The 69,363-nt window shown below is 57.3% G+C and overlaps 2 protein-coding genes across 6 annotated transcripts; both read right to left on the bottom strand.

Annotated features, from left to right (window-relative positions):
* Nucleotides 1–11,333: 11,333 nt before the first annotated feature.
* On the bottom strand, nucleotides 11,334–52,726 carry STARD8 (StAR related lipid transfer domain containing 8). 5 transcript variants are annotated; one of them, XM_038164846.1, is made up of 15 exons: nucleotides 52,541–52,726; nucleotides 50,289–50,322; nucleotides 20,974–21,045; nucleotides 19,596–19,677; nucleotides 18,514–18,577; nucleotides 16,875–18,232; nucleotides 16,004–16,177; nucleotides 15,377–15,536; nucleotides 14,932–15,130; nucleotides 14,603–14,813; nucleotides 14,332–14,446; nucleotides 13,820–14,035; nucleotides 13,390–13,607; nucleotides 13,052–13,228; nucleotides 11,334–12,943 (listed from the first exon to the last, which is right to left on the bottom strand). In XM_038164846.1, the coding sequence occupies exons 1-15, from the start codon at nucleotides 52,583–52,585 to the stop codon at nucleotides 12,826–12,828; spliced, it is 3,243 nt and encodes a 1,080-aa protein (XP_038020774.1). In that variant the 5' UTR covers nucleotides 52,586–52,726; the 3' UTR covers nucleotides 11,334–12,825. The 5 variants fall into 5 exon arrangements, with proteins under 5 accessions (XP_038020774.1, XP_038020772.1, XP_038020777.1 ...); XM_038164844.1 differs by lacking the exons at nucleotides 50,289–50,322; nucleotides 52,541–52,726 and adding an exon at nucleotides 45,788–46,291; XM_038164849.1 differs by lacking the exons at nucleotides 50,289–50,322; nucleotides 52,541–52,726 and adding an exon at nucleotides 40,908–41,081.
* A 10,871-nt stretch (nucleotides 52,727–63,597) lies between these two features.
* On the bottom strand, nucleotides 63,598–69,184 carry YIPF6 (Yip1 domain family member 6). Its single transcript, XM_038123099.1, has 7 exons — nucleotides 69,050–69,184; nucleotides 68,183–68,311; nucleotides 67,564–67,642; nucleotides 67,229–67,271; nucleotides 66,382–66,507; nucleotides 66,130–66,287; nucleotides 63,598–65,388 (listed from the first exon to the last, which is right to left on the bottom strand). The coding sequence occupies exons 1-7, from the start codon at nucleotides 69,086–69,088 to the stop codon at nucleotides 65,270–65,272; spliced, it is 693 nt and encodes a 230-aa protein (XP_037979027.1). The 5' UTR covers nucleotides 69,089–69,184; the 3' UTR covers nucleotides 63,598–65,269.
* Nucleotides 69,185–69,363: the final 179 nt, after the last annotated feature.

Here is a 69,363-nt window from a genome sequence, read left to right as displayed (position 1 = left end):
CTGCTCCGGCCAGGAGCCATCTGTGTGCTGGGGGCTGTGCTGGGGACACACACGGATGCACAGAGAGCACCAGCCCAAGGGGGTACTGTTACCTACAGATGGAAATTCATCTCCAAGGCACTCGATCTCCCCTAAACTCCTTTGCTGTAACTCTTCCAGAGGACATCTGTTAAATCCCTCCAGGGATGGAGACTCCGCCACTGCCCTGGGGAGCCTCTCTCAGTGCCTCACCAACTTTCTGGGGAAGAAATTACCCCTAATATCCAACTGAACCTCCCCTGGCACTGCTTGAGGCCGTGTCCTCTCATCCTGTCCCTGTTCCCTGGGAGCAGAGCCCGATCCTGACCTGGCTGCACCCTTGTGTCAGGGAGTTGTGCAGAGCAAGAAGGTTCCCCCTGAGCCTCCTTTTCTCTGAACCCCTCCCGGCTCCCTCAGCCACTCCTGGTGCTCCCAACCCTTCCCCAGCTTTGTTCCCTTCCCTGGACACGTTCCAGCCCCTCAGAGCCTTCCTTGTCTCTCCAATCTACATCTTGCAGCCCAGGAAGGTGGGAGAAAGAGATGGAAATACATCAATCATCAGAGCTTGCACAGATGTAGATGCAAAATCTGGGATTTTTTTATTCCTTATCTGCTGTTAGACCAGTCATAACCTCTGCTGGAGCCACCTCCCAGCATGGTCAGAGGCAGCAGACACCTCCTGTGCCCTCGGGGTCACCATCTCCATCCCCATGCTGCTCCCGTGGTGCATCCTGCAGAAGGGAGCAGCTCCCTGCAGAGCCCCCTGCTGTGGCCATCCCAGCCTCACGATTGCAGCAGATCCTTCCCAAACACTCTGAGATCCAAATGGAAAAGGGCAATTCCATGGAAAACCCACAGCTCAGCTCAAGCAGCTGGCCAGGGATGTTGGCTGAAAGGCTGTTTCAGAGCCCAGAGCGAGACCATGCAGCCCAGAGGGTCTCAGCTTCCCTTGTTCGCTCCCGAGGAAGTTGGTTCTTATGGCAATTTGTGCTTCAAATAAACGTGAAATAAAATCCATTCTGCCCTTTCCCTGCTGGCGTCATCCCCATTTCCCTCTGTTTATCACATCACATCCATTGCCCCGGCAACCACGGCAGCCCAGGCAGGGATGGTGGTGGCAGCTGGGGCCCGTGCCAGCCCCACACCCCGGCACGAGGATCCCGCTGTCACACAGGTGTCTCCAGTGGGACACACCACTGGGAGGGAGGGGGGCTGGCAACAAACCCAAGATGGGAGGAAACAGCCCCAGAAGAGGATGCTCTTGGCAGGAGCAGGTGCTGGCCCCAGGCAGCAGCCACAGAGTGACTCTGGAAGTGTTTGCCCGTGGGATCTGCAGGTGTGGACATCCACCCTCACAGCCTGGCTCCAGCTCCAGGATGGACACAAACAGGACCCCCAGCTCAGACAGAGAGTCCGGGAGCAGTCTGGGGTCTTGTTCCCAGTGCAGGTCCCTCTCTGCACTCACTCGTGCCCTCACACCTCGCGGGGCCATCCTCTGCCTGTGCCTCCCCTGCCCTGTCACCCTGCCGGTTCACCCCTGCGCCCCTGCGGTCGGGAGCCCATTCCCGGTGGACTCGTTCCCTTTAGCCCTGTATCGGTTCGGATTCACAGCTCCCTGTCCCACCGCTCCCAGAGCTTGCGGACCCCACTGAGGACAGCGCAGCCCGCGGGGTTCTCCCTGCTCCAGGCTTCGCCTCCATCCCGGAGATGTTCCCACAGCAGCGACAGCCCGGTCCCACGCTCCTCCCGCGGTCTCCGCCTGCCCCCGCGCGGCGGCTCCGGGCACGGAACCGCACCCACGGACAGAGCCACGGACAGACCGAGGGACAGACCCCCACCCACGGACAGAGCCACGGACAGAGCCACGGACAGACCGAGGGACGGACCCCCACCCACGGACAGAGCCACGGACAGAGCCACGGACAGACCGAGGGACGGACCCCCACCCACGGACAGAGCCACGGACACACCCACGGATAGACCCGCATCCAGGGACCGACCCACACCCATGGACAGAGCCACGGACAGACCGAGGGACTGACCCACACCCACACTGACAGAGGGACACGCACCCACCAGGGAACTGTGCCCAGACACACGGACAGACCCACAGCAGCTTGAGACAGGCGAGGGTCACTGGAAGGATGGGAAGGATTGGAGGGAAATGCTCAAACACTAGGGGAGATTTACGTGAGAGGGAAGACAGAGACTATTCAGAGGGTGGAGAGGCCCCAGCATGGGCAGACAGAGAAGCTGAGGCTGCCCCATCCCTGGAAGTGTCCAAGGCCAGGCTGCACAGGGCTTGGAGAAACCTGGGATAGTGGAAGGCGGCCCTTAAGCTTCTCGTGCCAGTGGGGATGGGATGGGATGGGGCCAGTCTTTGCTGGAAATGGAACCTTCTGGAGTCTCCAGAGGCAGCCCCGTCTGGACTGACCCTACAGGCTGCTCTCATGTCTCCCTGCCCCACACTCTCTGTGGGCACCAGAGCCTCACTGCCACGTGCCCAGGAGGGACACAAGGACTGTCCGGCAGCCAGGGGATGGGGTTGAATGCTGGGGTCACCAAGCCTTGTGCAAGGCTCCACTGACAGAGTCAGTGAAAGAAGATTAACCAGCCACAGGGAGTTGCTTCACCTCTTATCAGAGAGCTTCCCTTCCCCCCCTTGCAGTGACTCATGCTCTGCTGAGCCCTTCCCACCTCATCTGGGACATGTTACAGCCCTGGACCATACTCCCTTTCCATACAGATGGAGATTGTTATGGAATGTCTGCCTCTTCCTCCTCCTCCTCCTCCGCCTCCTCTTCTCCAGTGCTTCTCAGGTGTCCCCTGCCCAGGTAACACAGCCTGTCCCCTACGCAGGGCTCCCTTTGGCTTGTCCCCACTCTGGAGCCAGCCCGGGAAATGGGATGCTCCCCAAAGGCTCCCCCTTTCCAGAAGCTGTTCGTGCCCATTTCTGCCTGCTTGGTTGGCTGCCAATCCTCCCCCAGGCCTGTGTGACTCTGCCCTGCAGGGGGAAAGAGGCAGACACCCAGATTCCAGGGAGTGAACCCAGATCCGTTGGCTCCTGTTGACGAGCTGCCAGCTGACATTTCTGAGGAGCTGAGCACGTGCCCCTCGGTTGGGTGAGGTTTAATTGAACCGTCTCAGAAGCACACACGTCTTTCAGAGCCGGGGACGGTGGTGACTTGAGGAAGGAGCTAAATCAGATGTCAAACACTGATTCCTCCACACATCTCCAGGGACTGACAGCTGGAGTCACTCTCACCATCTGTGTTCCTGCTGCAGCCCCCAGAGAAGACACACTCTGTTAGCTGTTCCTCCAGCTAACAATGGAGACAGCGAGAGAACAAATGCTCTCATTTCCAGGCCTATGGATTTTCCATTCAGGGATTTCAGGAACATGCTGCGTTGGGGAATGTGCTCCCTTCATCCCAGTAGCAGGACACAGCTCCTGTGCTGTCACAGGGACATCAATGAACTGTCTCCTCCCCATCCCCTGCCCAGGGCACCCTCTGGGCAGGAGTGTCTGGGCTTCCTGATCCGCGGAGGAAAAACTGCCTGAAAGTTTGTATTTATTGTTCCTCGTGCTCTCGTCCTCACCCCAGGCAAGCTTGGAGACCAAAGGGGTTGGCCAGAATCTTGGGACACATGATAAAAGCATTTTGTCTCCAGACAGGACACATCTTCTCGGGAACAAATCCAGAATTAATAAATCATCTTCCAGCAGCCAAGTGCATTGTATTAACTCAGAAGTAATGAGGTCGTGGGGAATCACCAGGAGGCTGGGACACAGGGGGAGAAACCAGCTCGGAATAACACTGGATTAGACCAAAACTGGATGCAAACCTCGCTTCTTTCTTCATGACTGAAACCACTTAACAGTTTGCATTCCTGTCATTGCAAGTTCCCAGGAAAGCAGAAGGGGAAAGCCGCAAGTACCACAGGAACCAAGCCAGTCCAAGGGGATGAAAGACCTGGCGCAGGGGTGGGGGGCTCAGGAAGGCCTGGCCTCTGTCCCCACAGCAAAAGCCCCCTCGGGGACCCCACAGCTCTGCCCTGGCCCTGCAGGGACCTGTCCCCACCCTGCCCACAGCTGTGGTGCTGCTGTGCCGTGTGAACCGGGAGGGAGGGAGGGCGGCAGGCTCTGCCAGCCCAATGCATCCCAGGGAGGAGGAGGAGGAGGCTGAGGGCACCCTCCTGCTCTCTCGAGCTGTCCCCCGTCCACAACAGCTGTTCCCAAAGGGTTCTTGCTCCTCAGTGCCAGTGCACTCACCAATGTGAGCAGAGCATCCCTTTGCACAAGTTTTCCAGGTTACAGGTGTCTGGGGCTTTGGGGAAATGACTCCGTGGTGGGGAGACATCCAAGAGTTCTCACATTGAAAGGGAGCTGCAGTGGGACAAACCCTTCTTCCCCCTTTGCATATTCACTAATTATGATTTACAGGCTAATCCTGAGCCCCTCCTTGTGCCGTGAGAGCCTCAGCACCCACCCATACTTAAATCACCTTTTTCCCCTGCAGACTCTGGCTTAGACCACCCACGGGACTGCCAAGGCCTCCTTCTACCTCTGCCCTCAGTGTCTCAGGGGAGCCACCTCCCTCCGAGAGTCACCCAAGGGTGTGGAAAGCAGCTGGGAGTAAACCCCAGCTCTGAACATTCCTGTGCACGGGACGCTCAACCTCAAACCCCAGCCATGGTCCGGCCAGAGCTGGTCTCTGCTCTGCAGTGTCTCTGCCACACTCTTCCCCCCTCCTTCTTCCCATGTTTGTGTTCTGGCAGGTTTTCTTCATCTTCCCCATCCAGCCACTCCAGATGTCTCTTCCTCAGCCCCTGCAGAGGTGCAAGAAGGTCTCTTTGCCCAGGCATGGTGGTGCCTCATCTTCCTCCTGTCCTCCTTGTGGGTCCCTGACCCACATTCCCACTCTCACCCCCAGTATTTAGCTGTGCCATCCATCCATTAATCCCTCAGGTACTGCCTGCAGCAGGAGCATCCTTCCAGGCCTGGTGAAAACTGATGGACAGAGGGTTCCTGCCCTGACTCCTCAGGAACCCTCTGCCTTTGCTCTGGAAATGCTCTTGGGCAATCCCAACACCATGGAGGTTAATCCAGGTTCTCGTGAATGAAAACCAAACCAGAAGAAGGGATATTTCAGCTCTTCAAGCTGTAAGAGACAGCAAACCCAATGGACCGAGGGTTCAGCCATGCCCCCCTCAGAGCAATGATATTTTATTCAGCACTGATTTGCAGGTCTTTGCATTCACAGCAATGTTGAAACAACTCTGGTTTCCTACAATGGCAAAACCAGGCTCGGGTGGGACAGGAGGGAGCTCGTCCTCTCTGGCAGCTCGGCTCCCTCAGCATTTCACACTAGAGCAGGGAACAATTCTGCAAACCATGAGCTGAAAATTGACATATCGCCTTCCTTTCCTTTCTCATCCATCAGCTCAAATTTTCCTCTTCCCCAGTTCCTGGAAGGCTCTCTCTGTAATTCCAGGAACACATGAGCCCCACCGTGCTGAGTTCCTCGGCAGCAGAGGCACGAGCAGGACAATCCATGGGAAGCTGCTGAGCCTGGTGCTGCCCTCGGCCAGAGATGTCCCTGCCGTGGGGACACGTCCCTGGATGGGCTCTCCAGGGAGGGCAGGGCCTGAGCACACCCTGACCCCCGGGGCCTCCTCCCACGTCAGCCCTGGCGGCTCCCCGATCCCAGGGATTTTGTTCAATCCAGGTGCACTTTTTATTGGATTTTGTTAAATTAAACATGTGATCCCATTTTATCTGACCCAGCTCTGAAGTCTCCCAGGCTCAGGCAAACTCTGCTGCCTCAGCTTTTCATTTCCATGTTTATTTACTGCCTTTCAGATCGCCTGGGCTGCACGGTGCAGCCTCTGATGAATAAATAACCGGTGCCCTTCCAGGCCAGATTGATTAGATGGATTTAATTAACGAGCCCAGCTCCCCTTGAGGACTATCCCAACTAAAATACTGGAACCAGCCAGTGTGTTCCAGCGCCAGGACCTATTGATTTACGGGAATATGAACAAGGGATCACTTAGTGACTTCATCGATGCCATAACAAGAGGCTGCGAGGGGTTGGGTCACAGCTGGTTCATCACAGGGAGATTGTTCCCTCCCACTGCTCGGCCAAGCAGTGCCTGCAACATCCATCCATCCTCCCCAGCCTGGCTGGACCTGTGTGGCCAAGGGAACAGGGAACTGGAGCAGCCAACTCAGTCTCAGTGGGATTGAGAGCACACGGGCGCTGGAAACCGCAGGGGAAAAAGCCAAAATCCTCAGGAGAGCACAACGAGGGTTTCTCCACACCAAGGTGAAACCTGGAGCTTTGCCAGGAAGGGGGAGCAGGGCAGGAACACAGAACCCACGCTGGGCTGGGGTGGAGGGGGCTGTGCTGGGCTGGGGAGAGCTGCCAGCACCAGCCTGAGCTCCCGTGTGACCAGGACCATCCCTCTAAAGGGGACAGCCGTGCGACAGGGCTGAGCCCAGCTGTCCCCTCCGCAGCTCCATGGCAGACGGCAGCTCCCGCACAGAGCTCACCCCGCCCGCCCCCGAGAAGGTGCCGCATGGGTTTTATTAATTAGTCCATTAAATTATCGCAGAAGTAATTGAGACCCCGTGCTCCTCCTGCGGGTCCCTCGCTGCCAGCCGTGGCACGGGCAGGAGCCGTGACACGGGACCGGATAATGAGCTGCCGTGGGGAGCATCCAGTGCCACCTGCCCTGTCCCTGTCCCCGTGCCGCCTGCCACGGGCGGCTGCCAGGCTCGTCGCGGTGACAATCGGCAGGTTTTAATTAGTCTCCAACACGACTCCTGTCACAAACACTCTGCTGGGGGTTGTTTGTTTTAATTTGATCGGGGACAGGCACAGAGAGGGGGGGAAGAAGGAAGGTAATTAAATTTGACTAAAAATCTTGGAATGCCATTAGAGCGGATGTCCTCATTTGCATAATCCGCTCCCACGGAGCCCTGAAGTGCCACCGGTTTGTTGTGACTCCCCCGAGGTGTTCCACAGCAGCCGGGTGTGGATGACCGAGTTCCAGCCAAGGGACAGGGGAGCACCGGGGTGCCGTGTCCTGCTGGGGGCACGACAAGGCAAATACAGCCAGCTGTGCCTGCAGATCCCAGCCTCGGGAATGCTCCTGGAGCTGTGGGTTCAGGCCCCTGCACAAGGCCAGCCAAACAGGAGGTGGTGTATGATCAGAGCAGGTGTCTCTCCTCATTTTGTGGCCTTAAACAACAACTTTTGCCCTTTGGTGCTTCTCTTTCCCTCTTTGTGTTTCCCTGTTTAACATGGAGAAAATGGTGCTCCCCACTTGGCTGTCCATAGAGCAATTACCTGCAATTATTTCTGCTCATTGGCAAGCTGTTACTAATGATGTTTGCTAAAGGTTTGATTATTATTGCAAACGCTGCTTCTGCATCTGGAGTTGGGGCTGGGATGCTGGGGAAGTTTCTGGGAAAAGCAGGTTTTCCAGGGAGGGGCTGTGCTTTATGGAGATATCTCAGTTGGAATTAGAGATTGTGACGCTGTTGGGGTGGGGTTTGTTTGGTTGGGGAGGTTTTTGTTATCTTGATAAAATAACAAATGTGATAAACTCACACCAGGTGACAGACAGGAGTTTGATGAGAGACAGTAAAAATCCCTGATAGTTTGGGAAGAAACATGAAATGCCACCAGCTCCTGGCAGGGCTGCAGGGGCAGCAGCACCTTTGGGGGAACACCCACGGTGGAACTGCCTTTTCTAGAGGCACTGGGGGAACAGTGAGAGCAGGGCAGGGCAGCAGGAGCCACTCGCCTGCCAGCTGTCCCACAGCACACAACTTCAGCAGGTGATGTGAGTGTTCCTGCCCTAGAAAGCTTCTCATAGCCCCCAGCAGAAACAGGATGTCATGAGAATGATCAGCACCTGGGAGCAGGATCACGTCTGTCGTTACCATGGACGTGCCCTGGGAGTGCCTCGATGCTGCCCCAGGAGCAGCGCTGAGGATGGACCAGCTGGGGGAGGATGGGATCCCCTCCTCTCCCGACCTCTGCAACCACAGAGAGGGATCTGCAGGGTGTCATCATTCCAGTTAAAAACCATGGGGTTTGTGACTGTCACTAAAAGGAGTGCTGGAGCATCCTCTGAGCACCTTGCCCAAATATCCTTCCATCCTGTTTTATAGCTGTGCCACTAAACCATCCCTGCTTCTAAGAAAGACTTGGTCTCCTGCTTCCTTCAGCACCTGGGTCTTCTCCTTGCCACGAGGACTGTCTGACTTCACTTACCTACAGGATCTGGTCAGATTTGTGCCATCTGTTTCCAGCATGACTCTGCCTGTGTTCCTTTTTTAACTTTCAATGTTCCTTTTTAACTTTCAAAGTTCCTTTTTTAACTTTCAAGTTTCAAAGTTAAAGCCATGTTGTCTCCCATTTGCCCACTTCCATCTCTTTTGTGCCTGAAGGATCTTCTCCTGCACCTGAGGACAGAAAAGGGATGCAGAGCCCAGTGAGGTGCCTCGGGCTGGGAGCTGCAGAAGGATAATCTGCGTTCTGAAGTGGGCTGATCCCTCAGGATTCCTGCTGGGGCCACTCACCATCCCACAGGACACAGGGCAGGCCCTTCCCCAAGCTGGGTGTGTGATCCCAACAGGAGCTGTGTCTGTCAGGGTGCCAATGCAGTGCTGGCAGGGCCAGGAGCACTGCACGGGTTCACAGCCCTTTCTTTTATGTGAAAATGAATGGTTTTGTCCCAAATCTCTGTCAGTGGAGTCAGGCAGGGAGGATGCCTGAATTCCCATCGTGTCCATGACCAGCCAATGTCCGTTCTGCAGGAACGCTGGAATCAGAGCGCCTGTTTGTGTGACTGCCAGGCCAGGCAGGTGGTGTGGTCTTCATCCAGAAATGGGGAAAAAGCTCCAGGGAAGCCAGGCCTGAGTGAGAACGGAGGGCTCATCCCAGTGGCAAACAAAGCAAAAGGAAAAGCTGGCTTGGTTTGCTCAAACACAAAGTTATCCCGGTGGGAAGGGGCCTGCACTGCTGTGCTGGCAGGGGCTGCCTGGGACACGAGTGCAGAGCTCTGCCATGGAGGTCACACCTTTGAAATCCTGGGATATAAATCTATGCCATGAGCTTGCACAAGCCTTCCCCGAGCCCCTCCGGGTCTGTATTGTAACACTTGCTGGGCTGCACAACCCAGAGGCTGAGCCCTTGTGGGGAGGTGTCCAACAGCCCTACATCATCCCAGGCTTGGGAGGAGATGCAGTCCCAGGAGCTGGACCAGGGCTGCTGCCAAAGGGTGGGAAATTCTTGGACCCCTAACAAAGCTCATGTTGAGAAATACAACCAGAGTGTAAAGATGCTGTGACAGCAGGGGGTGGGAGATTGGACTGGGCATCACTTGTTTCTCCTGGTTTATTTCCCTCTCTTCATAAGCATTATAATTTTTTGTATTAATTGCTAAGCTGTTCTTCTCTCAACCCACAAAGTTTCCCTTTTCTTTCCCATTCTCATCCCCACACGGGGGGTGGTGGGAGTGAGTGCCTGTGGTGCTGAGCTACTGCCTGGGGTTAAAAAGCTCCACCTGAGTGCAGGAAGAGAAACCAATTCGCTCCTATCCCCTCAGAAAGTTACTCCAGCCCACTGGAAGCCCCCCCAGCATGAAGATACTGCTTAAATCCCCTGGGACAAGAGGGTGTCTCCTGGCTGGGGATGATTTGGGCAAGGGGAACATTCTGCCCATGAAGACAGAAGTTGCAGAGCCACAGGGGCCCTGTCCTGGCACAGGTGTGGTACAGAGTGAGGTGAATTTGAGAAGGAAAGGTGGTGGGGCAGGTAGGCTCCACCACCAGGTGCTACCTGTGCACTGAGAGCTGTGGTTGAGCAATGCCTTTAAAGATCCTCCTGCCAGGGCTGAGGTAACAGCCCAAGGATGCCAGGGATGGGCAAATGGTCAGGCTGGACCAGCATCACTCCTGTGCTGGGGATGGCCACACAGCCAGCTGGGATGGCTGCAGCTTCTCTTTGGAAGGAGAGAATCATTATTAATTTTCCCCAGATGCACATTTTCAAGTACCTGTAATGAAAGACAACTGTGCATGTTCCTCCCTGTAATTGGGCTGTTTGCACTCTAAATACAGTACAGCTTCTACCTGACTGGCTAATAAGGAATGATTTCCTCTCCTTTTATCTCTAATTAAGCCAAACTGAGCCTGGCATTGCTGCTCTGCAATCATTTCCCAATGCAGGGGTTTGTTACATTGTAGGGATTGGCTTTTATAAGCTCTGAAAAGATTAAATTGTAGTAATGTTGAGGGAGAAAACATAAATCTCTGTTAATGAAACTTGGAGGATTTCAGTAAGAAATTGATTTTACATGTTAGTGTCTGCAAAGCAGGGGTTGGAGGAAAACAGTTTTGGACTGATCAGCTGATAGTGGTGAGGGGAGGCAGATTTGGGAACATGGCTGGGGTGAGCCCAAAAGCCCTGGGATGGCTCCAGCCAGCTTTGCAGAGGCTTTGGGGCGTTATTTAGTGTTTACACCCAGCACAGCATCGTGCAGGGGGTGGGGAACCTCTTCATTCAATGTGCTGGGGACTTGGGACCCAGGGATAGGGACAATGTGAGGCAGGACAGGGGTCCCTGTAGGAGTGGGAGGCTCTCAGGGGTCCCTGAGAGCTCACAGCCCTCCAGCAGTGGATGCCTGGGTGGGTCTGTGGAGTGGTGCCATCCTGCTGGGGCCCTGGAAGAAGAGATGCCAGCTTGGGCTCCACCCCAGGCTGGGGAGGGTACCCTCCCCACCCCAGTGCTGCAGCCTTGGCCATGGGTGGATTTGGGATGAGCCAGGGCTGCCCCAATATCTCTGCCCATTAGTGCTAAAAGCCAGAGCAGTCCTGCTGCTGCCGATCCCAAGCTCAGAGAGGGATTTCTTCCTCTCCAGGCTTTAATCTTGCAGCCTTCATCACCATCATCTTCATCCACTCCAGCATGTTCCACCCCGTTCCCATCACTGCTCCCAAAGCAGAGGCCAGAGGTGTCTGCTCCAGGGAATTCAACAGCACAATGTGGTTCTTCATCAGCATCACTGGTGCTGGATGCTCATCTTCCTCCTCGAGGTGCTCTCCCTGCTGCAGGCGGCAATGCCAGGAGAGCCCCAAACCCTGGCAAGGCCCTGGAGCACAGCTGGATGTGGAAAATCCTGGGTTTGAGTCTCTCCACCCACGCAGGGGCTGCCCCAAGGCCGCACATTGCTGAGCACTGGGCTGCTGCAGTGCTGGAGAAGCCCTTGACATGGAGGTTTCCTCATCAGCCAGCAGATCTTGTTAGTACTTTATTAATTGCACGGATGGGAAGAGCAGCCCCAATCCAAGTCAAACAACTGCTGCACTTTCATATGATACAAAACAAAAGTCCCTTAAATACAAAATACCCAGCTCTAAGCGAGCTTCACCTGGTGCTGAGCTCTGCCACCAGAGTTATATATTAATATTCCACCTGTACAAGTATTTATAGATAGAAAAAAAAAGAAACACTTTAAAAAAATATCAGGAGAAAATTCACTCCCCCACATGTTAGTTATATTTATATATATATATAAAATACATATATATATAAACACAGACTAGAGGCTGACTTGTGCTTTTCTTTTTACCAAAAGACAGACAGTTATGGCCAAACTGACACTGGGGGTCCCCAGCTCATGGGTCGTGTTGCCTTCCAGTTGGAACGACGTCTGGGAATTTGGGTCCCTGCCTGAATGGAGAAACCAGGTCATCTCCTGGGTGCTGACAGCTCCAGTGAACAGCTCCTTCATGAAGGGAAGGAAGGGGTGGAAAGGGAAACGGATGTCTCTGCAGGGAGTAGGTGGCCATGGGTCATCTGTACCTGCCCAAAGAGGGGTGAATCCCAAACAACTGCTCCTCCTGCCATCCCTCCTCTCTCTCGGGGTACAGCCCTCAACACTGAGGGCAGCACAAAGCGGGGGCTGGTCTGGGGAGTCTCTCCCCACCTCGATGCCTCTTTCCAGGCATTGCCCCTTCCCACCCAGGCACAGCTGCCCCAGGGCTCCAGCAGCGTCCTGCCCCATGCAAATAACAGGTCAGCTGGTTGAAGAGGGTCTTGGCTTGGAACATGGTCCAACCACCCTTCCTCCAAGTGACACCCAGTGCAGAGAGAGGGCTTTTAGCCAAGGAAGAGCAAGGCACGGGAATACAGACTGCTTCTTCCATAAATTCAGCACCAATGCTGCAACAGGTTCCATCTGCCCCTCGACAGGGGCTGGCACCTATCTATCTAAATATAGGCAGCCCCCTCCTTCCAGAACAGCAGCCTCTTCCACTACCACACAGTGACTCCCTGGCTGTCCCCACGGGTGACACCACACACACAATCCCCCCCTCGCTGCCCACCCTCCACTTCCCGACCCCGCACTGCGACCTGCAGACACGGCCCCATTTTCCCTGCTCGCTCCTCCTGCCTCACTCCACGCTCCTTCACCCCTGCTGTTGCTCCTGGCTTCTGTGGGGGCTCCAGCTCCTGCCACAGGCTGCATCCAGGGGTGACCCCATGGCCACTCTTTCCCTCTGCTCCACTTCTCCTGTGGGACACCACACCTCTGTGGCCACCCTGCCCTGCGGCACCCGGGCCATGGCACGGGACTGCCCAGCCCAGGGTGAAAGGACGTTTACAAATATGTGCCTCTGTCTCCACCTCCACAGGCACTGCACCACGCCGTGCTTCCTGCCGAGAGCCCCAGTCCGGATCCAATGGCGAGTCCACATCTGAAAGGACAGAGCATCTTCCTGGTGCCTCAAATCTTTGTCTCGGGGCCGACGGGACTCAGGGCTGGGAAAGAGTCTCGGATCCTCGCCAGCTCCATGGCACAGAGGTGGCCAAAGACCCTGTTATACCACTCAGGAGACCGACCCCTGGAGACGAGAAGAGGCAGGAGGGGGTGAGTGGGTAGGAGAGACCCTGGCAGTATCACGGAGCAGCACATCCTGCTGCTCCAAGCCCTCCCCGGAGGGTCCCGTTACCTGAGGTCAGCCCTGCAGATGTGGGTCACCCGGGAGCGGCCCATGGCGCTGGGCTCGATGAGGTACTGGGACGTCAGCACGATGGCCTTGACACCTCCCTCCACTGGCACCTTGTCGTGCTCCACCGAGAGCGAGCTGAGCAGGCAGGCTCCCCGCGGCAGGTCCGTGCGCCAGCGCCTGCGACAGAGCAGCGGTCACTGCGTGCCCACCGCGGGGCCACTGCGGGATGGCACAGTGAGGGCCCCACACAGCCCAGGAAAGGAGGAGGAGATGGGGCTGGAGCAGAGGAGATGTGCCCAGCCGAGCCCAAACCCACCGCGGGTCCCAGCCGCCCTCACCGGAGCACCATGCAGTCCCTGCGCGGGTGCGGGGCCATGCTGTCTGTCACGTAGTGGTACACCTCCATGTCCTTGTCCAGCGCCTCCACCACCCTGCTCTGCAGCAGGTCCTCGTCCCACAGGTGACGCTCCCGCAGCACCCGGTGCAGCACCGTGGCAGGAGGGGCCTCGACATCCGTGGAGACCTTCCACAGGCGCAGAGGGTGCCCGTCCCCAACCTGAGGGGACGAGGTGAGAGTCACACAGACTGTCCCACAGGACCCCCAGTGCTAACCCCTGAGCAGCTTCACTGATGGCTCCCACTGCCATAAAGCAGCACAGTCCCATCTGCTGGCTAGTGAGGGATGGGGTGGGACCTGCTCTGGCTGCTGGAGAGGTCACCCCATGCACGTTTCCCTGCATGTTCCCAAGCTCCTCCACACAAGTTTACCTTTTTGCAGGAGAGCTCCGTGTTCAGGGGCCCTGGTGTGCTCAGCCATCCCTTGAATTTCTCTGACGACTCTTTGAGCAGGTTCTGGACACTCTGCTCAAAGTAGGAGTGTAAATCCTTGCTCTCCCCCTGGCACACCAAGTCAGCCAGGGGGTGGGGATAAGCGTCTGCAGCCATATAGGAGCTGCTCAGCTGCAGCAAGATGTCATGGGAGACCTGCAAGCCAAAAGCACACGGATGTTCAGTGAGGCAGAGAGATCCTGTGGGGACTTTGTGAGTGGTCCTAGACACACAGAGAACTGTAACTCATTCCCCAGGGAGTGGGGAGGATGGACATACAGCCTGCACCATCTCCTGCCCCAGGACGTAGCTGGGCTTGGCTCCAGGGTGAATGGCTGGTGGCTGCTGTACCACTGAGGGAAGGATGCCCTCAGCTCGGCCCAGGACCAGCACCTCCAGCAAGGTCACACCTCCCACGGGTAGCACTGGGCTGGGACACCATTGCCACCCACCTGGAAGAGCTTCTTGCAGTCGCTGATCATGTGGGAGAGCCCCTGCGTGGCAGCCATGTTCTCATTGAGGTCCTTCTGGTCTGGCTTCCCCATGGTGCCCCTCTTGTGTATGGCCCTGTGGGGGATCAGGTAGTGCTGGCACCAGTGGGCACCTCCAGACCCCTCATTTGTGTCACAGAGCAGAGCCAACATCCCCCCCATTCCCTGCTGGCCCCCTCCCACAGCAGGCAGGGAAGGAGCCCTGGGGAGCTGGGGCTCAGCCAGCCCTTACCTGGGCGATGTGCTTTCCTTCTTGGACACGTTGAGGTGGAAGATGGAGGGCGCCAGGCACACAGCCAGGTTCCCAGCTGTCATCTGATTCTCCTCAGCCGAGGCGATGTCGCTCAGGAAGTAGAGCAGGGTCTGCAGCACCTCCCGGTTCTCGTCCGGCATGAGGATGATGGCGGCCTGCACCGCCTGCAGCCGCTGCTCCTTGGACACGACTGCGGGCACGGGGCAGCGTCAGCGGGGCGTCCCCACGGCCACCACCCATCCCCTCCATCCAAACAGAGGGACCCCTCCTTCCCGGAGCCCCCGAGCAGCCCCCAGCCCGGCCCTTACACTGGTAGATCTGCAGGAAGGTGTCGGTCAGCTTGCTGGTGAAGATGGGCTCGGGCAGGTCGCGGAAGTATTGCTTCAGCAGGTCGGCCACGTCGTACGCCGACTGCCCCGAGTAGTCGACGTGGTCGGGGCTGGTCTCGTTCATGTGCCGGAGCGCCTGGATCCGGGACTTCACCCCGGACTTGCGGAAAATGCCAACCTGCCGGAGCAGAGCGGGATGAGCGGGCACGGCCTGGGTGGGCACTGTGGGACAGGCAAGGACTCCCTCCCCAAAGGGATCATCCCTGAACCCAGAGGAGACACTGAGGGAGGGATGCTGCTGCGCTCCCCTGGACAATCCCACCCTCCCGCTTCAGCACACACCACGAGAGGTGAACAAAGGACCCCTAAAGCTTTTTTTTTCCCCCCAAATCCCGGTGCTGTTGCCCAGCAGCTGCAGCCTCACCTGGTCCAGGCACTGGCTGCGCAAGTAGCGCATGGCCTGCTGGATGCTCTGGGGCAGGGGCTGCCCTGTCCGCTGCACGTTGACGATGGGTGGCACCCCAAAAACCATCTTGTCCCTGTAGTCAGGGACTTTGCTCCGCTTCATAAATTTGGGGACAGTCCTGCGGAGTGGGACAGAGAGACATCAGTGCAATGATGGGTGCTCTCAGCACCTCCCCTCACAGAGAGAGCAGGACCCTGGGAACACACACACACACACATTTCTGCAGTGTTTGGAATACAAGCAAGGCAGCTTCCCAGCAGGAATGGCAGCACCTTTTATTAAGCTAAAATAATTTTGATACTTGGCTATGAAAAGAAACCACTGTCCCACTCTCTTATGTTGCTGCAGCACTTTTAACATCCCATGAACACCTGCAGCCCCCACAGTGGCAGATGATGCCAGGAGGCCCCCTGGAAGCCAGGATGATGCCAGGAGCCTGGGGCTTAGCTCTGGCTCACACTTGCCAGAGCAGACAGCCCTTGGTTTAGCTTTTCCCCCTCCACACCCTGAAGCTGCCCCAAGCTGGGGACACAGCACGAGCTGCAGCCCGTGGGCCTCATCCTTGTCCCCCTTGTCGCAGCTCACCACGTCCAGGCCTGCTTGTGGGGCACAGAGTACTTCTCCATGATGGCCGTGAGCCGGAGCAGGGAGCACTTCTGCAGCAGGTTGAGCTGGGCTGATGACTGGCGGTTGATCTCCAGCGAGGCCGAGTTCAGGCTGGGCCGGTGTGAGTTCTGGAAGCTGTGCCAACGCAGCTTTCTGGGGACACACGGGACATTCCCAGCTGAGGAAACCCGCACTGCTCTCCACTCCTTCACAGTTACTGCCACATCACCCTCCAGCACAGCCAAACTGGGTGAGGAAAGCCAGAGAACTCTGCACCAGCCATAGCTCTGCTGGGGAGAACCCCAGGGAATACTGGCACAGGGGAGGCACGTACCCGCTGCGTGCGGGTTAACTAATTATTTATTAGCAATTATATTAACTAATAACTAATTAACTATTATATTAACTAATAACTCGTTATTAGTTAATGAAAAACCTTTTAATCGCGGGTCTGTGCAGGCAGACAGGGCCGGCAGCGGTGGCAGTGCTGAAGTGCTGGCAGCGGTGTCCTGCGGCCACCAGAGCGCACCAGCGCCCCGCGCTGCGCTCCCCGCCCGCACCGTGCGGCTCCGGCAGCACTGCCCTCCCTCCGCCCGCTTCTGCCTTCCGGGAAGAGGCGATCATCCATCCAGCCCCCGAGGACGGGATCGGGCGCTGCTCCCCAGACCCACGGGCTGTGCACCCCTCCCTGCTGCGGCAGCCCCGTCCTTGGGAGCGTTCCTGGCCAGGCTGGATGGGGTTTGGAGCAATACGGTCTAGTGGGAAGTGTCCCTGCCCATAGCGGAGGGGGTGGAACGAGATGGTTTCTACGGTCCCTTCCCACCCAAACCACCTCGGGATTCTGTGATACCTGCAGGGTCTTGTGAGGGATGCTCCTACTCCCGAATCCCGGCGCTCCCGTGTCTCGATTTCTTCAGCCTCGTTGAGGGAGTTCCCAGTGCTATCAAAGTCACTGGCAGAGGTGCCAACATCCGACATGGACTGTTCTTCGAAATGCAGATTGGAGGGCTCCCCTCCCGAGTCCGACTCCTCCTCGTCCTCCTCGTCGTCGCCTCCTTCCTCTCCATCCAGGCCAGGGGAGACGGCTTTACACCAGAGCTCCACCTTCTGCTGCAGCAAGCCCATCTGCTTCAGGATGTCGTCGAGGTTCTGGAAGGTGACCTCCCCGTCCTTGCCGAAATCCTCGCTGCTGCCGAAGTCCGGCACGTTGTCGTAGACGCTGACGCGGCTGCCCAGGGAGCTGCAGGAGCCCCGGCGCCGGCGGGCGAAGCCCCTCGGGGAGGACGAGCCCTCCACGCTGCTGCCGCTGCCGCGCCCCGCGGCCGCGCTCCCCGCGTTCCAGTGGGTCAGGGAGCTGCCGGCCAGGGGACACAAGCTCTCGATGGACAGGGATTTGGGGAAGGTGCCGGGTTTGTGGTCACAGGGGATATAGACCAGGCAATCGCCATGGCGAGCCCGGCGCTGGCACTCGGCAGCAGCCCAGGCACCGCCGGCGGCGGTGGCCGTGTCTGTGTCGTAATCCTCCAGGTAAACTCCACCGCGTTTGGGGTCGGAGCTGCCCTTGGTGCCCCCGGGGCCGAGCAAGCGGTTAGTCCTGTACGACACCGAGAAGAAGTGTTTTTTGCTGTGGAAAGGGGCAGGTGTCCCTCTTTTAGAGGAGTTGGTCCTGGTGGCCGCAAGGTCCCCATCACTCTTCAGAGAGCCCCATCCTGGCGGGAGAGTGGCGCTGCTGTGCGGAGCCACCGTCCTGTCTGGGCTGGGTTTCTCCTTGTCCTTCCTCCGCAGGGACTCGATCCGCTTCAGGAAGCTTCGAGACCGTCGCTTCTTCAGCTTCTCCTTAGAGGCCTCTCCCTGGCCCGAGGGCTGCTCCGGCGCAGAACCCTCGCTCTGGCTGCAGCTGTAGGCGGTGGCAGCGGCACGGAGCGGGGACGGGGGCTCGGATGGCACGGCCGCGGTGCCCAGCATGCCGCCCGTGCCACCCACGCTGCCCACACTGCCCGTGCTGTGCAGGGACGTGGCCTCGGGGTTGGTGCTGAGGTCCGTGAGGACGCTCTCACGGCTGGACACCGGGCGCACGGTGCAGCTCAGGGCCTCCGAGCCCTGGGACAGGACATCGGCGGACCCCACCCGTGACCACCTTTTGCTGTCCCTCTGGTAGGTCCACCGGGTGCTGATGGCACACTGCTCTTCCTCCTCAGAGTCTTCATTCTGTAGGTCAAGAACAGGGGATGACCGATCGGTTGGAGCTGAGGAGGGTTAGCACATCCCCCCACCTCAGAGGGGCACGGCCACCAGCATGGCCCCAGGTGGGGAGGACAGCAGTGTGGTCACTCCTTAAACCAGCTCGGGACCCCTTTGGCAGTGGAGGCCTCCAGGAGCCGCTCTGTGCCCAGGGCAGTCCCAGAGCTCACCAGGACACTGCCCCACATCGAGCACATGATCCCCTGCACCCCTCAGCCCCTCACCAGCCCCAGGCATACAGGACTTACCTGTTTACGCTGAAAGTGAACATCCAGCTTCATGGAGGCACAGGTGTTCAGGGTCATCAGCCTCCTGCAAGAAACAGAGTGGCTTTACCCTGCTCCCAGCTCCTGCCCCAGCCCTGCTGCGGTCACAGGGATGGCTTTGGCTTCTTTTGATTTCCTTGCCTTAGAGCCTTGGCTGTGCCTGTCACCTGCTGCTTTGAGTCCACAGTCAGAGGGACACCTGACTAACAAGGGGACAGTGCCAGCAGATGGTAGCCCAAGCCAGGCAATGCCCATGCCAGCTGCTGGGGCCACTAGTGGGCAAGTGGGTAGTGTGGTCTGCTCCAGGCTACTAAAGCAAAATCACCTCAGAAGCTCCTGTGCCCCAGACAGGGAATGACTAAAGGACCTGAAAGCTCAGAGAGGCAGGGACAGGCAAAGACCTCCCATCACCTCCTGCCTCACTGCACCCAGGAAATGGCACGGGGATCCCCTCCTGCCCAGCACAGCAGCCTCTCTGCTGGGAAACAAATAGGAAACAGGCCCTTTTCCCGTCTCTTCTCTGCTCTGAGTGGGAGCGACGGCACGGAGACAGCACAGGGACATGGGGGTGGTGACGTGTCCCGAGATGCAGGGCAGGGCTGAGTCACCCGCAGCACCGAGTGGCACATGGCCCGTCCAACCTGACCACCGGCCAGTGCCCCGCTTTGGGTGCCCGCTCTGGCTTGCTCTGAGTCCCCCACACGCTGCTCCCTGCACACCAGCCCTGGGCAGCTCCCAAGCCTGCAGCTGCAGCAGCGCCGTGCCCTGGTGGAAACGCACGGCCGGGCTGGTACTGGGACGACCGGCATCACATGGAGCATAAAAACCTCCTGTTTGCCTGGAGCCAGCCATGTTCCCTGATCTGAACTGAGCTCTCACTGCAGAGGGAGTGACAGTGCTGGAGCGGGCTCTGGGCCCAGCCACAGTCAAGGCAGGCACCCTACTAAGCCCACCACCACATCAGGCATCCCCTGAGCCCACCACCCCTTCAGCCTGGGCCCCTGTCCTTGTCTGTGCCACATCCCCCTGTTGATCCCATGTGAGGGAGGGCAAGGGAGTGTTACCTGCACAGGGATTTGAGGGAATCCTGGTCCAGGAAGCTGTGGTCCCTCTTCACAGCACTGATGTCAAGAGGGAATGACGACTCTGGGGAAGGAAGTGACATGAGTGGCAGATCCCGAGCCAGCTGCTCCATCAGGGACAAAGGGCAGCAGTGGGCATGGGAAGAGGAGGAGAGGCCCAAGTGGCTGGAGATGACCTGGAGGTGGTGCATGGCCAGGGTCCCTGGGCACGGCTCTGCCCAGGTACATTAGGTGAGCGTGATAAGATGCCCAGGAGCCTCCATTCAGTTCCCTGCTCATCCCCGTGCACAGACAGATCTGCTGGGATCATGCATGTGGGACCTGGACCTTCAGCCCCAAGGGTCTCAATCCATCTGTCCATGAAGCCATGGAGCGTGATCACCACGGGAAGGGAAACAGAGGGAAACACTTGGAGGATGTGGGAGGTTCTGCAGGTAGAGGCTGGAGAAGGGTCGGTTGATTCACAGACTGCAGCACCGCTCCTCGCTGCCCAGCTGTGAGCCCTGTCTGGGGCCAGCACCTGGGGCTGGCTATCCCGGCAGGAACCCCGCCTGTCCTTGCACGTGGGGCCTGCCCCCCAAAATAGGCACTGGCAGCAAACAGGCTGCTCCTAAAGCCATCAGCGGGGATGGTGCTTCGGGGGCGGGGGAAGTGCCCTGCCGAACAATGGCCACGGCTGCGGCCGCCCGAGCCCCGCTTCCCGCTATTGTCCGGCCGGACGGGGCCGGCTGCAGCCGCCGCTCCTCGCACCAGCCGGACCAGGACCCCCCCTCGGCTTCCAAGAGCACACAGCCGAGCCTGAGGCAAGAGCCACCACCGCAGCCACCCTGCCACCCCCTGGGCGCCTGGCACAGGAGCTGGGAGTAGGAACACTGCTCCAGGGGGGTACAGGGACATGATCTGCTCCAGGCTGAGTGCCCAGGAAGGACAGGCTGGAGCAGGGCAGGGGCTGCGGGAGTGGGGAGGGACAGAAGGAGGAGTAACATGCTCGCTCTCCACATTACCTCCTCTGGCTGCCCCTGCGCTCCCACCCACGGCAAACACTCCCTGAACCACTTCAGAGCTGATGGCTCTCCAAAGCCTGGCTGCCCTTGGCCAAAGCAGCCGCCCCAGGATTCCTCAGAGCCCTGCCTGAAGGGGAAAAGTTCAGGAATGCAGGGAAGTTAACTGGCTGGCTCTCCAGGCCGTGGCCAAGGGCTCAAAGTGTAACAAACAATCATACAATCAGAGAACAATCCCCTCTGTCCCCTCCTCTCCCTGGAGCTGTGGGTGCTGTCCCTGCAGCCCCCCTTGGAATCTGGATGGGATAGAGGCTCTGAGCAGGTACAGAGCAGGGTCAGTGGCAGGAGGCAGCTCTCACCTTCGTACAGCTGGGCATACTGGGGGAACCCCGCTGCCCGGAGCCAGTCGCACGCTTTCTTGGCTTCGATTTCTGTAAGAAAGCAAAGAACCAGCCTGAGCATCCTGCCAGCAGCAGCAACGCCCTGAGAACACAGCCCACACCCCCAGAGCCCTGACACCCAGCACATGTTCCTTGTGCACAGAGCAGAGGAGATGCGTGGCTGCAGAGCCAGGGGTCCCACCAGCAGCGGGGTCCTGGGCAGACACAGCTCAGCTGCAGCTCTCTGCCAGCCCTGGGCAAAGAGCAGGAGGTGACAGTGATGCCACCTGAATGACAGGGCCACAAGATGCAGTTTTAACCTTCTGATGAAACTTTTTGTTTCTGAACCCACCAAACCAAACAGAGCTCTTGGCCAGGCAGGAGAGGAAGATCTTCCTTTGTAATCATCAGTTCAGAGCTCGTCAAAGTTCAGTGCTGATCACTTCTGCAAACATCCCCGAGCAAAGGCTGCCAAAGGAGCCCTTCCTCCCCACCTCCTTCCCATCACCCAGCCTTCCCCACCTCTTCTTTCAAGCTGGTGTTCATCCCAGTTGGCACCAAATCCCTGCTGGGGTTCTTCACCCCTCGCCCAGCTGGTTGCCACCCCTCACACAGGGATCAGCCATCACCCAGATGAGCCATTCAGCAGCCAGCAGTATTTCCTGGGAAATTCCTCCAGTTTAGAGGAACTGAGGGAAAACAGCCCAGAGCTCCCACAGCCACAGCAAGTCATTGCCAAGTGTCAGCACCCATCGGCCCGATGACATTTCTGCTGCTGAGGGTGACAACATCTGACCTCAAGGGTAGAAAATGCCTTGGCAGCCTCAGGGGCTGATCTGTCCCTCCTGGAGGCAGTACCCAGCACAGAGTGGGCTGAGGCCAGACCCACCCAGCACTGGAATACCCTGATTCCATCCCCATCCACCCACTGCCTCAGCCCAGAGCTCTGGCTAAAGTTTGCATTCCCAATTCCAAACTTACAGAAGCAAAAAAAAAAAAAAAAAGCTCCAAATAAGCAGCTCAATTCAGAACAGGACTAAGCCAAAGCCCTGGACTCAAATACTTGGCAAGTTTTGGGAAGAAGTTTTGGAATGAGCATCTGGATCCGGGTCCAAACCACACAGCTGTCATTAACCGTGCCATTAGTCCTGCCAAAACCCAGGGCTGACCCCTCCTGCCCCCAACAGAGCTCTGACCCGGCAATCCCAGTGGAGAACTTAACCCCGGAGCTATCATGGGTCAGCTGGTCCATGTGGAGCACCACATCCCTCCCAAAGAACCCAACACCCCATGGGGAGGGCACCCCATGGCTGCATCTGTCCAGCAGGAGGACACCAAGACTGGTGGTCCCTGGCAATGCTCTCTGGCTATGCCAGCTCTGGAAGCAGATCCCTCCCACACTCCTGGAGTGGGCAGGACCCAGGGACAGGCACTTCCCACAGCCCCTGCCAAGGCACCTGCCAGTTCCCACTCCTGCCCAACTCTGCTCCCAGTGGGAATTCCATAGGGCCAATCCCATGGAGTGACACGGAGCGACTGCAGCTCTGTGTGCCCCAAGCCACGAGCAGAACCCCCAGTCTCCCACCTGTGCCATGGATCCTGCCCCAGGGATGGCTCTGGCGGAGGGCAGCAGGAGCAGGGCCGTGGCTGAGCTTCCCCCTGCCCGCAGCGGGGCTCAGCTGGTGCCAGAGCATGGCCGGGCACCGACTGCGGCCACGCCGGAGCCTGGTGACACCCAGCGTGACCACGGCCACCCCAGCAGGCTGGGAGCAGCCAGAGCCCAGGGCTGCAGCAGGATGCTCTGAGCAGGACTGGGCTCAGCCACTCATCGTCGTGGTGGAAATGCGGAGTCAGAGCACGACATTTCCTTCCCTCCGCCGCCTCCCCACGCACGGGCTGGCAGGGGGCCAGGGCCCCAAACCTCCACCCCTCCTCTCCTCTCCAGCAGCCAGGTCCTGGGCTCTGCCTGCTGTGGCAAGTCCTGTATCCCTCCAGAGCCTCTCCAACAGGGAGAAGCCCCCTGGAGCAGGGGGATGTTTGACCAGCCCAGGCTGAGCCCTCCTCATGTAGGAGTGCTGTCACAGAAAAGGTTTCCAAGTGTCCTGTCCCAGAGGGAGCCAGCAGCCAGCTTCCTCCTCTTCCCGCCCTTCCCATGGACGTGCTTTCCCAGGGAAGTGCAGGAAAGGCCGGGCAGGCAAACACTCCTGCCGTGGGGCATGGCCAGACGCTGGGCACAGGGTCACCCATTCCAGCCAGGTTCCCAGCCCTCCCTGTCACCTCTCAGGAGCCTCACTGTCAGGCAGGATGAGCCCAGCACACATCCCTGGCTGCAGCCTCCACTGGGAATCCAGCCTGAGCCCAGGGATTACTGCCCAGAGACCCTCTACCCTCCACCCTGCTCAGCCTGAGCCCCAGGCAGCAGCGACAGATATGGGTTCCCAACATCTCCAGATGCCAGGATTTTCTCATCAAGCACTATACCCACCCTCAGCAGGGCACAAAGAGAGTCTCCTTGCCTCCACTGGTCAGAAAACAATTTCCAGGAGCTTATAGCAACTCAATATCTTTTGAGATCTGCGGTTTAAATGGTGCAGAAATCGTCCCACTCCAGTTGTACAGCAGGATGAGCAGGCAGAGGTGACAGGCAGAGTCCATGCATCCCTGAGAAACAAGGGGATGAATCCCACCAGCTTCCTGACTGCAGGCAGGGAAGGCAGACCAGCAGCCCCATTATGTTTCATGCTCCAGAGGAAGCTCTCCGTGGGAGAAGAGCCCTCAGGAAATGCCTGGACAACCCCACGGGGGAAACCAGCACCAACACCTTCAGTGGAAAAAGCTCCCAGTGGTGCACAATCCCATGAGCCACAAGAGAATCCTCCCCCAGCGAAGCCTCTGGCCTTGTCCAGCAGCTGCTGAGGCTGGATGGTGTTTCCCAAGGAAAAGGTTTCCACAGTAGCTCTCCCATGCCCCCAGGAAGGGGCAGAGACTGTAACTCAAGTGCCACCATGGTTCATCAGAAACGCCCTGAGTGGGTCCAGCCCCCCCAGTCTGACCCCCCAACACCCCCAGGAAGGGGCGGAAATCAAAAATGAAGGAAGAGAACATGTTCCCATCGTTCCAGAAGAAAATGATGAAAACCAGCACTGAAGTGGAGAAAAAAGGATGAAGTTCCCCAATCCCCTTCTTGCAGTCACTGCACTGTGGCATTTCCCTGGGGCTCCTGCAGGAATGGCTCCTGGCTGTAGGTGTCTGGAGCCTGATAGCTCTCTCTCAAGTGCTTTTGGTGCTCCATCCACCCCACCTTGGCCTGGAACAGGCATGGACCAGGAAAAAAAAGGGAAAAGCCCAGGACATTCCATAAAAGTTCTAAAATAAGCAACCTGTAACACTGGAGGCCAGCAGAATTACAGGCAGGAAAGCCACTTCCCAGAACCCCAGCTCTGCACTTTCACTTTAACAATCAAAACTGACAAGAAGTCCCAGGCCAGGCTCTCAAGCTTCCCACAGCAAGGTTCCAAATCCCCATAAAATGTCCCACACAGCCAATTAGTGTGTGAGGAGAAAACCCCGCCACAAAATCGCTCGCATGTTACCTCATGGAAAGCTGGAAGCAGCTGCCTGGCACTGCGGGGGAAGCCTCAGCCCCAGCACCAAGGGGAGAAAATTGCTCTTTTTCCTCTCATGTTGGTGTGATTTCTTTCCATCCTGCCTGAAAGTAAAACCGCCTACAACAGGGACTTTCCTTCCCGGCTATAAGCAGAAGTTTCTTTCTTGCCTGCTTTTTACAGGAATGACAGAAAGTCCCAACTCCTCTCCTGAACCAGGGGGGTGTGCCTTCACTGCTTGAGAACATGAGGAGCTGGAGCAGGTGTCCCACAGGAAAGGTGTGTCCTACTCATGCCAAGGGTACCGGGGACAGAGGGACTGACTGCCTGGAGAAATCAGAGCTGCCTTCCTGAGCAGGGCATCTCTCCCACAGCAACCAAGGGCCAACCCCAGACCCTCCCAGGGGGCTTTGGAGGAAGCCCCCATGGTGCCCTCGCAGCACTGGGCACAGCTGGAACTCACTGCCCACCCAGCTGGGCTCTTGGGGCAGGGGGCACGCAGAGCTCCACACAGCCACAGGCACCTCCTGCTTCCAGCTGCCAGCTCCACTCAGCAGAGTGCAGAGATTCTGGAGCTGCCAGCACAGACATGGACAGGGCACATGGACAGCAATGAGGAATGCTCTTGGATGTTCTCCCAGACACGGTGCGTTTCCATAATTAACCTTCACATAGTAAACAGGTCCCACAAGCTTTGGGAACTGTTCCTTGCTATGGCACCAATCAGGAATTGCTCAAATGCCTCCTTCACCTCCAGCCCTGAAATGTCTGAAATGTCTCCTCCAAGGGCATCGCTCGCTGGGGATGGCACCTGGCAGGGGGGATGGCAGCAGAGCCCTCTGTCACCCCACTTCTGTCCCAGACAGCTGCTGGGAACACGAACACGAGGGACATCCAGGGGTAAAAATGATCCTAGAGGTCGCACAGGAATTGCTGGATGATGTCTGCGAGTATTGGCTGGTACAACCCAGACAGGAACCCCTCTGGCCACCACAGGGCACGGAGACTGGCTGTTGGGTGTCTGGATCAGATCTGGATCATAATCCCTGCAGGCTGGGCACAGAGACCCCCAGCAGCACCATCAGAGCCCCCCAGAGCACTCCCCTGCCTTATCTCTGCCCACTCATCCCTCTGCTGGGCTCCAGGGCTGTGTGTGACCACTCTTATCAGCTGAATGTGGTGGCTCTCATTTCCTCCCCTCAAACGAACGCAACAGCAGCCTCGGGCCTGGTTTATTCTGTTCTGAAACCTCAACCAGCCCTTCACGCCCACAGTGTGCAGAGCTTTGTGCTGCTCCACGCAGGAACGCGGCCACCAGGAAACCGAGGTGACGCTGCAGCACACCCGTCCACCCAAAAGGAGTCACCTGGGAGAGGGGCCTAACCTGCTCAGAGAACACCTCTGCTTCCTCAAACGACACCCAGAACAACCTAAATTCAGGTTTGCAGCCAGTGCTGTCTTTACTAAAGATGAGAAGGAAGCACTGAAGCAGACGTATTAGCCACAAGAAATGACGCGTAGGATGATGGAATCATGGAGTGCTTTAAGCTGGGAAAGGCATTTCAGATCATCGAGGCCAGCACTGCCAAGGCAACCACTAACCCAAGGCCCTTCTTCACACCAAAACATCTTCATAGACCCCACAGGGCAGGGCTGAACATTGCACAGCCACGCTCAGGGGCATGGGATGCACCAGAAGGACGGAGTGCTCTGGGACATGCCATCTGATGGACATTGGCAGCCGGACGGTGGGGTGGCAGAGACCAAGTCAGTGTCCCCTGGCACTGCTGTGATGGCTACAGGAGTGTCCTACAGCACATTACAGATTCCTGCTCCTCCAGGCAGCTTCTCAGAGTCCTGCAGCCCCTTTAGCCTATAGCCTACCTCCTCCCAGCAGCTCCAGAGCACTCGGGAGCAGGAGCTCTGCGGCAGCTCAGGGTTGCACGTCCCACTGCTCAGGCTGCAGCTGCAGAGCAGATGTCTGAGGGGAACAAGGGATGGAAAAAGAGAGGAACAGAAACAAAGGGCCAGGAAGGTGAGGACCCTGATCCGTCCTTGCCTCCCCCACCTGCATTTCTGCAGCTGCTCTGACCCCAGAAAAACAACAGAAAGAGGAGGACTGTCCCACAGTGCTGGGAGCACACAGCAGCAGCCCACCACATCTGAGGGCAAGTTCAGCATGGAGGGAACCTGGGGTTCCATCTCTGAAAAGGCAATGGCAAAGCAAGCTCAGAGCAGAGAGAGTCTCTGGCTCCAGCCCACCCTGTGCACCACCTCAAGAAGGTCTATCAGCACCAGCACAGCCACCAGCCACCTCTGTCGGATCCAGGCTTGGGGTGAAGTTTCTTCCTTCTCTTTGGTGTTTGCTGAAGCCAGAAAGAAAAATCCAGAAGAGAATCCCAGAATAGTTTGGGTTGGAAGGGACCTTAGGGATCATCTCATTCCAGCCCTGTGCCATGGGCAGGGACACCTTCTACAATGCCAGGTTGCTCCAAGCCCTGTCCAACCTGGCCTAGAACGCTTTGAGGCATGAGGCATCCACAAGGAGCCAGACGAAAACACCTACTTGGACACTGAAGAAAATTATTCCATCTTGCCCATCCTGTAGCCCACCCTTTCTAAAATGGCACCGTTTTCCTGTTGGCCATCCCACGGATCTCACACGCACTTTGTTTGGACAAGCGGACGCTGTCGCTCCGAGGGCAGCCAGCGGTGCCGGAGCTTTGGCATCCATCACCCACCACAGCTACCAGCCTGGCTGCACCTTCCGATGAGGAGCCATCACATCTCACTTTTCTTTACATGGACAACAGCAAAAGTATTCCAGTTTTCACCACCTGGAAGAGCATTAAACCCAGCATGGACTGAGGTCAGCATCCGGAGTACTGCACGAGACCCAACACCAGCCGCCACCAAAGGCCAAGGAAGGCCAAGCCAAAGGAAAACACCAACAGTTCTGCTAAAAAAAACAGAACCAGCAGCAGCTCTGGCTCTGCAGGGAGCTCCACTCGCCCATTAGAGCATTTGTATCTCCCATGGATGTGACCTGCTGCAGCTGCTCTCCTGCTTCCCACGCCGAGGAACAACCCCCAGCTCCTACTGCTAAATCCAGGCACTAAAGAACAGTTATTTCCTTAATACACAAGGGAATGCCCTCCTACTTTTATGCATTTATTTAGCATAAACACGTGTGTTGCCAGAGGAACCCATGGAGCAGAATTCCCTTGTGGTCTTGCTGCAGCTTTTTCCATGTTGGACAGAATCACAAACCCACCCCGTTCCTGGCTGAAGAATGCTCAGGCTCCAGCAGCTTTGGTGGGAGCCCTACATGTCCCCAGGGACAGGAGCCCAAACCACGGCTGTCACACCCAGCCAGTGGCCACTGCCACAGCCCTGGCATGGGCACGAGCCCTTGGAGAAAGGAACAGGCACTGAATTCCCAGCAGAGGCATAAATGGTTACTTTAGGGCTCTCTTCTTCCCTTTTGCAATACAAAAATAACCCCAAATCAAGTATTTCCCAGCTCAGCACAAGATCCTTTCTCCTTCCCCACTAGACTCAGCTTTGGTTTATCAACTGGTCCCTGCTGCCCAGGGGAAGTACAGGTGCCTGCATGTGCTCCTTGCTAAACTCCTGAAATCCCATCCCACATCAGAAAGATCTGCAAAATTCAGGAGTTTAAGCCCAAGGAGTCCTGGATGTGCAGCTGAGCACAGGGCCCCCCTCAGCCCGTGGGGGTGCAGGCTCAGAACCCCTGTCCATGCAGGGACCCCTCCAGGTACCAGCACACATCAAGGCATAACCCAAACTCCAAAAATGCAGCCAAGGGACATTTCTCAGGGGGACACAGGTCTGTGTGCCCAGGGGAAGGACTGTCACCAGCTCACAGGTGTCTCCCATCAGGACCCCCTTCTGCTGCACCCCACACCCACGGGCGCCGCTTGGGGTATTTCCACCTCCACCCCACAGCTCCAAACCCTGCTCTTTTCTCATTCCTTCCTCTGAAAACTGCTTTTAAATCAGTCAGCAAGTGATGCCACATCCCAGAGCACCCCTGGCCATGCCGGCTGGCACCCTCACCGCCTGCCAGGGCCGGGGGGTCGGGCTCAGGAGGATTTTGGCTCAGGAAACAAGCGGAGATCAGGAGGAGCTGGCACGCAGCGCTCTCACCAGCTTGGCTGGCTCTGGCAGAAATAAACCCAAATATTGCCAGGGCTGCAGGTCTCTTCTGCCTGCCGCACCTCCAGTGGGGAGAGGAGCGGGGAAGAAGAAGCTGCTGCCAGCCCGTGCCCTGCCACCGCCACCGCGCCGCTCCTCCCTGCCCCGCTCAGCCGCATCCCCGGTCCCAGCAGGGCACAGGGCTCCTGCACATCCCGCTGCAGCCCCGCTCCCGGCACGGGAAAAAAAAAGGTGAAGGAAATTCTGGTTTTCGAGAAAAGTTTAAAAAAAAAAAAACCCAACAATTTAACAACAACACAAGCGACACCGCTGAAGCCTGCCCTCGCCCCCGCTGTGCAAAAGCCGGAGCAAACCGCCCTGCAGCACAGGAAACGCTGCTTCCAAGAAATCTCTAACAAGAAAAAAGGTCATTTTAGAGCCTTTCCCACCTCCCCCGAGAGCATTTGCTGCCTGGAGCCTCCCAATCCAAACACAGAGCCGGGACTCACCATGGCAGGAGCTGTTAATCCCGGCTTTGTTCATTGGAACCCGTGGATTAAATGCAGAAAAAAACACCAGCATGACCCCCAGCCTCCTTCACGCCCTCCTCGGCCACCCAGCGCTGCGCACCGGCGGCAAGAGACCTTGGCACGGGCGCTCCATGGCAGAGCTGCGGCTTTCCCCCGCAGGGCTGTGCCGAGCCGAGCCGAGCCGAGCCGAGCCGACGTGTCCCCGGCGCCCCGGCAGACAGGACATCCCGGCCGGGCAGGGCTGAGCGCCACGGCGGGGGTGGGAGCGCCGGGGAGGGCTCCATCCGGTACCGCTCCCAGCCCCGCCGTCCTGCCCGGCTCGGCACGGCACCGTCCTGCCCGGCTCGGCACCCCGGGGCCGCCAGGTGAGCCGCAGCTTTCCGTCCCAAGCCGAGAAATAAAGGGTTAAAGCGTGCCGCCGGGCGGCATGGTGCCGCTGCAGGGCCGGGGGGGAGTCTGACGCTGTCTGGAAGGGCACCGGGATGGAGGAGAGGGCTGGACACCCCAAAACCCCCTCTCATCATCGGACTGGCCGCTCTCATCATCACGAAACCACTGGCCGTGAGCCCCCACTGAGGCTCCTCTCGGAGCAGGACAGCAGGAGCTGCCAGCAGGTTCTGTGTGCCAGGGATGCGAAAGGTGACAGCCAAGGCTGGGCTGTCATAAATTTCCCAGTCCCTCAAAATATCAAAGAGGAAAAAAAAAAGCTCAAAAAGCTGGTTCAGGGACAAGAAGAGCAGTTCTTGAGTTCTTTGCAATCTGAGATATCCAGATTAAATCACCCAATTCCCTACAGATTTACGGTTTGTGCTGAGCCCAGTGTGTTCCATCCACCTGCCCTGGGAATGTTTCTTCCCCATGCAGCAGGAGTCTGCTCACCTCCCAGCCCAAAGCAGAGGGGTCAGCACAGTCCAAGCAAGAAGCTGTAGCTGACACAGGATTAGTCTCCACAATGAAAACCACATTCCCTGTGCCTGCACTTCCCAAATCAGAGCTTTGGCACAAATCATTCCCAGAATGAGCTGAGCATCATCTCACGCTGCTTCTAATTCCTGGTGAGAAACACCATAGGTCTCTCATCCCCATCCAGGGATACAGCATTGGAAAACATCCCACCCACCCTCAGCTCACACCTGGCAGGTCAGACCCTGCAGACCCAGGGGAACCCCAGCCTGTCAGACCTTGCTGTCCTGACAGGCTGTGACAACAATGGAAACTCAGGTGACAGGCCCAATATCATCCCAAAACCATGGGGGGCAGTGAAACCTGCAGACAGGGGTGGAAACACAGCAGGGACATCAGGTTTAGGGAGGTCACCGAGTCAAACAGGAGCACATGGTCTACCTCTTTCTTCATCTCCTGACTGGAAGGAAATAATGCTGGAGCTAGAGTTGAAACTCAAGGCTTCCCATTCTTTATGGAGCTAGCAGGAGGTACCAGGACAGCAGGACAGCAGCATTTTGAAAAAGTCTTAAAGGATGTCACAGTTTTTCAGAGATGAAGGAACATTTCAAACAAATACAGAAGCCTCCTTGCTAGGAATGTGGGGAATGTCAGGGAATATTATAAAACAGGATGAAAAACTTGGCCTCAAGCAATATTGGAGACTGTTATGCTGGTCTGACAGGCAAGATGTTGAATCCCAATGGAAGACCAGTCATGGGAATGGCAGAGTCAGCTGTCATGGTCCCATCCATCTGCCTCCCACCAGAGAATCCAGCACAGCCAGGCCTGCCTGTGCCCCTTCCCACAGCCAAGCCCACCCTGCACCCGGGCATAGACCAAAACAGGGCCTTTTATGTAAAAAACAGCATTTCTGAGGAGCCAAGGCAAGCAAAGCCTTGGGGCACACAGAGGAGAGCCATGGATCGGGAAGGATGCACGAAGGGATTTGGGCTGCTCTGTGGCTAAAAGACAATCCCAAATCCAAGAACCTTTGCTGTAAGCCAGGTGGAACACTTCCCAGACATGGTTCAAACAACTCTTCTTCAATTTGGTAAATTAACCAAGCCCTTCCCGGCCTTCTGAGGGATTTCCAGGCACAGGAGCTCACACCCCTGGCACAGCTATTCCGGCTCACGGGAAGTTATGACGCCGAGCACACCGGAGCCAGCATGGTGGCTGCCAACAGCAGGGTCAGGAGCAGAGGAACAGCTCCTGGGGTCAGGAGAAGGAGAAGCCCAGGGGTCAGCAGGCAGCAGGAAGCCCCAATTCCACACATCAACCACTTGCAGTAGGAAGCAGAGGCCAGTTACTGGCAGGGCAGTGCCTTTGGCAGGAATGGGCATGTTCGTTCCAGCTTCCCTTCCATGTGAAAGCCCCTCTGTAAGGAAAAGATTTGTCACAGCAAGGCCCACGTTGGGTTTTTCGTCTGGGCCTGACTGCGCAACGGCCTCGCTGGTGCTCACAGCTGGGCATGGTGAGGACGGGGCTGCTCCTGGGTCACAGATCCCCTCCTGACGGCGGGCTGATGCCAGGGCTGGCAAAGGCTCCAGCCTGTTCAGAGCTTCCCAGGGGGAAGTCATTCTGGAATAGCCACTGCTTTCACACAGGGAGGAACCTCCCCAGCCAAACCCCCACCACAGCAGCTGTGCGTGGCAGGGGAGCCATCCCCAGCAGTCAGGGCTGTGTTCTTCAAACAACACTCTAAAATGCTTGTCTTTCCCCAAGCAAACATTCCTTCCCAGTCCCAGCAGTGCGCAGCACTTGCCCCGCTGGTGTTTCTGAGGAAGCCTTTGCCTCAGCAAAGCTCTCCCCCAGAGCTGCTGGCTGATGTCTTTGTGGTCAAGCAATCAGCTCACACCCTCCTCGAACTTTATCCATCTAATTTTATGACTAATTTTTGACTCACGTGTGAGTTTTCAGAAGGGACCCAAAGCCTCAGGACACCTCAGCATCTTCAGGGACAAGCGGCACCTGCCCCCAGCCCCATCCAAGAGAGCTCGTGCCTTGATTTGCCCAAAATCCCAGTCCCAGTGCCTGGACCCGTGGCTGCTCACCCAGCACTGCCTCACTGAGGCACAGCCATGCACACAAGGCCAGCCACGCTCCACTGCCCTGCCTGGCACGTGACAGGTGACACTGACCCGTGACCGCCACACACAAGGACTCGCTGCTCTTCCCGCCGGCTGCTCCCCGAGTGCTTCATTCCCACCTGCCCACAGGACTGTGGAGTGGCACAAGGTCCCTGCAGGCTGAGAGCACCAGCGGGGCTGCAGGAGCTGATCTTTGCTCTCCTTGGTCTCCAGAGCATTCCCATAGAGAGAGGTGGGATATGGCATCTCCTCCCCCTTCCGCTGCAGAACACCCCCGTGCCCATCCCCAGCCAGGAGCTCAGCAGAGCTGGAGGTGAGCTGAAGGGGAGCAGTGCTGGAAAAACAGGGAAAGCACTGACAAAGCCACCTGTGCATCACTCCATGCCACGACGGGCTGAGGAGCCTGGCCAAGAAGCACAAATGCTCAATAATCCATGGAACCCAGTCTTTCACAACATCCTCCATGCTGCCAGGAGCCCTTCACGGCTCAGTCGCTGCCCAAGGAGCAGCATGAGAGCAGGTAAATCCCAGGTGAAGCAGCTGGGCAGGTGACTGGCTCTGCCAGCGCAGCAGAGAACAGCCCAAGAGCGGCCAAGGTCTCTGTGGGCAGTGGCAGCAAGGAGAGACTGGGATCTCTGAGGATTTGAGTTCCATCCTGGGCCAGCACTGAGCACTCAGGGGGATGTGGCCCTGCCAAGACAGATGTTCTTAACTCACAGTTTCCTTCTGTCCTCAGAGACCACTGATAAAATATCAATGGACCTTATCAAACACCAATCACTGAGACTCCTGACCTTGCTATCAATATCTTCTCCAACCACTGTGGCCAAAGAAACAGACACAAGACTGAGGCTCCTTCCCCAGGACCCTGCCTGGAGGACCCCAGCCCAACCCTTAAAGCACAAATTGACACCCAAAGCAGGGAGGGAGCAGGGGCTGAGGTGGGGGTGGCCACAAAGTGACTTTGCTTTGCTGAGAAGGGCAGGAAGGAAAAGCGTCAAGCGACGAGCTCAGCCAAGGGTCCAGCACTGCTTCCTGCCACGGCTCTGCAGAGAACTTCATTAATGAGCCAACAGCTGCAGCTCCCCAGCCCCTAACAGTGTTCACAGAAACAAAAAATTAATTAAAAAACAATCCCTGCTGCTCGAGCAGGTGGGAAGGCTGTGGAGAGCAGAAGAGAGGCACCCTCACAGTGTGGCTGCAGCCCAGCAGCCATGCCGGAGCTCCAGGGACAGCGTGATCCCCACCATGGCTTCCTCAGTCAGAGGAAGAGCTTTGGGCACACCCAGCTCCTCTCAAAGCAGGCTCTGCCGGTGGGGAAGGACATCCACCCAAAACTCACCAGGTCGCAGCCTGCTCCTGCTGCACCTCCCTGTGCCTGGGATCCTGCAGTGCCCAGAGCTGGCCGCAGCTGCAGGACACTCACCAAAGGTCAGGCTGGCAGCCCCGTGCCCAGGGGGAACACGAGGCACAAAACTGCAGCTCACCAGCAAACTCTGACTGCTTCAATCCCACACCAGCACAGGGATCACAGAATCATTGACTCTTGGAACTGCAGGATGGTTTCGTCTGGAAGGGACCTTTCAGCTCATCCAGTTCCAACCCCTGCCATGTGCAGCGACACCTTCCACCAGACCAGGTTACTCCAAACCTCAACCACCCTGGCCTTGAGCACTTCCAGGGATGGGGCAGCCACAGCTTCTCTGGGCACCCTGTGCCTCAGCACCCTCACAGGAAAAAATTTCTTCCCAGTGCCTCAGCAGCACCTGAGGGTCCCCTCTGACCTCCCTCTTTGGGCACTAAAAAAGATATTTTAAATTTAAAATGTGTGCTGCTGCTTTTGTGCTAGGAACTGTCCTCACCACACCAACCAGCACCACCTCTTTTATTTACCCCCTCTTCCCTGCCCCCTGCCATGCACACACCATCCACCAGCGCTGCCCCTGTGCCTGGCCCAGCACACAGCGACCCCAGTTCGCAGGTGATGTTTGCAGCCAACCCAGCCAGCACCCTGCCAGCTCACTGCCTTTAACCTGAGGCAGCCCAGGTGCTTTCAGAGGCTGCCTACAGAGCACCAGTGCTCCCAGTCCAGCCACTGGGACCACCACTCCTGTGGCTGCTGGAGCAGAGCGACACCCCAGCGCTGCTGGGGCCAGGAGCCAAGGCAAAACAATGGGAGCCATTTACAGGGCAGGAAGCTGCATCTGCTGGATGAAACGCTATCTTCAAACAAGACGTGTTTGGATAACTCCAGTTTCATAACTCGCCTCTTCCGACGTTAGGAAATCACGGTAATAAAAAGAAAACAAAATGGGGGAGAAGAAATTTGGCACGGGGAACATCGGGGAGCAGCTTGAGCCTGGGGGAGCCCAGCCTGGGGCATCGGGGTCTGGCTGCAGCCCCTGGCCCAGGATCAAGGTCTGATCAAATATCCTCGGGGAAAGAGTTAAATCTGCACTACCCACCCAGGGGCACAGTGAATGCTGATGATCTGGTGCATTTCCACCTCGGCTTGTTGGACTTCTCATTGGCAATCAAAGCCATCCTGGGGAAGACAGCCACACCAAGCACAGGACACGGGGTTCAGCAGCTCTTATCTTCATCATCTTAAAGATAATGGAAGGGACGGCCTGAAGGCACCCTCGACAGCCCGTGGATGCCAGCTCAGCCTCAGCACAGTGGCAGCAGCACTGCTGGGGCACACGAGGAACCCCACAGGACCCCCTGCTGTCACCCTGCTGTGACAGCCAGGCCAGCCAGCGCCTCCCGCAGCTGCCACCTCCACAATTCGGGACAAGGAGCCAAAGCTGAGGTCACCCGGCTCGGCTGCGGACCCTCCCCAGCACCCACCTCCTCTCCCCACCCTCCCCAGGCCAAATATAAATTTGCTTACAGGAAATGCCTTAAAGAAAAGGCACCTCCCTTCGTCCCGAAGAATGCCCAGAAAATAAACTGTCTCTGGACAAGAAGGAAATGGCTTTTTTTTTTTTTAAATCACATTGCAAAGCAGCTTTAACCCCTTCAGTCCCTGCTGCAAATCCAGCCCCTGTGTGCCTCAGGGAATCTCAAGGTCTGGAGTCTGCACTGCTGATGTGAGGAGAGCCTGTCTGTCACATCACCAGATCCTGAAAAAAATGCCACAAAATCCAGAATCCAAACACAAACTCTCTGTCTGGCAAGGGAAGCTCGGGATCCCCAAAAGGGGCTCATAGCTGGGGACCCACTCTTGACTTCACAGAAGCTCTGGCTCCATTCCCAGAGGCACTGGGCAGAACGGGAGCCTGCCCAGCTGTTGGCATTGCTGGAGGCCCTGCACTGCAGCCGGGGGGGCAGGGGCTGCACCTGTGCCCCCCTCCCCACCCAGACCCTTTCCACAAGGGCCCTGAGTGGGGTGTGTGTCACCCCCCTCCGAGGGTCCCTCAGGGGCTGGGCTGGGATCTCCAGCAGATGGAAATGTGGCTCCTGAGCTTCCTGAGCGGGGCAGGGATGGGGTACCCCGGGCCCCTGCAGCCCCCCCGGCCCCTGCCAGCCCTGCACTGCAGCTGCTCCAGCCCAGCAGGGACACACGTGGAGGCTTAGGCAGCACAAACGCTGCCTTCACGCCAACGTCCTGACACAAGGCACAAGAAAGCAAAAAGAGAAGAAATACAGGAAATCCAGGAGGTGGAGAAGCAGCTGCCTCCGACAGTCAGTCAAGGACAGGGCAAAGCCACCAGCCCCGTGTGCAGAGCAGAGAGCTCGCTCTCCCCAGGCCCTCCAGCATGACAGCACAATAAATAAAACAATAAATAAGCTCAGTGCCAGGATCTGGCAGTGTTCCTGTGCACTCACAGGTCACAGCCACAGAGAGGGTGATCCCATTCTCTCTGTACAGCGAAGCAGGAGCAAGGCCAAGGGCACAGCCAAAGCACTCCCTGAGTCACCAGCCCTGAACATCCCCTCAATAACCAGGCACTCGGTGCTTCCAGCCCCAGAGGCCCTGCGTGGTCTGGTCCAGTTCAGCTGCTGCTGCAGAACGCCTCCAGTGCCTGCTGGGGTTTGGAATTTCTCAGCAGCAGCGGCGCTGGAAGAGCTGTGGAGGTGTGAGGCCAGGCGTGGGAAAGGGAAGCGTGGGGTCAGCTGCCACTTGGCTGGGAAGCAAATGTCTGTCCAGAGCAGCAGGCAGGGCTCAGGGTTCAGCAGGAGATCACCTGCCTGCGGGAGAGAGATGATTTCTGCCTTGTCCCCGATTTTGCACTCTGTATACGTCCATTATTTTTAGCTGGGGGAGAACCTCTGCATCCCACATCCTTGCTGCTCCCAAGAAAGCAGCACCATGGCTCCCAGGACTTCATACCAGGAGAAATCATCCAGCCACAATCCCTGTGTGGCCTTCAGTGTGTCTGTGTCCAGGAGACTCGTGCCAGTGGCTCTCTCCATGCAACAGCCATCCAGGGATTTGCTCAGGAAGGTGTCTAGAGGCCATGGGGCAACCCTCTGCCGGGAAAAACAGAGCTGGAACACCAGCCCTGGCTGCCCAGACATCCTGCTCTTGCCCAATGACACTGATGAAACAAGGTCAAGTGCCCTCTGCGTCACTGCTGTGAGCACTGTCCTGCAGCCTTGTGACATCCCTGCCCAGGGCCAGTTCCAGTTTCAGCAGGAGCAGCAGAGGGAACCAGCCAGCAGCCAGCCCTCTGAAACCCCACAAAGCAAACCCCACCTGCAGCCTCAGAACCACCCCTGCTCCAGCCCAGCCTTCAGCACTGCCAGCGAAGCCTCGTCCTCTTCCCTCCTTTTCCTTTTTTCTTCCTTTTTCCTTTAAATGCCAGCTTTCTTGTCCTCTCCCCCTGCACCTGCAGGGCAGGAAATGCCCCAGCTCACCCGGGCTGGGGCACACAGGACCCCTCAGGTTCAGCACCAGGACACCCTGGCAGAAGCCACCAGCTCCTGCTCTCACTTAAGCAACGGGACCAAGCCTTGGCTGCAGCTCCCATGGAAATCCAGATGTTCATCCCAGGACCACGCCAGAAGCCGGGTGTCCCAGGGCTTATCCTGACCACCCCACCAGCCTGTCTCCCCTGCAGACCCCCAGGCTTTGACACTGCGCCCCTGCTGGGATCCCACGTGCCTCCAGTGCAGGGGGATAAGAAGTGGCTGAGCCCTGGGGAAGGTGCCCTGGGCTGCTGAAGCTGTTCCCAGCACCGGCCGTTAACGTTTACTCTGCCTCTAACTGGCACGGGTGACAAGTGCCCTGTGGTGATAAGGGCTCCGCAAACTGCCAGGCCAGTGCCCACGTGGCACAGGAACTTGTCAATGATTAACCCAGCAGCTGCAGGGGACAGCAGCAGGCGGGGGACACGGCCACCCGTGGGTGTCACAGCACTCAGAGGCAGGGGACACATAGGGACCCAGTAAAAGCCACATCCTGTGGGATCAGGGTCACACCTGCATCATCAGGCAGAGGGTGATGAGCCTGGAATGGGCAGAGTGAGGCCAGCAGAGCTCCACGCTAACCGTGATCCTCCTGCAGGACATGCAGGTAACACACCCAATGAATCAGAAGGCAAACAGATAACAAAAATCCAGAAGCCATCACCAGAAGAGCGCCAAGAAAAGTGTCCTCTTCCTGGAAATGTAGGGACAGACCCTGTCTCTTTAAATGCCCACGCCCAGCCCTGCAGCCTGGAAAGGTTCCCGTGTTGCCGAGGTGCCTCTGCAAACGGCAGGAACCAAAGGGCCAGAGCAGCTCAATCATTAACCTGCCGAGACCCCCGGCCTCGCTGGAATGTGCCACCGCCATCCCCTCCAGAGCTCTGCTCCAAGGTCCACAGCAGCTCCTCTGCCCCGGCCACCAGCCCCTGCAGGCTCCAGCCACTCTCCAGCACAGCTTTCCTCCAGTGCTGAACCCCCCAAACTCCTCTGTCACATGTCCCAGCAGGGGTGGAACACCATGTGCAAGAAAGGAAGTTGAGAAATAAGAAACCCCAAGTTCCAGGGAGACATTCCCATGCTCAGTAAACCTGTGACATGGTTTGGGGAGCTCCTCTTGCCTTGGAGTGCCATTGCTGCTGCAGCAGGACATGGGCATGCTGTGGGATATGGGAAGACTGGCACAGCAACAGCATCTCAGTTTTTACAGACCCCACACCACTTCTAAAGCTTTTTACATGCACAAAAACAGCTCAGCTTTCATCCCTAGGCTCTGGTAATCCTTGTCACCAAATCCAATGGGCAGAAGAGAGAGCAACATCTCTGCTATGGGGCTGGGGGGAGGAAAGGAGACCCCCCTGTTAGGGGATGCTCTGAGCCCTGGTCCCCCCACGTCACAGCACCTCCAGCTCCCCATGCATCAGGGCCACAGCGACCACTCCAGAGGCATTCCCTTCCCCGCAGACCTTGCCTGAATTTGGGGATTAAACTCCCACAGACACCAGATGCAAAAGCCCTTCCAAAGCCACACTGAGGGCAAAGGCAAATCCCAAATCCCTGCAACAGGCAAGCTGTCTCAGGCTTTTCATAAGGTGATCACTTGAAGGAAGGAGACTTCGCTCTTCTCTCTACTGGCAGTGATTTACCCTCGGCACTGCCTGCACCCTTCAGTGCCAGCCAACTTCCAGGCTTGGTCTTTCTGCCCAAAGTCACGCAGCAACCTCAGCATGCCCTCGGGGAAAGGGCGACCTTTCGTTCCCCCACTCACTTCAATTGACTTCGAGAACCTTCAAATCTTTTTGAAATTAGTACAAAACCAAAGGGAAGTACTGACGTGCCCTTGGGCACAACCACATTTTGTTCTCTTACGAAACTGAACCGCTGGCAGCCTGTCCTGTGAACACGCACTGGGGTTTGGGCACTGGAGGCGATGCAGACAAGGAATTCTCAACGGAAGCACGGCTGGATTTATGCAGTCAGTCTTTGATCAGAAAAGGATTTCTTGGAGGAAGTATGAGCACATGGTGGGAAAATGAGCTGCTCCTCAGGAGGAGCTTTGATATCTGCTCCGTGCTGGAACTTCGTGTTTTGCCACACACAGAAAATACTGACAAGCTGTCAGGATAAAGGTGGGAGCTGATTTTTCCCCTGCAAGAATGGAGGGAGACTGATGGGATGTGAGCTGATCCGTGGCCCTGCTCCTGTTGGCACACGCGTGCCAAGAGCAGCAAGGGGTGGCTGCACAGCCACCTCCTCAGCTGGGCTTTGGTGAGAGTGCAAACAGAAGAAGTCACAGCCACTGATAACAGTTCACGTATGCAAGTGGAAAAGAGCATGGATTTCTGCCAAAAATTCACGATATGCACTCCAACACCCAGGGACTGTACAAAGGTCTCTAAGTAGAAGAGGCTCTGCTGCCCTAGGCACATGGAGCATTTTGGAATACAAACCACAAATCCAAACACACAAAGAGCTGGTGTTTGAGCTCGGCACATCAAAGAGCCCCTGAGGAAGCAGCCTCTCACCTTGGCAGCACGCTTCCCCAGAGCACTGCTGGGTCACAATGTGACAAATGACACAGGCACAGCAAACCCAGCCCTCCCTACCAAGGACAAAGGGAAGGGAACCTACTGCAAAACGACAAAGGGTAGGGAACCTGCTGCAAATTGCAAAGGGTAGGGAACCTGCTTGCAAACATGCCCATTGCACTGGCAGCCAGGATTAGAGCCCAGCCCCATTGCAGTGAGAGGGCCAGATCTGGAGTGCCCTGACAGACGGCAAATCCGTGCTTTCCCAGCCACAGGCTAACCTGCAGTAATCCCAGGTAGAGGAGGCGAGGAGGAGCCCTGGGGAAGCGCAGGTGGCCCAAACCCCGCATCCCCCCTGAGCCCTGCCAGCCGTGCGCGGGTCAGCGCGGCCGAGCCGGGGCCGAGCGCTCCGAGCCCGAACCGGCCGCTCCAAAGGCAGCCGCGGATTCCCGCCCCGCAGCGGCCGTGACTCAGCCCGGGAGGACAGAGGGGGATCCAGTTACTGCACGAGGCTGTCAGGAGCTGCATACCAGCTCCAAGCTCCTCATCCTCCCCGCCTGCAGCGACAGCCACCTCCTCCGGGCACCGTGTCCGTCCCGGCAGGGACACCGGTGCCAGAGCACGCACATCCCACCCGGTGGCATTCTAGGGCTGCTGGAGGCAGCGGGGCTGAGCAGCGTTCTCTGGAGCCACAGGTGACCCACAGAATCTCATTCGGGTTACAAAACCCACTGTGACCACCGAGCCCAAGTGTTCCCCCAGCACTGCCAAGGCCACCACTAACCCACGTCCCCAAGTGCCACAGCTACACAGCTGTTAAATCGCTCCAGGGACAGTGACTCCACCGCTGCCTTGGGCAGCCTGTGCCACGGCTGGACAGTCCTTTCAGTGAAAAAATTGTCCCCAATATCCAACTAAACCTCCCCTGGCACAACTTGAGGCCGCTGTATCTCTCCGTCACCTCCTGTCGACTCACTCCACCACACACAGCGCTGTAAGTGATTTCGGAAGGGATTCTGCCACGCTCGTGCAACATTCGGAGCGCAGCCCAGCCAAAGACAGCAGACTGCTGGGTGCTTTCCCCCAAAACCCACCTCCCCCTCCTCTGCACGGACCCCCGCACGCAGCCGCAGGTTCCCCGTTTACCTTGTGGCTATGCCCCGAACAGCCGCGCTCTCGGGGGACCTGTCGAGGGAGGGAGAGGAGAGAGGGCTCTGCAGGAGATGGAGGATCCCGGTGGCCGGGCCGCCGCGGGCAGCGGGCGGGCTCGGCAGTGCCAGCCGTGCTCCGGCTGTTGTCGGTGTGAGCGCGGCCGCGGCAGGTGCGGGGCTGTGCCGCCCCCACCGCCCGGATCCGGCCCCCATCCCCGGGATCCGCCTCCCCATCCCCGGCACAGCCCGCCCCGGGACCCGCCCGCCGCCCCCGGGACCGCCCCGTGCCCGCGGCCCCGGGCTGCAGCGGCGGGGGCTCCCCGGTGCCGCATCCGCCGCTGCCGCGACAGAGGAGGGACGTGGAGATGCTCCTGGAACTCCTCTGCCATGGAGCCAGGCTGGGAGAGCTGGGGGTGTTCACCTGGAGAAGGCTCCAGGGAGACCTCAGAGACCCTGCCAGTGCCTCAAGGGGCTCCAGGAGAGCTTGGGACAAGGGACAGAGGGACAGAACAAGGGGGAATGGCTTCTCAGTGAAAAAGAGAAGCTTATATGGGGTAAAATTCTTCCCTATGAGGATGGGGAGGCCCTGGCACACAACGCCCAGAGAAGCTGTGGCTGCTCCATCCCTGGCAGTGTCCAAGGCCAGGTTGGATGGAGCTGGGAGCAACCTGGGCTAGTGGAAGGTGACCCTCCATGACAGAGGAGGGAATGAGATGAACTTTAAGGTCCCTTCCCACCCAAACCATTCTGATTCTGTGCCACACGTGGAACCCAGTGGAACCCTATGCTCTGTCCATGTCCTGCAGTGCCCCAGGCCCCCGTGCCCCCCCAGCTCAGCCATCCCTCTCCCTCCACTCCCAGACTGGCAGCAGCATCTGCAGGGCCTGGCCTGGCCCGTGGGGCTGCAGGATGGGGTCACCAACAGCTGCCACCTCCCCGCAGGGCTGAGCACACACAGGGATCCCTCAGGCTGTTCTCCCCACTAAGAGGAGCCCCAGGACAATTTCTGGACACACCTGGCTGTCCCCAGCTCTCCCTGTGGTCGGAGCCAGCAGATGGAGCAGCTGGGGTGGAAGCCACAGGGAGGCATTGAGAGGAGCAGGGGGGCTGCTCGCAAGGACTTGTGTCCCCAAAAATCCCCTTGCACTGCTCTGTAGTTACTATTCCAGCAGCACAGAGTGAGGAGGACCTTCTTCATGGCACACACACCTCCCAACCTGCCTCTGGACCACACCTCCTGTTACACCAGAGGGGCACAGCCACAGGTGATTTGCAAGAGGGAAAAACGGAATTGAAGGATGAAATTTTTGTGAGTAATGAGAGGTGAAAGGGCTGGAGGTCAGGAAGCACCAGCCCGAGCATGGAGGGAGAGGCAGAGGAGGCAGAGGGTGAGGTGGAGGCAGGCAGTGATCTGGGGTGGGATGACCAGAAAAGCAGGAGACCAGGTACATTGCAGGCATGCCTGAAACCACCTTTCCTCTGGAAATCGCTGCTTGGAGGGATGCCCAAGCTCCTAACACGGGAGAATCAAGTTTAAAAAACAGGATTTTTCCCCATTGTTTTCATAGTCTGAGAGGCACATCTCCTTCCTTCCTTCCCCAGCTCCTCACTCTCCTCCCACCAACCTCTGCCCCGCCGCAGCCCCCCCTGCCCTGGCTCTCCCCTCGGAGGGAAGGGACTCCAGCACAGGCTGCTCAATGCGCCTCTTGTTGGCTACAAACTCCTCCCGCAGCTTTGTGCGTGAGAGCCCCTGGCCAGCTGGACCCGAGGGGCGGGCAGGGGGTGGCAGGGGGTGACAGCAGGCAGCCGGAGCCCCCCGGGGTCAGCCCCGGCGCAGGGAGAAGCTGTTGATCGGGGGGGATCACTGGAAGGTCATTTAGGCTGCGAGCTCCCGCGGGCAGAGGAGGGGTCAGGGGGATGCGGGTGTCAGGACCCAGCCGAGCCTTGACCCCCGCAAGTCCCGACCCCGCCGGAGTCCGGCTCCCCGGCTCATGGGGAAGGGACAAAAAGGGACAGAGGGCGAGCAGAGGCTCTGGAAACAGAGCCTTGGGGTGCTGACTGCCTCCAAAGCCAGCGCCCCGGGGACAGCCGGGATGGTTGTTTCACCCGGCTGATCCCAGCACGGCGACTGCCCCTGGAAAAGCGCCGGGCTCGGAGGTTTCAGGCATTTCTCCGCTCGTTCCTTGCGTGAAGCAGGAACAAGGGAGGGTGTGGAGGCAGAGAGCAGGAAATCTGGCGGACACGCTGAGCTGGAAAGCGGCGGCGGGGGCAGAGCGGAGCAGCTCGGGGGTCCCAAAGCGCGACCCCCCCACGCCCCGCGGGACACGGCTCCCTCTGCTACCCCCGGCTAGTGGAACCCCCGGAAGAGTCACAGCAAGGAAACGGCGGAAAGGGACAAAAACCGACTCGGAATCCACGGGAAAAACACATTTGCTCCAGCTGGGAACCCCCCGCAGAAGGGGAACCCACGCAGCCCCCGGACACAGCCTGCTCCAGCACGCCACGGCCTTTTCACTGCTGCTCTTTACCAAAAACCCGAATAAACTGGGGAAAAAAGGTCACCGTTTTCTTTCAGGCATATAAATACAAACAGAGCCCAGAAAGGCACCCATAGGCGAAGGGGTCTGGGGCACGTGTGTCACACCCAGCTGCCAGGAGGCTCCTGCCCTGCTAATGCATTATCCATGGCTGTTTTTCCACTGCTGTAGAAGGAGAATGGAGAAACTCGTGTTATTTTCTCATGAAGGGTGCCACCCCCTGGCAGAGCTGGCCCAGCTGTACTGGCACCCTAGCCCACCTTGGGATGCCCCATTTATCTCTGTCCAGCCGCCCTAGTGCAGAATGCTTGTTGGCTTTTCCCAGTCCCCAGCCCTAAAAGCATCACCCAGGTGCTGCCACTGCAGCCCTTCCAACCACAGGGTACCCCCCAAATCCCACAAGGAGCCCCAGGCCCACAGGGCATCCCTAACAGCCCTGAAAACAGAAAATCTGCAGCACAGAGAGCCCAGAAAGCACCTTTGCCCATCCACCTGGAGCTTCCAGGACCACAGGGATGTTTCAGCACTGAGCCTCACACCAGCAGGAAGGGAGCAAACCAGCTCCAGCCAAGAGGAGGAGGATGGCTTCAATGCCGAGAATGACTTCAATGTCCTTCATGAGAGGGAAATCAGGGGAAAGAGGTCGACTGGCACACCCGAAATGGCAGCTGGAGCCGTGCTGCCAGCTGCAGGAACACAGCAGGCGGGATCTCAGCAGTGCCGAATTCCCTGGCTTCCAAAGGAGGAGGGCGAGAGGGAGGAAAAGAGAAGCTCACAGACACACACAACAGCATCATTCATGGAGCTGGGTTTGTGCAACAAGGGTCCTGTGTCTGGCTTGGAGCTCCGGGCAATTAAAACAGCAGCCACAGATCTGGGAGAAACAGCAGGAATTTATCCGAGGAATCCGGATTATGTGGCCACTGCTGAAGCAGAGCAGAAAGCCCCCAGCTCCTGGAGGGAAAAATGCTGGCAAGTGATGAGCAATCAGCTCCATTATCCAACTGTTGCTGCCTCACCCACCCGAGTCAGAGCCTCTTCTCCTCACATCAGGGGTGGGGGGATTATCACAGCTGCTCCTGCCCACCAAGGGGAGGGTGAGGACCCTGCTCCCCAGCCCTCACGGGGACCTGGCTGCAGCAGGCAGGGGCACGAGGGGCACGGTGCTGCAGGGCTGCTCAGGGGACACATGGCAAGTGGGCTGTGGTCCCAAAGATAAGGGAGAGCACTTTGTAAGTCTAAGAACGTGGTTTTCCATTCTGGTCCATCCTTGGAAGCGTGAGCAGGGTTACTGGCACGTGTGAAAATAAACGGGATGCTGAGCAATCTTGTGAAAATCTTCCTGGCAGGGCTGGCTCCTGGGAGCAACCACAGACTCTCCAGGAGACCCCAGAGAGGATCCGTGCTCTCTGCTCTCATGTGGATGATCCCAGAACAACCTCCTGTCCCCTGCAGTAGATCCTGCCCCCCCCTGATCCATGGGGCCAACAGCCCCTGGCTGCAACTTGCCACATGTGCCACTCTGAGCCAGGCAATGTCACTGGCACGAGGTCTGGCAATGGGAGATCTTTAGAGAACTCCACTTCCCCCTTGCCTACGACAAACTAAGCTTATTTTCTCATCCCTGAGGAATAACCCCTATCCAGCCAGCGTGATTCGGGCCATTCCTGAAGGGATCATTTGTCAGCAGAAAGAATGAGTCTCCAGGTGTGAGGTGGAATTGTTCACTAAGCAACACAGCCGATGGAGAAACCAGGCAGCAGCAGTTCCTCCTTCACACAACCCAAAATAAATGGCTTTCAAGATCATTACCCACACCCTGTTATCACAGGCATCTTTACAAGCCACATCAAACCAGTTTTAGCACCGGAGTTCCAAATGAACAAAAACTCTTTAAGCGTTTTCACAGCCTTGACAAGATGACTGATACAAGCATCATTAAAATGTTATCAAATACAAAATAATGCTCTTTCTTTGACGAACAGTGGAAGTTCTTTTCACCTGACCGACCCTCGGGCGGATGATTTGCTTTACCAGTCGGCTCGGAACAGTCTCCGCCTCGGCTTCGGGACCGGCATCACTCACACACCACAGACAGGCGGGCACGGGCCAGCACACCGCCAAAATCGCTCGGGTTTGGGCGGAAAGCAGAGCCCGCGCCCCGGTCCGTGCTCTGCCCTTTGCACCCACGGCACGGACACGCACGGAGGGGACACGCACCGAGCGCACCCTGCGCCAGCCCCGTCCCTCGCCCCGCCGCGCAGCGAACGCGGCGTCCCCGCACCGGGCTCGCCCCCGCAGCCCCGGGCTGGCCCCCGCAGCCCCGGCCCGCACTCACCTGCCCTCTCTCGCCGCCTCCCCCCGCACGGAGCCGCGGCCGCGGCGCGGCGGAGCCGCAGCCCCAGGGAGCGCCCGGAGCCCCAGCGCGGAGCCGCGACCCCGGCCCCGTCCCGGCGGCCCATCGCTGCTCCGGCGGGACGGGCGAGCGGCGGCTCCTCCCCCGCCGGGATGCCGGCACGGGACCGGGGCCGCTCCCGGGGAACGCCCGCTCCCCTTCCGCCCGTTCCCCGCAGCCCGGCCGCGCCTCCGGCCGAGGAAGCCGCTCGCCCCGCTGGATGCTCCCCGCGCCGGGTCCCGCAGCATCCCCGGGACGCGGCTCCCGGGAGCCCGCTCAGCCCCTTCGCCCGGGCTCGGGCATCGCCAGGGGCCAAGGTGAAGGTGATGCTGAGCCGCGTGTTCTACCTGCACCCTCCCAAAACTGAGTCACCCCCGCTCCGCTGCCACCCCGCGCCTGGGCGCGCTCGCCGCCGCCTCCGCTCCCGGGGGCGGGCGGATGTTCAAAGCCCTGCGGACGCGCCGGGCAGGGCTCAGGGGCTCTTCATTAGGAAGGGAAGGAATTAACGTGATCAGACTGGCCTGCCAACACCTCACACTGCTTTTTCCCCATCTGACCTCTCGGGCTTTGAAAACAAACTCCGTGAGCATCACACAGCCCCAGGAGGCTCCCACGGCCCCACGCCTGCTCCCTTTGCACCAGCTTTGCCCAGAAGGACTGAGGGGCTACTTCAGACACAAGGGTTACCTTCCTATGCATGTTAAGGCAGTTTGCATGTCAAAGTTCTGACCGAAGAAAACCATTGGCCAGCCAAACCTTTCCGCCAGCTTTCAGTGTATTCTCTCATGGTAATTGCAGGGAAATGACCACACTCAGAACTTCCCTCTCGCTCCTTTCAGTCTCATGCAAACCACCCGAGGATGCAGATAGAAATGTACTTTCCTGCCTGCAGTTACTTTCCAGTCAGTCTCAATCACTCCTTGCTGCCCTTGGGATAACTTGGCGACACTCTGGGCACGAGGTGGCTGAAGGGGCCTTTTCCCAACTCGTTCCCTGCACTTCCCACGTGCTCGGAAGCTCACCAACACAAAAAAACCTTCCCTCTGACCCAGGCTCTTCCTTTCTGGCCTTCAAAGAAAATCCCCCAACCTGTGAGCGGATCCTGCTGTCCAGAGGGGGGAATCTGTATTTTGTTAGCTACAGGAAATGGGAAAACTTCCAGCCCTGGAATTAAAGCCCAGAAGGAAGGAGCTGAGCTGGGGGAGGGGTCTCTGTCACTGCAACAGTCATCAGGGGGTCAGAGCTACAAAAATTTTACAGGCAGAGGGACACAAGAATGAGAACTGGTGACTCACCAGCCAATCCTGAACCCAGGAGGGCAGGGAAGAGGAAGAGGAAGGAGCAGCACAGAATCCCCTCATCACATGTCCCACCAAAACCACAAATAATCACATTCGGTTCAGCTTTTCTACTTCCCAGCGCTCTGCCCCATGCCCAGCCCCATGACTGCCTTTTCCACCATGTCACAGCAGCAGTTTCTCAAGGAGTTCCACAAGTGCCCAGAATGGGTCCCTGCTACCACGTCCAGCATCCCACTCACTCCATGGGTCCCCTCTGATCTCCCTGGCTCTGGTGCCACAGCCCGAGCATGGCCCCAGTGCCAAGAGCAGCAGCCCCTGCAGGCCCACAGATGCCAGGACCTGCCAGCCCCCAGCCCCTCTCCCTTCCAGCACATTGAATGACAAAGCCAGATCCCAGCCTCTGCTGCTCCCCCAAACCCTGGGAACCACAGTCACGGGCTCAGGTCAGGTGAGGAACAGGGCCTCGTGCTCAGGCCACAAACCCACCAAGCCAGTGCAGGAGATTTTTGTGCAAGGAGAGAAGAACAGCTCAGCTGTGACAACACATCAACAACAGCTAAATTTAGCGGGTTATTTTCGGTGATCCAGATGCTGAGTAAATACAACCTTATTATTTCACGCAGGGGCAAAAGTTCAGCCGAGTCCCTTGTGCTGCTTTTCCCTGTTAGTTCACCACATTCAGCCACAGGAGCCCACCCTGAAAATGCTGCAATGTCACCACTGTGACACCACTGTCTGGCCGTGCTGGCAGGAGCCACAAGCTCCATCCCTGTCCTTGAGCAGCAAGAGGAGCCACTGCTCCAGGACATGGGCAGAGCACCTCCCAATCCCTTTTGGAGGGGCCTGGTGCTGCTGTTAGTAGGAATTTATTCTGAGGATGCAGTTTTCAGGTGCGTGGCCAGGCTGTGAGCCTTTCCTTTCTTCAAGCTTTTCCTTTCTGCTCAGTCCAGAACAATACATGGGAAGTGAATGCTGGAGAGGAAACAGAGGGTTAGGAAATCCATGGAAACCTGACCCAGCTGGGATTGTTCCAGTGGTTCAGTCTGGGGCTGTGCAGGGGCTCTGTGTTCCCTGCAGGGTGGGCCAGGGAAGGCTTTGATGTGGGGCAGGGCAGCAGGAGGGAGAGCAGGGACACAGGAGTCCCCATGTGCTCCACAGCTGAAACATCATCTCCAAGAAGACAGATGAAATCCAAGTTGTTTTCCACCATAGGAGCTGCCGTGGCATACCCAGGTATTTTGATGACCTCATGCAGGGAAGGGGCTGTGGCAGCACAAGCACAGCTCCAAACAGGGGCTGGGAATGGGCCTGTCCATGCCTGGAAAGCAGCCCAGGCTGCCAGGTGTGCTGGAGAGCAGCAGTGCTCAAGGGGGAAAGTCAGAGGCAAGCTCTGGGAATTGATGGAAGAGACACTTTGCCAAGAGCTGCTGGGATAAAGCAGAACCATCTCCACCCTGCCTCGTGCCGCCGTCTTGGGAATTGAGATCCTCGTGCCACCCATCCAAGGAGACTGAAAATCATCCTAAGGGAAGGGAATGGTGCTCCCAAGCCCACAGCCTGAATGCCCCCTTTGTCCAAGCATCTTCTGGGGACAATGAGTGAAGAGGACAGCAGGCACCTGCCCTGGCCCCTTCCCAGTGGAGGGCACAACCCCCCTGCAGTGCCCTCCTGTCAGTGTAATCCATGGGAAAGGGAGAACTCCAGCCTGCCCCGGGCTGTGTGCTGCTGCAGGTCACAGTGACACCAGGAGCCACTATGGCCCCATCATCACATCAAACCCCAAAGTGAGAAACTCTGCAGCTGCTCAGGACACGAGGCTCCTGCTGCTCCTGCCCCCAGAGCCCATGGCCATCCAGCATCCCTCCAGCAGCCAGAGCTGGGACAGTGACATGTGACAGGCAGGTGTCAGCTGGGGTCAGGTGAGTGTCACTGAGCCTTCATCAGGAGAGACCTGCATTCTACAGGCAGTTTTAACCAAGGGGAAAAAAAAACCTAAAAACATTTTCTGCCCCAAAATCCCAGTCACAGTATGATCCATAGGAGCTTTCCCTGCCCCTTCCCTTCCACAGGGCTCTTTAACTCTTGACTTTTATGTTCTTAATCTCTGCCATGCGAGGGCCAGAGACCACCCAAGATACCTCTGGGGCTCTCTCACAAAGCACCTTTTGTTACCCAGAGCTCTCCTGTGCTCTGGGCTCTCACTGGCCAGACTCAGAGCTCACTTCACCCTTACATGAAAACAAGAGCCCCTCAGTGCATCACTCTTTGGGCAGGGAACTGCCTGGAGATCCCCAGGCACATCCCATGGGTTTCCCTTTCCATGGTGCCAGGGCTCCAGCCAGGAGTGTGGGCAGCCCCACTGCCTCCACCTCTGACACCAGAGCCACCATCCACCATATCCAAAGCAGCAGAGCCACCCCAGCTCCAGGTCCCTGGATAGCTTTGGATACCCACCAGAGCCATGGCCATGGGACACCCTGTGTAGGATGGGACAGGTTTGACTCTGGGGGTGTCACTGCACAAAGACCAACATGGCACCACCAGCAGGATGATGAAAGGCTCCTCTGCCCCTCTGCCACAGCCCATCCCTATCCCTGGATCCTGGTCCTGCTGGCACACACCCTTCTCCACCTCCTCCTCTTCTCCCAGAGACCCCCACCAGCCTCCCCAGCACCCACAAACCCCTCATTGCAGGGCAACCCCATCCCCAGCCTGTGCCCCCACCTTGCAGAGGTCTGGTCAGGGCAGCAGCGGCCGTGCACAATCCCCAGGATCAGCCTGCAGCTGCACTGCCGGTCCCTGCTGCCCCACACTCATGGTGAGACACCCCAGGCACACAAAGCTGAGGGGCTCTGAGCCAGGGGTGCCCTTCCTGCCCATGGCACTGCAGTGCCAAGGCTCTGGAGCTCCCCTGGGATTGTCTGCTGAGCACAAAGCCGCTCACCACAAAGACAAGAGGACCTGAAAAGGAACCAAGGTCCCTTTGCAAATATATTCACTTGAAAATAAGAGTTTTGGGGGAAAATCACACTGCTGGCAGAAGAACCCAGCAAGGGGACAATCCCCTTCCCATAATCCCTGCTCACCTGCCCTTGTTTAACAGCAAGGGCACTCCTGCCCCAAAGATTATTGCTGCAGCTTACCTGCATCTTTTTTATCTTCTAACAAGGTGAATTTCTGTGAAAAGAAAGAAAGAAAGAAAAAAAAAAAAACAGAAATCATTTTTTTAATCATTTTGATTCTCACATTTGTGGAACGCTGCCCCTCACATCTGGGCTGGGTCCCTGCTGCAGCCTCCCCTGTGCCCAGAAGTGACCTGAGAGCAGCAGAGCTGACCCGGAGCTGGAACAAGCCGTAATGCTTGGGGCCCTGGCAAGGGCTTCTCCCAAGGGCATCACCCCACTGGTTGTAAAACACCACAGTCACCCCCAAGAGCCCTGAGCACCGGGAAAGATGGTGTGCTCAGCTGGCACCCAGCAGCCTGGCTCCAGAGGGAAGCCACGACAAACGGGATTCAGAGCAGCAGGGCCCCGCAGCACCTGGGACACAGCAGCACTTTGCAGGGTGGAGGAGCACAGAAGGTCCCCATTCCTGGTCCCAAGGTGAGCCCAGAGCCCGGGAGGCTCCCCAGTCCCTCCCTGGGTGCAGACTGAGCCCCTGCAGCGCCGCTGCCCCTCGAACAGCCCGGAGGTGCCGTGGGATCAGCGCAGGAATGCACCGCAGAATGAGCCCGGCTTTCCCACGGACCCCCGGGACCCCTCTTCCTGCCGGGGCAGCAGGGCTGAGCACGGCCCAGGGAAGCCAGGCTTAACCATGTCCCTGCTGCTGTGCTCCCCGCAGCACTGCCTGCCCGAGGGGTGCCATCACCAGGGCTGGACCTCACAGCGTGCCCCTGTCCACGGGGGAGGTCACCCAGCTCCTCTGGATCCTTTGGCATTGCCCAATCTGTTCCCACACCTTCCTTTTCCCATGAAATCTTCCACCAGCCACAGATCCACCTCATTTAGCCTGGAAAGCTTTAATCCCACAGACAGAGCCCAGCACGTTTCTCCCTGTTCAAGAAATTCCTCAGCAAGGAAGGTGAGAATTCCTCGCCTGTCTGTGGCGAGCAGCTGAGCAGCGCTGGCATGGGGAGGAGAGTGGGTCCAGGCTGAAGCAAAGGCTGAGCCCTACAGGAGGCCACTGCTGTCCACTGAAGGCAACCAGGAGGGTGGTGCCCTGGCCAGCTGGGCCACCAGACCCCACGTTGGGCCAAAGAGATGGGCTGAAGGCAGGGGACTGCTGGGGGCTTCTAAGGAGGCTGAAACCCGTGGGCACCAGAGTCCATGCAGGCCAGGCTGGAGCCATCCCAAGCTGCAGCTGTGCCAGTGGTCATGCAGGACCCGGTGTCCCTGTCCATGCCACCACCATGGCAGTGCCAGCACGCAGCACACAGGGACAAACAGGGTTAATGAGGACAGCTAAGCTCTCCAGAGACAGCGGGGACGAGACAGCAGGGACAAGACAGCCACTAATATTACCAATGAATTTCACAAATGTCATTTTTAGACTCAACTATTTTAAGCATTGCACTGAAAGCCCGGGGGGACAGCGTGCATTCCACATCCATTTCACCACAGCAGATCCACTCGCCCAGCACAGCCCGGTGTACAGCACTGTCTGAAAAAGGGATTTTAATGCTTTTCCCAATCTGAAACTCCCAAAATTCACACTAACTATAACTCCACAACCTTCCCAGCTCACCTCCCACCACACTGCATAGGCTGGGACACAATAAACCAACAGTGATCAGGAGCAGGCAGGAAGAGTTATTTGTTATTGAGGTGACAGATGAAGAATTAAACCCTAAAGAAAAATCTCAGATGTCACGCCATGAGAACTGCTGCTGCAGGAAATGAAAAACTGGGGGCCCTTGGCCTTGCTGCTCCTTTGTCATCCTGCTCACAGCTGACCCTCCAGCTCGGCCACGGTCCCACAGCCACGCCACGGGTGACCTGAGCCTCTGCGTTGGGAAGGATGTCCCAGCCCGGCCACACCACGCAAGCAGGCATGGCAGGACCCTCCTCGGGGGGCTGAGGGTGCACACACACGCACAAAAACACACACAGACAACAGACACACAGACACACGCACACAGCCCCCTGCCCGCCCCGGGCCGCCGCTGCCGGGACACGGTGACCCAGGAAAGGGCAGCGGGCGAGCTCAGGGCACGGGGACCAGCGCACCTACACACGGCCCAGCCAAAATTAAAACCTCTCCCGTGCGCGACACCCCCCGGAGCAGACGTCGACACCGCGACCAAGCCGAGCCCCGCCGGGACGCGTCCCCAGCGCCCCTTCCCGAGTCCCAACCCCGAGCGCGTCGGGACGGACCCCGCGGGGCAGCGCTCCCTCACCTTGGCTCTTTTGAAGCAAGCCCAGAAGAAGTCCAGCAATGGCATGATGTGCCGGGGGGCCCGGCAGACCCCCCTAGAGCACGGTGCTGCCGCCGGCAGCGGGGAGAGCCCCCCCCGGCAGCCCCATGGCAGCGCTGCGGCGGCGGAGCCGGCGGAGCCCGGTGCGGGCAGCGCGGAGGGAGGAGCGGCAGGCGGCGGCGGAGGCGGGCCAGCATTCAAACCCTGCACCGTTACTCAGTTGGTCGGGAACGGGCTTGGACGCGATTGAAATTCCCTGAAGATTGCGAGTTTTAAACAGCTCCAGGCTTTCCTTCCTGCCTGCAGCGCACCGAGCTGCTCCCATTCCCAGGCAGTGGGAAAGGGCGAGGGGTGACCGACACTCCAGAGAGGGAGAAGGGGGATTTTGGCTGTCAAAGGCACATGTAGGACGCTAGAAACCCAAACCCTGGACGGTTCAGATTGTCACTTTGGTCATGTCTGAGCTGGCTGGCAGCTCCCGGCACTCTCCTCTGCAGGCACAAGGTGTGCCCAGCCCTGGTGCCATCCCTGGGTGCCCAGGTGCTGCTGGCCTCACCACGGGCACAGCAAAGCAGCGTCACCCAGGGCCAGCCTGCTGGTGGGATCCCCCCTCAGCCATCAAATGTGTCTGAGCCCTTCACTCCAGCTAGTCACAGCTCCTTATTTGCCTCCTGCAAACATCATCACAAGCACCACAATAAAAGGTCACATCACAAACATTTGTGCCAGCCCCCCACTCTCAGCCCCTCGGGCCAGGATTCTTCCTGCAGGCACATAAGAACACCCTACAAACTGGTGATGTGTGTCAGCAGTTGAGAAGGAGCAAGGGCAAGCAGATCCACAGTGATGTCTGGGCTCGGCCCTGCTCCCACAGGACCCTTGGTGGCTGTCACCCACCCTGGACTGGCATCAGGCTCTCCAGTTGCCCATCTCGGGCTGGTGTCAGCTCCACTCTGACAGGACCTGCAGGCAGGAACACGAGCCAGAGCACAATGGTCCTGCTCAGGATGTGACACGTCTGTGCCCAACCCCCAGCAGCTGGTGCCTGTGGCAGCTGTGTCCAGTGCCACGTGTCAGGGCAGGCCAGCACGGGGTGTGGGGCCCCAAAGCATAAGGGAGACAGGGCAAGCACAAAAAGCACAGAAAGCCACGGCACAGCCGTGTCAGATGCATCTGCCTGGGGAGGATGGCATGAGGCACTGCCAGCATCCAGCATCCAGCAGACCTGAGCAGCACCAGGGCCCTGGACTGGCAGCAGGGCCCTGGTGGCCGTGGCACAGCCCTGCCGTGGCCCCGGCAGCAGCTCACAGGAGCAGCAGTGCCGGCGCCGGCTGCAGCTGCCTCCTTCCATCTCCCCCTCACTCATTCCTCAGCGGGCTCTGGCACCGCTCCCAGCCTTGGCACCAGCTGCAGCTCCTCACCCTGTCCCCTGCATTGCTGGTGTTACTGGGCCAGTAATGTCCCCAGCAGAGCTAGGGACACCAAGGCAACGCAAGCTTTGTACACCAATCTCTTTTCTCCTCCCTTAAAAACCCAGGGTTGGGCAGACAGTCTCACCTCTGTGCCACATTAGCCACTAGGGTCACCTCTCCTAGCAGGGATTTTCCCCACAAGATTTAAAGCCCAACGCTGCTGCCCACCCTCAGTAACTCACCCACCACTGCCTCAAGAGCTGCAGTTTTCACCCCAAGGACTTGCAAATAGTCCCCTGCAGGGCTGAAGGCAGCTGGGGCACTGCTCACTGCCAGATATCCCCATTCAGCTCATGGCACTGCTGTCCTGGGGCTGAGGCTACCAGGGGACCACCACCGTGGCCGGGACACAGAAGGGCACTGCCAGCACAGGGTCCAGTGAAAGGCTCTGCCATTGTCATTCCGGGGAGTCCAAGGAGACTCTTCAGTGATTCTGCAGACCTGGGTGAGGCTGAAGGCAGCTGTCACAGGAGGGACTGTCTCTTCAGAGAGGCAGGCACTGCCAGGCTTGGTGGCACTGGGCTCCTCTTCCCATCAGAGGTTCACCCTTCAGCACCATGTGCTGTTCTAGAGCAGGACAGGACCTGCTACATCAGCCATAACCCTGCCAGGACCCAGAGAATTGCCCCTGCTGGCTCCAGTGGCATTGGGTCCTTCTCCCACTTCCTCCAGAAGCTAAAAAAGCCAAGCTAGCACAAATAGAAGCAGGCTGTCTCCTTCCCAGGCCTGGGAGACAAACCACAGCAGTTTCTGCATACTTGTGTAGCTTCTTCCTACCCGGTCATCCCAAAAGCATTCCAGTAATGCTACATCTTGGATCCCTCCTCAGCGTGCCAGGACACTGTCCTCGGCAGGAATAGCTCCTGGGGACTGGATCCATGGGGAAGTGGCAGGAGCTGTGCACTCCAAATGCGTATTTCTGCTGAGTGGCACAGGGGACTGACCCCACTGCTGCATTTGGCTCGTCCCAAAATTCCTAATGTACCCACTCTGTGGACAAGCTCACAGGACAAGCAAAAGCAATAGCCATTATCCTATAAATAAATGCGTGTGTGCATGTGTGTGTGTCACTGTCCTCCTCAGACCCACATGAGAACCCATTCTAAACCTGAGTTAATTTTAAGAAGCTGACTCTAAGGAAAATGTCGCCCTGTAGACATTCACTAGGAGCTTCCCACTGCTGCCCACAGTCAGGTCGGACACCAGGATGTCACCAACCAGCTCCAGCACCGCCACAAACATCCCGCCTTCTCCGAAAGTCATGGGACAGGGCCGGTATTTCAGAGGACAGGTACAGCCTCTTCCCACAGCCGATCATTCCCTGGAAGGAGGATCCCGTGTCCCCACGGAGCTATTTCTGTGCGCTGGTGAGCTGTTGCTGCGGCGGCTGTTGCCCAGGATCAGTGACAGCTCGGGCCGCGTCCCCGCAGCCACAGAAGCCGCGCTGGCACCGCGGGCTGTGAGCGGGGGCTCCCCTGGGCACACGGGGATTTTCCACTCCGCGCCGGGCACAGGCATTTCCCGAGGCTGGGAAGGGCGCAGCTCCCGCCGAGCTGGCGTTTCCCCATCAGCACAGCGGGAACAGGGACCCTTTTCTTCTCCCGACGCCGCACCCCGGGCGGGCGCTGGCAGCGCTGGGGCTGTGACACCCCGAGGGCGGTGACACAGGGACGGGGGAGGGAGAACACGCGGAAACCGCAGCCCCCGGGAGCAGCAGCGGGGAGGCAGAGAGGGCAAGGACAGGGCTGAACCCCTCTGTGTGCCCCCGAGCGAGGGCTGTGCCCGGGAAGGGCCAGCACACAGAACCCCACGGCACCCCACAGCTCCCCGGGGCTGGGGCTGCTCCCCTGCTCAGAGCTCGGTGCCCAGCTCCAGCCCAAGAGGCCAAATGTCTCTGATGCCACCAAAGGGGCACCACCACGACCAGGTCACAAGAAGCCAGCTGAGGGATGCCCAAGGGCAGCAGAAGACAGCGGCCAGCTCCCCGCAGTCCCACAGCTGCCCCACGGCACAGTGAGCCCCCTGCTCACTTGCCACCGCTGCTTCTCCGTTAAAAAGCTCCTCATTTGAAATAATCCCGACGTGCTCCGGTCTCGGGTGGCTCCCGCGTGGGATGTGCTGGGCATGGACACGCTGTGAGGGTTCAGGACACACGAGGATTGCCACACAAACCACAGGCTGCAGCAGAGCTCCAGCCCTGAGGGAAAGCTTCTCTCTGGGATGGGCAATTAGGCAATTACTTAATCCCCACGCGCAGCTCCGGCGGCAGAAGGAAGCGCTCCGGTGAGCAGGGCAGGACCCTGGAGAGCCTCCCGGGGCGAAAGGCATCGATCCCCCATCCCACAGGCATGGAGCAGCCGGCCAGGCCCATGGCATCCCCTCAGAATGCCCCTTCCCAAAAGCTGTGGGATGTCCCCTCTCCCAGCACTGGTGGCCCTTGTGTCCTGCTGAAGCGTCACCCTCCAAAGACAGTGACACTTTTGCTTAGCCCAGATGTGCACTGGACCCCCAGAGACAACCAAGGGCTTGTGGCCTCAGCCAGGGCTGCAGGAAACCTCCTGCACTCCCTGGCCCCAGAGGGGTCCTGGCACAGACGGGTCTGTGCATTTCCCCACACAGGATGCTCCAGTTTGCAAACACCAGAGAGAGAATTCACAAACACCGACTGATTTAGCACACACACAAAACCAAACAAACTTTGCAGCTGACTAATCCTCACAGACTGGCAAAACCTCCCAGTCTCACTGAAAAAAAGCAGTCCATGACAGCTTTGGGGAATGTCTGCTGCATCAGCTGGGGGGTGTTCCTGCCCCAATTCCCAGAGCCAGAAAGCTTGGGGAGCTCAACAGGGGCCTGGGGCTGTGCTCAGCATGGGGCTATTTAAAAGCACTTAAAAGAGCATCACTGAAATGGTGACATTTTTGAGATACTGTAGACAAGATACACAAATTACTAATAAACACAAGTGATACAGAAGGAAACAGATTTTTTTTTTTTTTTTGACAGCCATATTCCCATTCAATTTTAACTCCATTTGTATTCAACCCCCCAGGAGTTACTGTCTGGGGGTGTCTACAGAGACTCCCACGCAGGACAGAGCTCCAGCAAAAACCTGCTGCTACTGCTCTCTAGTTCTCTTCAAGATGCCTTTGTGAAAGCAAGAATTATAAATCAGACTGCATTTTTAAGTACAAAAGGGGACATAAGCAGAATGCTCACCAGGCAGTTTTTCCTACCCCTGAGAATAGCACTGAGCTGCTGGAGCCTGGCTGGGACATTAATCCTGGGACATTAATCCCCTGCCCCCAAGGCAGGCACCAGAGCAGCCCAAGGAATTGCAGCAGCTCTTATTATTAGCTGGAGCAGGGAGGCTCCCGTGGCAAAATGCCCAAGCGTGGCATGGGGAGGGCTGGCAGCACACGTGTGCACTCACACTCACATTCAGCCCTGGTACCTGCCAGTGACAGCACACTCAGCAGCTAAAAAACAACCACAGGCAACAGGGACACCTCCTGCTCTGGCTGGCACGATGAAATGCCCTTTAATAAACTGCATCTCAGCTCCTTGGGTATTTTTGCACATAGTTCTGGTGACAGCTGCTGTCTGGGGAGGATCCCAGCCCTAATTCTGGCCAAGGGGTGGGATTAACTCCCAGGACAGAGGAATCTTGTCAGGTGCAGCGCTGGCTCCCTCAAGGGCAGGTGTCTGCAAGCTATATCCCCAGCATGAATTCACATCTCCTCTCACTCGTGCAGGGTTGGGCCATTCGTGTACCAACTTTCCTACACCCAAATCCAGAGGTAAACCCTGTCCAGTGCAGCTTCTTGGGCAGAGGAGGGACATGGCATCAGGCCTGGGACACAGGATGGGGGACTCGACAGCTCCTGGATACCAACAACCAAATCCCCTGGCAGCTCTAAGCATGCAGCCCCAGAGCAGATGGGAGCAGGGAGGTGACAGGAGCCAGGGGTTTTTGCAGGCCCACCAGCGCTCAGTTTGTCACACTCCAGCACTCTGGGGTGTCCAGAGGATTGCCACCATGACCCACTGCCTGGCTCCACCACAGTGCAGAGCCCAGTGGTAGGAGACCCTCCCTAGGTGCCCTCAGGAGCCTGGGGTTGCTGTCAAACCCCACCAGAGCCAGGCTGGTCTTGTGGGCACCCCGAGAGCAAAGCTGAAGGAGATCAGAGCATGGACAGGCAGCAGCAGGGGGGGCTGGCAGGGACACGGTGCTCCTCCCTGTCAGGAGCATCAGAGCAGGGTTTACAGCAAACAGCATCGGGCACATCTTCCCTTGACACCTGTTCAGTGAAAACCACTGCCCAAGGATGAGTTTTGCTTCAGGCATGGACAAGGAGAGTCATTCCATGCTCAGGGACACCGAGTGCCCATCCCGTGCCCATCCCGTGCTCCCAGGCACCGCACCCCAGGATATTTCCAGGCTGGACAGGAACCACGTGCCACTGCCAGCCTTCTTTGGGAACGCCAGGAAAGGCTCTGAGGCAGCTTCAGAAAACCCTTTATGCCAACCCTCACACGCACAAAGCCCCATTATTGTGACAGCGAATTCCTTTCGCCCCCCGTGGCCGCGGGGGCTGCCAGGCTGGTCCTGGAGAGGGATCCTGCTGTCAGCCCCGTGCCACAGGGCTGAGCTGCAGCCACCCCCAAAGGGAACCAAGAGGTAGAAGAGGTTTTTTGGGGACAGATCCCAGCTGCAGGCAGGGTGCAGAGCAGGCTGTCCCCACACCCTGTGCTGGGCTGTCTTGGGCTTCTGTTCCTGCTGCTGGGAAGAATTCCAAAGCCCTGAGAGAGAAGAGGCAGCAGCCCCAGCCCAGACCTCAGCCCCGTGGCTTTTGCTAAGGGAGGGCTGAGTTATGGGGAGAGGAAGGATTTAAATCAGTGCCCAGGATAAATAATTGCATGTTCTGTTTATGATCCTGAGACAGCGACACAAAACACCAGAAAAAGACTTGAAAAGAACCAGAAAACACAATCCTGGTGAATTCCAGCAGCTCTTGCTGAGCTCTGAAATTCATCCTTTGCCTCTCTCCTGTAGATATCAATGAGCTTATCAGGCTCCTGCCTGGCAGCAGCAGCAGCTGTGGGAAGCATGAGAACAGAGATAGGGATGGGGAAGGAGAACAGCCATGGGGACAAGGCTGCTCCAATGGCTCCACTGGCCCCCACGGCTGCTCTGCTCCAGGGCTCCGGAGCCTGGAGCTCTCTGCAACCCAGATAACCAGGAGCAGATGTCTTGAGGGCCACTCATGTGCTCACATGAGTTTCTTGTAAGCACAGGCACTCAGAGGGGTACAGAGATGTCACTGGGACCTGACAGACAAACAGGCTGCCCAAGGAGCACAGACACTGCAGTGAGGGAGCCCAGCCAGGAGCCTCTGGGCCCACAGGCACAGGAGGAGCTGAGAGAAAAGCCCACAGTGCCCACAGCAAACCTAAAGAAAAAGAGCCAGTGTCAATTCTCCTGGCCAGGGAGGCTTCTCCTGCCTGCAGGGCCTTGGGGGAACACATGTGCCCTGAACCCCTGGCACACTCCCTGCTCTGCTTGGCCACCACCCCAGGATGAACAGAAATCCAGTTCCTATTTGGGTAGAAACCCATCAGAGTAGTAAGACCAATTTTTAAAGGATACAAAGGCAACTTAACACACTGGATTTGAACCGCACATCACCAGCCTAAAGCAGGAGTTTAGAGGAAAGAAGACAAAGCATCCATGTCTGCCAGAGCATCCCAACCTCAGGACCAGCTGGGCACCTCTAGGGAGCAGGGAATGGGGCACAGGGAACAGGCACCCACAGCCACCACGTGGAACACTTACCAGATGTCCAGGACATGTCTTCACTTCCCCAGGAGACACAGAGAAGGCATTAACCTCATCTTCCTTGCAATCCAGGGCATTGTGGGCTCTCCCCAGGTCTGCCGTGAGCAGCCCCACCTGCTCTGTTTCATTGTGCCTGAGCTTTGTCTGGCAATGTTCACCAAAGGCCAACACTTCACTGCTGCTCAAAAATTTATTGTGGCCTGTAGCATCCCTGCTGTGCCATGCAGGTCCCTGTGGGAGGCTGATAAATCTTGATTGGTGCCTCCTGGTTCTCCTGGAAAAAGATCCCCAGAGGGACAGCAAGGATATGTCATGGATCAGCTCATAACCAGGCTCATCCTCAGCACTGCACTTGCTGCTCCTCGGACAGAGGAAGCCACAGACACCTTTCTCATCTTCAGCTGATGAGGAAGAGCGTGGGGTCGGGAGCTCATCCTGCTGGCCTGGGGACACTGGTGGCTTTGCTTGGTCCCCAGCACTCCTTGGCTCCATCGTCCGTGGATGGAATCCTCACCACCACTGGCAAAGCTGGCAATGCAAAACCATAACTCGTTAGCAAGAACCATACAGGAGACTACATTTATTTTGCTTTTCCTCATTTTCCTTTCCATTCCATTTGATTAGAAAGGGGTTTCATGACCCTCACTCCAGGAACCTCCATGCTCTCCTCACCAGAGCATGCAGACCCACAGTTACAACTCAACCAGCTGGGTTTGTGTTCTTCATTTCTCTCTTAAAATACCAAACTCCCTCTATCCTTTCAGAGGAGGGTGTGCTCCCCACCATGCCCTTTTCACTGCTGGCAGTGCGGCACTGGGGGAAGAGCAAGGGTTTGGAGGGGGCTCGTTGGGATGGATTTCACCTGTCTGAGGGGTGTTTCAGGCTCCTGGGAGGAGCTGGGCCAAGACTTCTGCACAGGCAGGGGAAGTTTGGCTGAGGCAGAGAATCACTCCGTCTCCTCCCACCTGGGCATAGCTGGGAAGAACAGAGCGCCCAGGTGGGAGGACTCTGCCTGCCCACGTGCCCAATGTCCCCAAGGCTCTGACAATGCTCCCTTGCTTCCATCAGCAGCACGAGCAGCAGCTGCTCAGACACAGAGGGCTCAGAGCACAGACATGACGAGGTACCAGGCATGGGGAAGCTGTGGCACTCCAGAAAACTTGCCCTGTTCCCTTCCCTGAAACGTGGGCAGAGGGGACAAGGTTCAGGGAGAGTAACTGGGGCAGAAACACCAAAGCTGTGCTTCCTGCATCAGGAAGTGCACTTATTATTGGTTTTTATTCCAACTAGGATTCAGAATAAATAGAGCAAACCTCCACTCTCATCTCCCAGAGACCCTGAGCCCCCCCAGCACAGGCATTGCCCCAGACAAGGTGACAGCAGAGCAATGCAGCGACCCTTGTGTCTGTCCCAGCAGCTGCCCCCGTGCTGGGCTGTCACACCTGCCCTCGGTGACGCTCCCCCCAACATCTCCACTGAGGAACCCTTTGTGCTGAACACAGCCTGTCCCATCCCACCTGCCACTGCCCTTGCATTCAGTACCTGCAGTGTGGAGATTCAGCAGCCTCCAGCCTGACTAGCAGCTCCTGCAGCCATGTCACCTGCTTTCCTCGCCAGGAAAGCCAAAGGTCGGGAATCAGGTTCACAGTCCCAGCTGTCAACAGCGGCACTCTGTGTGTTACCTGATTTGACTGTAAAACTCTGTCCTTCCACTGCCACCTGACCCATCTCTTTGCCCTAGGGTACAGTTCAGCGAGCAGAATATTTGCCTTAAAAGATTCACTTAGGGGAGAAAAATGCTAAATTCGAGCTTTATCCAAACAAAGTGCAACTACAAAGCCCAGAGCTGCACTTGGGAACAACTCTTTTGAACGGAACAGGTACATTTCCAGGACTGCTAAATTTTCTTGTTTAAAAAAATACCCCGTGTTGAATGAAAGCATCTTCTTGCCCGTCACTGAGCAGGCAGAAACCCCGCAGCAGGGCCAGGGGCGGGTGGCTGGTGGTGGCGGCTGAGGCTGGCAGCTCCCAGCTCACGTCCCGGGGTGAGCCCGCTCCTGGCTGCGGGACCAAGCATCCAGCTGTGCTCCCCGGAGCTCCCGGGGGCGACGGAAACCACGCGGAGGCGACAAGCAAGCTGCAGAGGCTGCCAGGGACAGCGCGGTCCTGCCGCCCTCTGGTGACCGCTGCCCACGGTGGCCGAGCTCGGCACAGGGGCAGGGTGTCCCTGCTGCCACCAGCCCCGGGACAAGGCTCCCTAGCCCGGGTCGTGTCATGGATGTGCTCACTGTCAGCGAGAGCGGGGACAAACCCCGCTGCCTCAAATCGTGCTGTGGCTCAGGGAGGGGTTTGATTGCCACTGGTTCATTAGCCAGGCAGGGATGGACCTCAACATCCACTGACCCATCAGCCCCCTCCTGCGAGGTTCCTGCTCCCCCATCGCCCCCGCCTCCTTCAGCCCCGGTGCTCCCTGGCCAGCACCACTGAGGCACACGCAGTCCTCTGGGTGACTCCTGAGACCTCCCAGCCCTGGAGCCACTGGAACCCCGATTTTGGGGTACAGCAGCACCACTGCTCCGTCCCCGAGCAGGGTGTGAGCACCAGCAGGATCCCAGCCTGACCAGGGCGATGTCCCGGCTCAGCCTCAGGGGCTCTGGCACAGGTGGCACACGCGTCCTGCTCTCCATGTGTGGCCAGGGGACACGAGGGCAGGACTGGAGAGCTTCCCCCTCCTGCCCCAGCCAGGCCAGGGGAGCTCCTGGTACTGCAGGTGCCACAGGTACAGAGAGCACAGAGCTTCCATCCATCCACACCTCACATTGCCCACGTGACTGTCAGCCTGTTTGAATTTTTCAAGTTAAAACAAATAAATTATTTTCCTTTTTATTGGTATTAAATAGATCAAAATTAAACATATATAACAACTTCTGCTGATAAACAGTATTTAAAAAATCCTAGTAGGAAAGAAGGCCTGGTTTGTGCATTGGAAATCAGCCATTTCTGTGCAGAGCAGTTCAAACACTCCATTATGGGCAGCACAGCTGCTTCTCCTTGTCACCCATTCCCAGCAGCTTTAAACAAGAAGGAAAAGCCTTTCCCTTGGAAAGCACAACAGTTCTTACCACAGACATTTCCAGCACAAATTAAACCTCTCTTGTGGTGGCAGGGATCGCTCCCCTGCAGGGCCCTTGGGAGGGATGTGCTGCACACCTGGCTGCACAGGAGGAGGGACATTCAGGGAGCACTCAGCACTCACAGGTGACCCCAGCACTTTGAAGAGCTGCATTAATTCCAGCATCTGCAAATATCAAACAAGCTCGAGGCATTTTGTTTCCCTGAACCAAAATGGTTTGGTTGTGTTTAATGTGCCCATGTGGTTCTGTCACAGCAGGGGCTCTGCAGGACCTCCAGGGTGGCAGAGGAACAAACCCCAGTTTGGGCTTTTTGACTTTCTGAAGTCCTGTAAAAAATTTCAAAACATTACTGGATCAATTAAATGCTACTCCAATTATCCTTGAGATAGAAGAGCAGCTCAAGTCACAAGACCCAGAGAGAATCCAAGGATTTCTTTGAAAGTGTGGTTAAATTCTTGTAGGACAGAAAGATTTGGCTCAAGGAATCCCACCACAGCCATCAACAGCTTTACCATCCATTTCCTTTGAGTACTTCTTTTCAGCTTCAAAAAGCTGAACTAACATTTAATTCAACAAAAAACTGCACACTTAAAAGAAAAGCCACATTCCATACCAGCAATAATTTAATGGAAGCTTAAGAATTCCCCTTTCCATGGCTCCCATGTCTGCAAACCACCACAGCTCCCCTCCAGCCCCGTGGTGCCACAGCCAGGCCCTGCCACACACAGCAGCTCATTATCCACTAATGCAAAAATGCACTTTTAATCTGAAATTCAGCAATTTCCATCCCAACTCCCACCACCAGTGTTTACAGCACAGAATGATCTTGCACATGTAAGTAGAAATTAGGCACACTCACACCTCAGCAGAACCCACAGACCTCAGTTTCAGTCTGCACAAATGTAGGAAAAAGGACATTTTATAGCAGCTTTTTCACCCCAGATATTTCATGAATTGCTGACTGAGAACAACAGACAACAGGAATCATTTCTGTAGTTTCCAAAAGCAAGTCCCAGCTCCCAATGTCTGTGCCAAAATGCACCTGACTCTTGCACACCTGTACCCAAGAGAGGTACACAATAAATCTGCAGTGACTGGTGGAGCCCCCTCCCTTTTATTAAAGTATTAAGCAAAATTAAACCCCCATAAAACAACCCACAGAACAAGTGTCTGACATCTCATGGGAAGTACAAGGGAACAAAATGCACATTTACACACATTTCTTTGCTGTCCCCATGAACAACCAAAGAACAGTCACACAGAGGCAGGTGAGAGCAGAATTCACATCCTGCTTCAGAGCAACCAACACCTCCAGTACCATTTATTTCCCTTCCTTCAAGCTGTTTTAACACTTTGGGGCCAAAGCCCTGGTATGGTTTTTATGACCCAAACAGCCTGTGCAGCAAAACCTCAGCTTTCTGCACAGAACCCCTTGTTTTTATCCTACCTACACATTCATGGTATTTTCCAAAGGATTTTCACTTCCCAAATGCAGGGTGAGAGCCCAGTCTTTGCTACAAAGCAGTCTCAGCATTTCTGCAGGACTCTGAGCTTTGGTCACTCTGGTCACAGGTCTGCCACTTGCAGTGAGCCCACAGTCCCCTCACAGAGGCAGTGCTGAAGGCACCGAGCTGGAACCTTCTTTCCTGCCACGTGAAGGGATGGACACACACAACACATGGATATGGGCACAGGCAACTCCCTGCCACCAGCTCCAACTCCCTGCAAAGGGACCCAGCTGAGTTTTGACTGAACTCTCCTTTCCTGGGAAAGCTCCAGTCCCACGATGCCCTGGGTGCACATCCCACCCCTCTACAAGGGAATGAAAAGGAGTCAGACACATCTCTTTCCTCTCCACACATCATTGCAGTGAAGTTCTACAGTTTGATAAGGCATTTTTATCTTCAGTGAGAATCCAAGCACGGGCAGGAAATCTGCCAAGTCGTGCAAAAACTTCATCTCCCGGCAGCTTGAAAATCCAGGATTTCCCACTCTCTCCTCAGATGGAACAATCCCTGTCTCAGTGGGCATTGTTTATTTAACACCAGTACAGCACAGGGCTAAATAAACCCCTCAGCAGCTGGACCTCAGCATCTTTCACAAAGAGGGACACACAAATGAGCACTTTTTGCAGCCCTCTGGCTTTATCCCACAACCTGCCTTTTTACAGTATCCCTATATATAAATTAGAAAGAGATAAAGCCAAGGATTCACTGCAGCGTCCATGAGAAAGTCCAGTCAGTGTAGCAGTCCCCTGGGATGGTGCTCACTGGGGGGTGAAGGTCAGGATCATCCAGCTGATGACGAAGTAGAAGAGGAAGATGGGGTACACGACGAGGGCCTTGCGGTTGGGGGGCTGGCTGTCTGCCAGGAACGCCGTGGACGCTGCAGAGACACAAAACCCGTGAAGCAGGAGCAGCACAACCCTCACAGCCCCCTCACAGCCAGGATCTGCACTGTAGCTGTGCTGAAAACAAAACCACTGCTCAAAGCAACGGGCTGTAATCACCAAGTGCAACTCCCTTTATGGTACAGGATGACAAGCTGTAGAATCATGGAGTCACAGCACGGTTTGGCTTGGAAGGGATATCCAGTTCCACCTCCTGCCACAGGCAGGGACACCCTCCACCAGCCCAGGCTGCTCCAAGCCCCAACCAGCCTGGCCATAAATGCTGATTGACACTGTACAATGAGAGCCAGACTTACGGATAAAGAACAGCAGAAATCGTGCAAATGCACCTCTATAAAATCAGCATTTTCTAACTGTATTTATAACTCAATCATAGAATAAACCACCAAACAGTCTCACAGAGAGTAATACTAAATCATCATCCTGCTGCCCAAGGCAATTTGCCTATGACCATGGAAATCAGTGATTTCAGGATCACAGAGAAACTCTGGGCCACAATTCAAACACTTTTTGACCCACAGGAGCAGAAGCAGAGGCTGAACCTCTGCCAGCTCAAGGACTGTAAGAACTATTTCTAAAGGCCTTCGGCTTCAGATTGGAAGAACTATTCCTACAGCCCTTCGGCAGCCCAGGGCCATCTTAGACTAGAGCACCCCTTGGTCCTGCCCCAGGGAATGCACCCGGATCAAGCTCCCCAGGCCCAGGGAGGGACTCACCCAAGGTGGACCAGGCGAACATGGCCCCCACCACGATGAGGCGGATGATGAAGCTGACGGTGCCCGCGCCCGCCAGCAGCACCAGCCTGCACACCAGCATGGCCACGGTCAGCGGCATCACGCAGTAGCCCAGCACACACAGGCTCTGGAAGAAGGAGCTGCACGGGGAGACAGCGTCAGGGAAAGAGCAGTGAGGCCGGGAGGGCAGAGCTCCGTGCACAGCCATCCTGCACGGAACAAACCCGCACTCACATGGTGCCTCCCAGAAGCTTCGAGTTGAGCGTGATGACAACGGCCCCGAACCAGATGATGACAAAGACCTCGGCAAACTGGGGCCCCCCGTCATCCTTGCTGTCTGCAGAGCCACCCTGCAGCATCCTGGAGTGGGGAATAGGGAGAAACAGCTGCAGTGGGGAACAGACAGACGGAGGCATCAGCACTGATGGAGTTTTCCCACACTGGAGCAGGTGCCAGAGCAGGAGCCCTAACACTGATCCCCAGTTATGCTGCAGGCCCATAGTTTTTCATCCATTTTTTAATTTTTATTCTATCCTCGGTTTTGCACAGGAAAGGAAAACATTTGTGGTTCAACTGAGGTGATTTCAGTCCATTTGCTTCCCTGTTTTGAGGGCTGTGAAAGCACTCAGAAGGGAATCAGGGCTGTGAAAGCACTCAGAAGGGAATCAAGCCATGGACAACAGGCTGAAATGGAAATTAAACCACCAAAGTTTTGGTACCTCTCAAGGCAGCAGAGTAGTGTGTGTTTGAATAAATCAGCCTCAGAGAAACCTTGGAATAACTACAGGATGCAGGCACCACAGATGAATCAGGACAACTAGAGACACCTTCAGTAAAACCATTCCTAGGCCAGGGGACCAGGAAGAGTTCATCCTTAAATCCTAAATTTAGGGACAGGAGGTGCTAATGGGCATGAAATGTCACAAACACATTTTATCAGAGAACCCAACCAAGCAGTGCTTGCACAAGACAGAGAGGGATCAGGTGAAAATGATCTTAACACATTAATCAGTAATTTTTTAACATCTCATTTCCCTTATGCACCGGGCCACAAAACCCCAAATTCCCCTGGAATACTCACAGAGCCAGGGAGACACACAGCACCAATGGGCCCCAAAGATCCCCTGCAGGGAGAGGGAAAACACATCACAAAAGGCACAGAACCATCTCGGTTCTGCTTTCCTGGCGAGTGCCCAACTCCCAAGGTGCCATTTTCCACATCCCAGTGCTTTACAATTTTCTTATTCAGCATCTTACCCCATGATCTGTAATAAAATTCACCCAGCAGCTGCTACAGCTCCCAGCCCCATCCATCCTGGCCCAGGCCACCCTGCCCCAGAGCCCTGGTGACAGCCCAGTGCCAGCTCTGCTGCTCAGGATGCTCAGCCCCCCTGAACCCCCATCCCCTGCACGTACAGTCCCTGAGGAGGGCACTGCTCTTCCTGGGATACATGACATGGACAAACTTCTTCCCAACAGCCTTCAGGTCCCTCATCTGAAACAAACACAAAACACTTCCATGTATCCCCTCACAAAAATTACAGCTCCCAGCTAAAGCAAAGAGGCAGAAGTAAAGGAACATGGAGAGGAGAGGATCCAACCCAACAAGTCCTGTAGCACCCTCTGCAGCAAACAATGACTGCTTTTCCTGCAGTCCTTAACAACCACAGCATCACATAGCATCACATCATTTTCTTTAACAACCACAATACTGTATCTCTTAATAACACCAGAATATAACCAACAATTTGTTTGCTCCTCTAGGAAAAGAGAATAAATGAAAAACACCTTCAGTCAGCAGAGTTTCTCACAAGCTCCCGCTGAGGTCTCTGCCCTCACATTGATTTCAGGATCACAGAGAAACTTTGGGCCACAATTCAGACACTTTTTGACCCACAGGAATTTGTTTCACATGATGAGTTCTAAAACAATCCCCGCTGAAGCACAGAGCTGTGCAAAAACACAGGTTTTGTACAACAGCTGCCAAAGACACCAGAAAACCTGAGTTTTACCCCAGCCACGGGCTCAGACTCACAATTGTGTCCTTGACTGGCTCATCCAGCGTGGAATAATCCTCATCAGGAGAGTGAGATCCCACAGGGACAGTGATCTCCCCTTCCACTGGAATATCCTGGGATATGGACACATCTGCCAGACCTGGGAACTGAATGGGCACAAACCTTTAGGAACAAACACAACCATGCTCGTGAGCACTTCAGATGGGCTGGGGACGGACAGAGCTGCTCACAACTCAGGGATAACACAAAGAAAAGGTTCTGAGGCAGGGCCAGGCTGTCGCTGCCCGGTGTGCGCAGTGATGGCCTGAAGAGCTGAGCAGCTGTGTGTGAGCCTGTCCCCTGCCACCCCCAGATCCACACTCTGTGCTCTGTTCTAGCAGCAACTGGAATAAGTAAAAAGCCGTGTTTGAAGGGAGCTGATGCCTGAGGACTGCACAGCCGCACCACCCCCAGTGCCCGCATTTCAAATTAACATTAACATTAACATCAACATCAACAGCGCCGTGGAGCTGCACGGACACACACCCAGGCTGCTCAGGGACCAGGCTGAACCGGGCTGAAGCCCCGCGGGCGAGCAAAGCTCCCGGTGCCCGGAGGCGAAGGCAAACAGGGCACAGCCCGACCGCTTCTGCGGCAAGCGCTGTGCAGGCGGGGCACGGAGGGCACGGCGGAGGCCCCCGACCCCGTCCCCTTTCCTGTCTTTCCCTGTCGCCTTCCTCGTCCCCGTCCTCGGCCCCTTTCCCGTCCCCGCCCTGCGGACGAGCCGCCGCCCGCCCAGGCCTCCAGCCCCCGCTGTGCCTTTGCCCGGCACCTGCCCGGCCCTGCTCAGGGAGAGCGGGAGCCCGCGGGAGGCCCGCAGCGCGGCTCCCCCCGGCCGCACTCACCAGGCTGGCCCCGGCCCCGCTCCCCTCCGCCGCCGCCATCTTGGCCGCCCCGGCGACGTGGAGGCCACTTGAACGTCATCACCGCGCGAGCCGCGTCAGGCGCCGCCGCCGGAGCGTCCATGGCAACGCGTGCGGGCGGCGCCGCCCGGCCGGCAGGGGGCGCGGCGGGAGCGGCGGCGGGCCCGGCCCGGCCCGGCCCGGATCGGATCGGATCGGATCGGCCGGAGCGGAGCGGGGCGAGGCGGGGCGCGCGTCCCGCACCGGGCGAAACCGGGCGGCACATCCCGGACTACACCTCCCGGCGGCAGCGGCGC

This window comes from Motacilla alba, chromosome 4A, assembly GCF_015832195.1.
Source record: "Motacilla alba alba isolate MOTALB_02 chromosome 4A, Motacilla_alba_V1.0_pri, whole genome shotgun sequence".
Lineage (NCBI taxonomy): Eukaryota > Metazoa > Chordata > Aves > Passeriformes > Motacillidae > Motacilla > Motacilla alba.
Note: the sequence above shows the minus strand (reverse complement) of the source record. Positions and strands in the feature narration are given on the sequence as shown.

Bases quoted from the DNA above. Each gene is read 5' to 3' on its own strand.
- STARD8 (XM_038164844.1), bottom strand. From the start codon at position 45,911: ATGGGCCGCCGGGACGGGGCCGGGGTCGCGGCTCCGCGCTGGGGCTCC. The intron at 21,046-45,787 runs GTGAGTGCGGGC...GCTTTCTTACAG, and splicing joins GAGGCGGCGAGAGAGGGCAG to AAATCGAAGCCAAGAAAGCG. The intron at 14,814-14,931 runs GTAAGGGCCGGG...CCGTGCCCGCAG, and splicing joins CTTCCTGCAGATCTACCAGT to TCGTGTCCAAGGAGCAGCGG.
- YIPF6 (XM_038123099.1), bottom strand. From the start codon at position 69,088: ATGGCGGCGGCGGAGGGGAGCGGGGCCGGGGCCAGCCTG. The intron at 68,312-69,049 runs GTGAGTGCGGCC...GTGCCCATTCAG, and splicing joins GCGGGGCCGGGGCCAGCCTG to TTCCCAGGTCTGGCAGATGT. The intron at 67,272-67,563 runs GTACGTGCAGGG...CTCTCCCTGCAG, and splicing joins CAGTGCCCTCCTCAGGGACT to GGGATCTTTGGGGCCCATTG.